The 72,089-nt window shown below is 42.7% G+C and overlaps 1 protein-coding gene across 1 annotated transcript; it reads left to right on the forward strand.

Moving 5' to 3' along the window:
* The first annotated feature begins 17,476 nt into the window (after window positions 1-17,476).
* Window positions 17,477-18,220, forward strand: LOC110547254 (tetraspanin-7-like). The gene has a single exon (XM_060366265.1). The coding sequence runs from the start codon at window positions 17,486-17,488 to the stop codon at window positions 18,218-18,220; it is 735 nt and encodes a 244-aa protein (XP_060222248.1). The 5' UTR covers window positions 17,477-17,485.
* The last annotated feature ends 53,869 nt before the right edge of the window (window positions 18,221-72,089 follow it).

Below are 72,089 nucleotides of genomic sequence, written 5' to 3' on the forward strand. Positions count from 1 at the left end.
ACTTTCAGGGACATGGGGATTTGATTAGACTCATCTGGACAATTCTAGCACCTTCTTCACTTTCAGCTCCTTGGCTTTAAACACATCTCAAAGCTGATTTGACCTGCTCAAGTTCCCTGGGATTCGGAGGTGGATGCCATAGGAGGGGCATTATTCTGACAGTCACTCCAGATCTTTTAAATGCAATCCTGCTTGAAAGGGCCAAAGAAAAGGTTGAGTGGGAGCTCGGGTTTCCTCCTGGGCACTGTTTATCCCCTCTCCTTCCTTTTATTGACCATTTATCTGCTTTTAACTACAGATTGCCTTCTGCATTTTCTCTGTCCTCTTCTCACTTCCTCTATTCCTGTTTCTTCCTCCTTTTAGTTCTCTTTTGTGTGTGAATGAGCACATACAGTGGTTAGAGAACAATCTCAGTCATCCTCACCCCTCACCTTATTTGAGGCAGAGCCTTTTGGTCATTTTTTTTTTTCTGATGCAAATTCTGGCCTAGCTGCTCTGTAGCATCCCCATCTCCCATTAGGAGATCTGGGATTATAGAGATTTGAGCTCTGAATCTGTTTTTTTTTTTTTAACTTTTAATTTTTTCACTTTAAATCCCGTTGTAGCCCTTTCCCTCCTTTCTTCCATCCTACCTCCTCACCCTCTTCTCCTTATACCTCCTCCCCTTCTCTTCAGAAAAGGGAGCTCCCCTCACACCAACCCACCCCAGCACAGCTAGTCCTGTCAGGACGAGCTCATCCTCATCTACTGAGGCCAGGCAAGGCAGGCCCGCTAGGGGGAAGTGATCCAAAAGCAGGCAAGAGAGTCCATGTCAGAAACAGACTCCACTCCAGTCTGCCTACCAGTTACATATGTATAGGACGCCTATGTCTAGTCCACGTGTGCTCTTTGGTTGGTGCTTTGGTCTCTGTAAGCCTCTATGAGCCTAGGTTAGTTGACTATGTTGGTCCTCTTGAAGAGTTCTTGTCCTTTTTGGGTCCTTCTGTCCTCCCCCAGACTTTTCCACAGGATGTCTGTCTAATGGTTGGCTGTGAGGTTCAGCATCCATTTCTATGCCCTGCTAGGATGTGTTATGCTATGGTTTGCTTTATGATATGCTCCAGTGTGTAAGCATAGCAAAGTATCAGTAATGGTGTCAGGGGTTGGCTCTCTTTCATGGGGTGAGTCTCAGGTTGGGCCAGGCATTGATTGGACATTCCCTCAGTCTCTGCTCTTTCTTTATCTCTGCACATATTGTAGGCAGGGTAAATTTTGTTCGAAGGTTTTGTAGATGTGTTGATGTTCTCCTCTCATCACTATAAGTCCTGCCAGGCTAGAAGGTGGCCTCCTCAGTCTCCATGTCTCCTGCTGCTAGGAAGCTCAGCTAGAGGTATTCCCATATCCTTTCTGGAGACAAGGTCTCCAGCTTGTCTCAGAGATGTACTCCCCGACCCCAGGCTTCCCTTTTCTCTCTAAGACCTCTCCCTTGTCCTCCCCACTCTTCCCACATATGATTCCTCTCTCATTTTCCTCCCCACACCCTCTCCTACCCAGTTCCCTCTATCCACTTCTGTTCTCTTTTCTACTTCCCCACCTGAGTGAGATTCAAGCATTCTCCTTTGGGCCTTCCTTGTTACTTAGCTTCTTTGGGTCTGTGAATTGTAGTATGGTTATCCTGTAATAATATTGTTAATATCCACTTATAAGTGAGTACATATGATGTGTGTTTTTCTGGGTCTGTGTTTCCTCACTTAAGAGGAGCCTTTCTAGTTTCATCCATTTACCTGCAAACTTCATGATTTCCTTGTTTTTAATAACTGAGTAGTATTCCATTGTGTACATGTACCACAGTTTCTTTATCTATTGTTCAGCTGAGGGACATTTTGGTTGTTTTCAGATTCCGGCTATTATGAATCAAGGCGCTATGAACATAGTTGATCAAATGTCCTTGAGGTATGGTGAAGCATCTTTTGGGTAGATGCCTATAGGGTATATAGCTTGAGGTAAAACTATCTCCAATTTTCTGAGAAAGTGCCAGATTAATTTCCAAAGTGGTTGTGCAAGTTTGTACTACCACCAGCAATGGAGGAGAAATAGCCCAGTTTTATATTAACATATTAACATAGCTATACCGACCATCTTTATTTGTCCCAACAAAGGCAAAACAAGAGGACCACAAAGAAATGGGGCAAGGGGCAGATGCTTTGGTGTCATACTCATCTGCCTATGAAACCCCTCACCCATCTGCAGAACCCGTTTCTGTATTTTTTATTTTAGCCTAATTCCTGAGCCCAATGAAAGAGAGAAGGCAGTATCCAGTAATGAATGTGCTACTGGAAACCTGCAGCCCACAGGGGACAGAAGTTTGTGAATGGCTTTACTCACCCCAGTTTCCCCACAGCTCATTGAGAAGCAGTCCAGGCATCCATCTACACTGACTTCTATTGATTAGAGCAGCCTGGGCTCCAGTTGCTTGACGGGAGTAATCTACTGTTCTAGATTCCATGTCCCGTTACCCAAACCCTTCATAGTGTTTCCAGACTCTGTTGCTAAAAAGAACAGTTGTTTTCTTTCTCAGTGTCTAGATAACAATGGTTCATTTCGTGTGTCAACTTGCCCGGTTTGGGTGGCTCAGACAGCCTGAAGACATTGATTCTGGATGTGTCTGCGAGAATGTTTCTAGGAAAGATTAATCTCTGAATCACTTCAAGAAAAATCTAGCCTGTAGGGGTTGGGGAGACGGCTCTGTGGATACTAAGTACAAGAAGTACAAGCGTAGAACCGGAGCTTGGATCTCCAGCACCTATGTAAGAGCTCCACGCAGTAATGCACATCTGTAATTCCCCTGCTGAGGACTCAAGACAGGCAGATCCCAGCTGCTCACTAACCAGACAACTGGCCAAAACATGGAGGTCCAGGTCCTAGCAAAAGACCCTGCCTCAAACATAAGCTGAAGAACGATAGAAGATAACAGACACCATCATCCAGCCTCTACACATGGACGAACAGATCTGTAACTTATTGCAGAACACAGGCACACCCCTCTTGCAATCAAATGAAAAAGAAAAAAAATGAGAGAAAATGATAAATAAATAAATATCCATCTGTGGTGTTGGAGCCAGACATTCATCTTTTCTCTCTGTTGGATGCTGAGCTCCTGCTTCTCTTCAGACTCTGGGATTTACACTAGTGGCATTTGGCCTTGGTCTGAATTATATATCTGGTTTTATTCTGTCTTCTGCTTGCAGATGGGTTTGTAGCATTTCTTGGTCTCTATAATTACATGATCTGGTTCTCAATGAATTTTCCCCATGCCCTTCTCTATCCCACTGCTGAGCCGGAGTGATATAGTCTGCACTGTAGAGAACACCAAATCCAGAAGGATCCCTGATTCCTGTTAAAGGTCCATGGACAAGAGGAGAGGAGTCTTACCGCACAGCATCTCAGGAGGTGGTATGTGCAGCATTTCAGGGCCAGGACAGAGGAGGCTCTACACAAATATGTTCTTTCCTGGCTCCTCCAGCAAGTCTTCTTCTTTGTTATTTTATTTTAAATTGCATTTTAAAATTACTTGTGCAGAAATTGCTGTCCTGCGTGGCAAAGGCCAGAAGCCTGTGCTTCCTCTCTTCAAGTGAGGAAGATGAGAGAAGGGGTGAGGAGGGCTGGGCAGTGACTGGCCTAGTTCTCACAGCAGACAGGAAAGATGGACCGGTAGCTGGGAAGGACTCTGCATCTTTATCAGGGACAAGTGTCCAAGGTCAAAATTCTTTGCATCTGTGGCACTCAGCTCACTACCTCTTGGGGATGGTTCTAGTTGCCTTGCCCCAGATGCAGATTCTAGCCATGACGCTGACCCCCTGACCCAGTGGAAGAAATCCAGACTGCTTGCCATCCCCCAGAGGTCCATTCCCACACTCTGCGGTGCAAGCCCGAGAGACACAGGTTTATAGCAGGGAGCCTTCTCCATAGGAGACCACAGCTGCCTGTGGAGTAATCGTCGCTATAGCGAATTAGAAAGCTAATCTGATTTCCGAAGTATGGGCCGATACCTGCTTAAACATTTCTCAAGCTTGTCAGGGGCTGGAATCTACAATTATTTCAAATCAAGAAAATAATAAACACTGGTTCTCCATGATCTCGGGGGCACCTAAATTGATTGGATCACAGGGGAGATCTTGCTTTAAGGGGAGACACAAACAGGACACTGTAGGTAGGTCACTGAGAAGAGCTGAAGCTTGGAGGGAAGAGCTGTAAAATCAGCCCATTTGGGTAGGCATGGAACCTTTCCAGCCCACTGCTGTCTGAATTCTCTCTTGGTTTCTGGAGCTAGGCAAAAGCTAGACAATGTCTTTAAATAGCCACAGGAAGGCAGATTAGAGCAGGTATTCTCCACGGTGATGGTGGTGCGTGGGAGTACAGTGTGGAAAATAAATTAGGTTATTTGAAACATCAATGCAAATTTGTGTGTCTCAGCTGGTGGGCTATGTAGGGCAGCTCAGACTCTCGGGCCTGGGGTACTGAAGTTTTATGTTTATGAAAAGGGACGTGGGATTAAGAAAGAGACTGAGGACATCTTTGGGGACAGGAAAAAGGGAAGGTCATTATGTTGTAATATGAGTTCCAAAGTTAGAAATAAAAAGTGAGAGGAAGAGAGGTACTTTTAGGAAAAGGAGGCTGTGGAATGAGCCTGGGCAAAGCTGAGAGTGGAACCCTTGAGGCTCAGGATAGGAGAGTTCCACCACATACTACCCCACTCCCGAGGACCCTTGTGTGCTTAGGGCTAGGCTGCAGATGGGGTGCAGAGGCCATTTTATCCATAAATATTAAGCTTTTATACATTTGTGACTTCATTCATTTAGTCCATAGAGGAGAATCTAGTGCCCCAGACATTGGGCCTGGCCTGGTTACCATTTCAGTGACAGCCAAACCACAATGCTCTGGGAAATCCTAAAGTAAGTGCGGGTGACAGTTAAATTGAAGCCTGGTAGAAGGTGTCAAGGGGACAGAGGGCTTATTGGCAAAGCCAAGATCCCGTGAAAGGCTCAGGCAAGAGGGAACATGGAACACTGAGCGGGAACAGTAAGTGTGGCTTTGGCTCTGACAGCGAGGGCAGTGGCCGGAGCTGGGCCAAGAGATAACCAGAGCCTTGTAGGTTGAGTTTAGCACTTTAGGCTTGCTTTTTAAGGCAGCTGGAGCCCATGAGGCAAAGAAGTGATGTGTTAGCAATAGCTCACATCTGGGCTGTGCTTGCTACCTCCTAAGTTCTTTATATTCAGTTCCTAGTATTATCTGACCAGCCTTTAAAGCTACACCATTGAAACAGTAACCCTGGTTTAGAAGATGAAAGATTCATTTGTTTTGTTTTGTTTTGTTCTGTTTTGTTTTGTTTGTTTTTGTTTTGTCTTTTGGTTGTAACAGTGATTATTTCTGCTTTATAGACAATGAAACTGGACCTGAAGATGTCATATGAGCAAATCAACTTGCCGCAGACACAGACGCTCACTCCATGACTGCTAGCTCTTACAGTACTGGAAAGTGTAATGCAGGTTGCCAAGGGAGAATAGTTACCAACAGCCCCATCCAGCTGTGAAGCCTACAAACCACAATGATAACCAGCCCAGCTGATACCTCCAGTGATGGAATAGTGGTTATAATAGGTGATGGCCAACAGCTTGTCTAATTGGACGGAAGGCCTACTCAGTAGGAGAGAACATGCCTGGTACTGTAGACCAAGCCAAGTACCTGTGGCTCCCGAGGACACGAATCCTAGAAGAGGCCCGATTACTACCATTTTGCTAAATCACGTAGCTTCCAAGTGCCTTCTAAATATTTGTCCTTACATCCATAGGTAAGTGTAGTTCTCATCATTTATCAAACAAGTTTCTTTTTGCAGAAAAAAGCTATTACAGAGATCTACAAGTAATCTGCATTTTTACCAGTTGTCAATCTCCATAATAGTTTCCATCTGTTGAAAAAACAAGCTTCTTTGATGAGGGACGAGAACTACCCTCATCTGCAGTAAGAACACACTTAGAAATTACATTGGCTTAGGAAAATGACAGTAGTGGGTTCTCCTCTACAACAGACATGCATAGTTGGCTAGATTTGCAGGACCAGGCATGACCCCTTTACTGCTGAACAGGCTACAAGTTCAGTTAAATAGCTGTTGGTTGCCTCCTAGAAAAAAGTACCACAATTGAATTGTGGGTATATTGCTCATCCAGCATTGTTGTGGTTCATAGGCTTTATCGCTATGTAGAGTTATGGACTGATTGCTCTTCTCTCTTGGGAGCTTGCACAACACCTTTTCGTACTATGGGAGGCAGTCCTCAGGAAAAAAAGTGTCCAGGTCACTCCCAACTTGATACTTTGAAGTATTGTGTCCACTTAAGATTGGACCTTGAGGTCCTGGTTTCTTCAGCAGTATGGTTACCTTCAAATTCTGCACCCAGATTCCTTTTTTTAGTTTAATTTAATTTAATTTTATTAATTACACTTTATTCACTTTGTATCCCCCCCCATAAGCCCCTCCTTCCTCCCCTTCTGGTCCCACTCTCCCTCCCCCTTCTTCATCCATGCCCCTCCACAAGCCCACTGATAGGGGAGGTCCTCCTCTCCTTCCTTCTGATCTTAGTCTATCAGATCTCATCAGGAGTGGCTGCATTGTCATCTTCTATGGCCTGGTAAGGCTGCTCCTCCCTCAGGGGGACGTGATCAAAGAGCAGGCCAATCAGATTATGTCAGAGGCAGTCCCTGTTCCCATTACTATGAAACCCACTTGGACACTAAACTGTCATGGGCTACATCTGTGCAGGGGTTCTAGGTTATCTCCATGCCTGGGACTTGGTTGGAGTATGAGTCTCTGGGAAAACCCCTGTGTTCAAATTTCTGGTTCTGTTGCTCTCCTTGTTGAGTGTCTGTCCTCTCCAGATCTTACTATTTCCCACTTCTCACATAAGATTCCATTCACTCTGCCCAACAGTTGGCCATAAATCTCAGCGTCTGCTTTGATAGTCTGCAGGGCAGAGCCTTTCAAAAGCCCTCTGTGGCAGGCTCCTAAGTTGTTTCCTGTTTTCTTCTTCTGATGTCCATCCTCTTTGCCTTTCAGGATGGGGATTGAGTGTTTTATTCAGGGTCCTCTCTCTTGATTAGTTTCTTTAGATGTACAGATTTTAGTAGGTTTATCTTGTGTTGTATGTCTATATGAGTGAGTATAAACCGTGTGTGTCTTTCTGCTTCTGGGACAGCCCACTCAAGATGATCCTTTCCAGGTCCCATCATTTACCTGCAAATTTCATGATTTCCTTGTTTTTCATTGCTGAGTAATACTCCATTGTGTAGATGTACCACAATTTCTGCATCCATTCTTCAGTTGAGGGGCATCTGGGTTGTTTCCAGCTTCTGGCTATTACAACTAAAGCTGCTACAAACATGGTTGAGCAAATGTTCTTATTGTGTACTTGAGCCTCTTTTGGATATATGCCTAGCAGTGGTATGGCTGGATCTTGAGGAAGTGCTATTCCTAGTTGTCTGAGAAAGCGCCAGATTGATTTCCAGAGTGGTTGTACAAGTTTACATTCCCACCAGCAGTGGAGGAGGGTTCCCCTTTCTCCACAGCCTCTCCAGCATGTGTTGTCACTTGAGTTTTTCATCTTGGCCATTCTGATGGGTGTAAAGTGAAATCTCAGGGTCGTTTTGATTTGCATTTCCCTAATGGCCAATGACGTTGAGCATTTCTTTAAGTGTTTCTCTGCCATTCGATATTCCTCTACAGAGTGTTCTCTGTTTAGCTTTGTTCCCCATTTTTTAAGTGGATTACTTGGTTTGCTGCTTTTCAGCTTCTTTAGTTCTTTATATATACTGGATATTAGCCCTCTGTCAGATAAAGGGTTGGTGAAGATTCTTTCCCAATCTGTAGGCAGTCGTTTCGTTTTGATGATGGTGTCCTTTGCTTTACAGAAGCTTTTCAGTTTCATGAGGTCCCATTTATTGATTGTTACCCTTAGAGCCTGTGCTGTTGTGCAACCAGATTATTAATCTTTGGAAAACAACACGTGAGTTCCTGTAACTGAATATGGAGTTTGCAAAAACAAAACAAAACAAAATAAAACAAAACAAAACAAATGCTGACAGTAAAAGATTTTGAGCCCACAATGACCAGAAATGGATTCAAAGCCATCACATAACGTATCCAAGATGATTTCCTTTCTGCTTGCCTGTGTTGTATCTGCACTGTCGCTGTAGGACCAGGATCTGAAATCACAACACGTGCCCTTTGCACTGTGAATGCCATCATAGCATGTAATGCCAACAAAACCCACCTGGCACAGTTTAGCTTAGACTCAAGACTGTTGTGTGTTATGAATTACATTGCCTTTATTGTATATACAAAGCTAGTTCTTTTCTTATAGAAACATGGTTTAATTATGGAAAACAAAGATTTCTTAATATTGCCCCACAGTCACTCCTCAGCATGTATCAAATTAGTACATTTTCTGGTTGTGTTGTATTAGATAGACAGGCCATATTCATCTCATTAGTATGTAATTTTCTTTAATACTCTATAAATATTAAATCTATATGAATACTAAATATTTTTTAAATCTCTATGACTTATTATCAGGAAATATTTACTTTGAATATCTATTTCATATAGCTCTATAGTTAATGATATGTAAAAAATTTTCAGGCCCAAAGTGGTCATGAATGGAAAAAGTTTAAGAAAGGCTTTTTTAGAGCCCCATAATTTCCATTTATCTCACTTTTCTTTGGCATGCACAGCTAGCTACTGATGTGTGATGTTTAAGGGTGTTACCTAGGAAAAGACTACAAAATAGTGATATTCTAAGTCTGTAACTTCTTTTGACAGTTTTTAATTTGACTTACTTGACTGGTTACTTAGTTGCCATTTAAGAAAAGGCAGAATGAAGAAATACCTAATTTGTATTTTTGTGTTAGTTTTTATATCATGAACTGACTTCTCCCAATCCCTGAAGTTGATCTATTTTCCTTGAAGTCATTTCAATCTCATGGATGTCTCATGTATATATATGTGTGTGTGTATGTGTATGCATGTATGAGTGTATGTATGTATGTATGTATGCATATGAATATATGTGTATATACATATGTATACATGTATATAATCTCATAATATATGTCTCTGTCTCTCTCTTTCTCTCTGTGTGCAACTGTTCATGCTTATGCAGAGGCCAGAAGACACCCTTCAGCGTTTTCTTTCTTCCAGCACTGGGTAAGGCCTGTCTTCCATTGTAATCACTTGGTGGTGACTGATAAGTTATTATAGTATTAATTGTAGTCTCTTATTGTTTTTCATGAGGTTCAGCACATTTTCTGCTTATGGTCTAGTTGAGGCACCTGTTGTTGTACCTCTGTTTGTCTATTGTACTTGAATATCTTTCTCTAGTTTATTGTACATTATGGATACCGGCTCTCTGACCTATAAATTTTGTTCCCTGGTTTCCATATTTACTGAGTAATGTTGTCTTTTATTGAATAGAAGTTCTTGGTTTTTATGCAGATGAATAATAATCTTATCCTTAATGGCTAGTGCCTTTTATGTATTTTAAGAAACATTTACCTATCAAGAAGCCATTAAGATTAATTACTGTGCTGATTTTCACATTTAAATCCATATTATCTTTAGAGTTTTTTGCCTATGTAGTAAATTAGGGGTCACATTACTCTCCCTTCCTCATTAATATCCACTCTTCAGTTTTGTAATATGAAGACAATCAGTAGATGCCTTCTTGGATCCAAGCACAGAAAAGCAATTCTAGATGTTGACCTGCTTCACTGGGTTTCTATCCTGTGCCGTGATTCCTCACTACCGTGGTAGCCGTGTGGTGTCTGTAAGACAACATCTTGTAATTCTGTGTTGTTCAGGCTTTCCTGTTTCTTCTCTGAGACAAAATGACAAATGTTTCACATTCCATAAAAAGATCCAAGTTCAATGTTTTACCATTGTGAAAGGCAGGCCACTTCTTATTTCTCTTAGTTGTTGCCAATGATACTGTCTACAGTAAAATAATAACCCGTTGGCTCATTCCTTTGGGACAAACATTTCAGACTTTCAAGAACACTTCAGGAAACATTTTCCAGGATATATATTTTTTTGCTCCTTTATTTGGTTTGCAAGAAAAAATAAGGTGTCTTGGATCATATATCATTCTTCTGAGGTTCAGGCAGTACAGGTATAAGCAGTGTTAGATATACATTGGGGAGGAAGGGGACAGAATGAGATGTTCACATTTAATTGAATCATCATAATAACCCATTGAATAACTTGACTCCTTTTGTCTCCAAAACTGAGTGGCCCAGGAGTAATACTTGTCTCGTTGAAATATTTCAAATTACAGCTCTTTCCCAAGGCCAGTTCCCCCGCACCCCCCCCCCCACACTTTTACTTTAGGTCTTATGAGTGGAGTGTTGACAGCCTGTGGCTTTGAACCTTGTCCCCTGTTGAAAAACATTTGTCTTGGGATTCAAGGCAGAATCCCACCATCTTGGAGCTGGACATTTTGGAGCTGAATCCTCCCCCAGATTTAGCACCAAATGGTCAAAGAAATGCTCAGCAATGCATAAACCTACTTGGTCACTCAGAGATAGGCAAAGCTTAGGAAAGCAATAGCATAGAAGGCTAGCATGCTCCTGTGGATCTTCAGGGATAGTAACCAGTGGGATCATGAGAAGGCATCAGTAGGAAAAACAAGGGCTCCTGGAGGCTATCTAGTTATACTTTGCATGTTAAATACAAAGGTTAAGTATGGAGGATGTGGGGCCAATTCAATATCAGCCTTTAGGCTAGGCAAGAGAGGCTTATAGTCTGCACTCTGAAGACTTCCTAAAAGGGTTCCTTCCTGGTTGCATAGCCGTTTGTAATATTCTTTATTTGGAAATGTAAGACTAAGACACCAGTGTCCTCTTGGTTTAAGGATATACTGTAGAGTTAAACTTTTGAGTTCCTGTGCAACAATTATTTTCATGCTATCATTTCTTTTTTTTTTCTTTTCAATGCAGTTTATTCAGGAACCTTGAACAATCCTCGGACCCCGGGGAAAGCCAGCCCACAGCTTAAATAGCCTCTGGGTAGCCAACCCAGGCGTGCCACGGGGGCAATGCAGATAGGTCCACATACATGGAAGCAAGCCAGATCCTCAGCCTTAGCCAAATGTGGAATTGTTCGTGACAGAGAGCACTCACCATCGGGAAGGTGGAAGGTGGAAACCAGCTCCATCTTTAAGGCGCGGCATTACGCAGCTCTCTACAGTTCCCCCTTTTTGTTTTAGATGCATCAGGCAAGAGTAGAGGTCTGATCTCTGATATTAGAAATAAATTGGGACTTTGTACAGATGTTCATTTAGGTGTCATCCACCCAAAGAGCATCAGACCCGTCAGATACCTTTTTCTCAGAGGCGGGACCTGGGGCATCAACCCGCATGCAATCAGACATGCTCTTCTCTGGGTCCAAAGCGGCTGACCCTGAGTGCAGTGCTTATCATGCTATCATTTCTAATGTGTTTGTGAGAATCCTTGGGATTAAAGTTTTGGTTACAAGAAAAAAAAGTCTTCCTATAATCAATGAGAAACATTTAGAAAGATGAAATGAGTGAAACACCAAGACTTAAAAGCTACAGGAATTGATGGAGTAGGTAAGGGGTAAAGGGTTTGAGAAGAGAAGAGGTAGATGAGCTAGGAAGTGATAACTGTCACAGTGGGAAAGGACATGGTTCTGAAATCAGAAGCAGTAGATTGCTAAAGAAGAGCAAGCACTTTTAAGGTCTTGAGAGGCAAAGATTTTAGGGTACAAGATGATCTAAAGTCAACAAAATAATTTTTGTGACTTGTAGTCCTTATTGTTGTGTGAGAGTTGTTTAATTCAGAAGTAATCTCAGAAGGTAAAAACCACAGGTGTTCATAGTAAAAATCTTTGGACACACACCAGGCAGGGAGTACCTAGGATATGCAGGCTGATGCCAGGGTATGCTTCAACTCCACTGATTTTTTTTCCTTCCAAGAGGACATCAAAGGATGAGCTCATATCTCAGAAAAGTCAGGCCACTTGTGAAAACTGGTCAAATGGCATCTCCATATGGACCCATCAGTGACTGGTTGGGGGTCCTGCAAAGGTGAGTCTAGCGTATCCTTTCTCAGTTGGTTCTTATCTTCTTGAGATACGCACTGGGCCTAGAACTCCAGCGCTCACTGCCTTTACCAAACAGAAGGGTTTTGTCAGCAAGGTTTGTTGCTATTAGCAAATGTTTGTGAAATGGTAAGCTTGAACGGTGTCTTACAGAAGGTGACTAAAAAGTGATGCAAGGAGGCTGACGGATTTAACCCACGAATAGCTGATAGGCAAGGACCATGAGATTGTTGTCTCTAATGAATGCTAATAAGGTAAATTTCTTCCTTCAGTCTTTCCACACTACTCCATCAGTTACACAGCAATAATGTATCTTGTATCTCTGGGCTGTGAAGTGGATGACTAATAAAATATCTCCTCTGGGCAAACAATGACTAGGTGAGACACACTAGAAACCAGAAAAGAAATTTGGTTATGCTGCAATACAGCAAAGGACGTATTTGTTTCTTTTGCAGAAGGGAAGTCGAAAGCCATTATGTTAGCCAAGCATGGTAGGGTATGCCTGAGGTTTCAGCACTGAGAAGGCTGAGGAAGAGGCACTACAGGTTCGAGGCTAGCCTTGAAGAGACTGTTTCAAAAACAGAAGCAAAACAAGAATAAAGACAACATATTTTGTAGAAGCTGAGATGAACACATGACTATTTTAATGTTTTTGCCACACATAATCATGCCCGTGACTCCTCCAGAGGATGCATCATTTAAGTTGTGATTGGAGTCACAGTGAGAAGCCCTTATTTCACTTTCCTCCACCAGTGGTTCTTTCTTTTTCTATCATCTCTTCATTTTATTGTTTTATGTCTGTAATTTTATTATCTTTTTATTTGTAATTAATTAATTAATTAATTATAATTTATTCACTATGTATCCCAGCTGTAGCCCCCTCCATTGTCTCCTTCCAGTGCCACCCACCCTCCCTCTTCTACCCCTATGCCCCTTCCCTCTGGCATAGAAACAGACTACTGTTGGATCAAGGGCATCAAATTAAAGACCCAGAAATAAACCCACACACCTACAGAGACTTAATTTTTGACAAAGAAGCCAAAACCGTCATTGGTTCTTAATTACAAGTGGCTATAAGATCTTCCTTGCACTTCTGTTCATGTTCCCTGCCACTGCCCTGGTTCAGACTTTTTATCTGGACATCCCAACATCTTCCTTCTTCATTCCCTTCCTTCTTCTTTAACTCTACTTCAGTCTGCTTCTGTATTAGAAACCTTTGCCAGATTGGTCCACCCCAAATCCAGATGTGCCCATCCTATTCCATGCCATAAAACATCCTCAGCATGTCTCATCACCTAAACTGGTACCCTGAAATTAGACTCTGAGCTGTGGACATTTTTTTATTTTGTCAGGTCACTATTCACTGGTAATATGAATCCTGGAAGATTTTATTCAGGACAGGAACAATAAACTTGTTGTTTTCAACATACTTCTTCATTATCTAACTGATCTATACTAGCGCATGAGATTGCACCTCTCACCCCCTGGAAGAGAGCTCATAATATTTGCCTCAGTTGTAGTTTTCCTGCATCATTTCTGCTAGACCCATCTGCCTACTATATTACAGAAAATTTTTGGTTTGAGACTATGCTGAGTTTTTTGAGGCCTCTACATCTCTCAATGTGATGCTCATACAAAGGAAGTGGTTGTTGTTGTTGTTTTTGTTTGTTTGGGTGGTTTTTAAAGAACCTCACTGTGTAGCCCTAGATAGAACTCACTATATCAGTCAGGATGGTCTCATCTTCACAGTGATCCCTTTGCCTGCCAAGCCTTCACGTCTGTCTTGAAGTGTTTTTATATCAGTGCTTACAGATTAATACAGGTGTCACATACTTTATAAAGATTTTTCTGGTCTCCCAAGATTAAATGGGCTACTCTTGCCTTTCGGTCCACTAACTCACCAGTTCATCCATCTGTCCATCCATTCATCCATCCATACATCTATCTATCCAACAATATACTATTCATCTTTGTGGGAGGAAAAAAAAACACCCAAAACAGATTTTTACCCCAAGTTTCACCATTCAAGCTCATAGTCAGACACATTATATTAGAGAAGCTTGACTACAATGAAGGGTATGAATGTATCAAGGAGGTAGTGCAACTGGAAAGACGGGTAGGCTGGAAGTTCTTCAGAAACACAAGGTAGATGGATTAGAGTCTGTTGCTGAGACCCTGGCAGCACGTACTGAGGAACTGAGTCAAGGCAGCTGCGGTGAGGAGGGTGGGATGGAATGGCCTAAAGGACTTGGCTGGGGGAGGAATGGCTGCGAGGGTCAGCAACTGCTTGGCTGTTACAGGAGAGGGGAAAGGGTAAGTACCAGTGTTCTGGGCTGCGGACTGGAAATGCAAGTTGTGGACATGAGAAACACAGGAGGGAAGAAAGAACAAGGGGAAGAGTGATCTGTTGAATTGCTGACATGCCCCTGGGACATTCAGGGCTGTTTCAGGGATACGCTGTGGAGGCCATCCCCAGCTGGGCAGTAGCTGAAGTCATTTTCTAAGCCTTGCAGATAGTAAGAGGGATATGACTCACTACAGAACTTTGGAGAACCTGGCAGCAAAGGTCAAGAGAGACAGAAGAGAAACGAGGAAGGAGAATAATGTCACAGACCCAGATTCCGCATGTGACCATAAGGAAAGATAGTTCTGCCGATGACACCCACCATGGCAATAATTTGTGATTACTATCTTCCAATATTGAACTTTTTATTCTGGGCTATCCTATAAATTATTGTGCATAGGCTGCTATTAAGACAGCATTTTGCCCTTGAGTACCTCTTGCAATTATTTACCTGCAGCAGGAGTCCCTAGGAGTGCTAAATTTCCTGAAGAAGCCAGTGCTATTGTTTTTAACTTATCAGTGCCTGTGGGAAGCTTTGTGATCATCTTCAGTCATTCATTCATATGAGGAACATATGTTGCAATAAAAAATTTAAAAATGAAAATTTAAACTCTCCCCAAACCCCATGGTAACCCACTAGCGAGCACCCCTGATGTGCCACAGGCTCAGTCATTTTCGTTTTGTTATGAAACCCTATTTTCCTTGGTTTGGTCTATGCCTTTTTTTTTTTTTTTTCTTCAGTGCCCATTCAAGGAGGTTGGGCAACCTTGCTTCATTGGTATTTTTGGTGTCTGCTGTAGTGCCTACACTAACTTATGTACTTGCAGGCTTTGCAGTGTGCATGAGGTAGTTGGAGACCTTTTCTGTTCTCCTCCTGTCTCTCTGACAAGCTCTGCTCATTCCATGTTGTATCTGGCTGATGATGTTATAAGAACATAATAACGGTTATCCAGTTTTTCTATTAAACAAGAAAATAGCAAGGGTGGGTCTCCAAATACCCATTAGTGTGGGAGAGGACTTGAGGCAAGACAGTTGTGCATGAATTCAAACATTTCACTTATAAATGACAAAAGTCCAGGCTGGAGACTTAGGGAAGAGTTGATAGTACAGCTCTTGTGCCAATTCCTCCTGCTCAGGAAAGGCTTATCCGTTGAGTAATACACACTCATCCTTCAGATAGTAATCCACTGCACTTTATCCATGTGAGCATGAGTCTATGTAAACACCATGCAGAAAACACCTATATTAATGTTTGACCAAATATTGGAAAAGCTGGCTCAGAAACACTAACAACATTAACTGTCATAGTATCCAATAGTGTGGTGTTCAAAGCCTTAGACGGTAGCATATGTGCGCGCTGTTTACCCTCTTTACCTCTAATGCTGCCATGGTTATTTTCACTGATCTTCAAACAGTTGACCCCACTTTTGAAGTTCAGGAGGAACAGTTTTTAAACCTGAGTGGAGATTCTGCTGAGCCCCACCTGGGCTGGTGCTAAGCAGCCCAGGAGACAGTCATGGGTAACTCTTAGCTTCAGAATTCTTACTAAGAACATAAGAAGCTTTATCAGCTACCTTCAGCTGTTCTTAATTAGGAATGTAACATACAGTTGCCTAGAATATGTTTTTATTATAGGTCCCTACCGACCCTGTGTTAAGCACCAGGTCATTTTTTTGAGGGCCATCCGAAATAAGTTTTGACGATGAAAAAGATAGCATTTGTATTTGAGAAAATGGATGTTCCAGAAAAGGATGAGGATTTGCCCAGTGTTCCTTGGCCTACTTATCCACTGGAACAAAATTCACACCCTGAAGCCTCGCTGTGGACAACGCCGGTTGTTCTGTCAGCTCAGTAGTTTGTGGGTCAGGAATTCAGTTAGTCTCTGTGCTACAGTGACTGAGTTCTACCTAGGCTGATTCAAATGACTAGAGTCACTGAGATCACTTGTCTAATAGGTTGGGGTTGGCTATCTCTCGGATCCCTCGATTTTCTTCAAATCGTGTTTACTGGGATGGGATGTCCAAGTTTACATTTTTTTACTTACACTTGGCTGGACCTGACCTCCTCCTTTTCCCTATAGCTTGTGCTTCCTGACATTACGGAAGTCCGGGGTAATTGAACTTCTCTATGGAACTAACCTCTCCCAGGTTAGAGTTTGCAAAAATCTACAAGACCTTCCTTTTATGAGTTGTCTCCATGAGTCTCAAATTGTCATGTCTATCATAATTTATTGGTCAAGCAAATCATTTAAGCCAGCTGACATTTAAAGGAAGAGAATTGGGTCCCCATCTCTACAAAAGAGAGATAACAAAAACTTTCAACCACCTTTAATTTGTAAGAGTCAAAACTGGGACATGGAGCTGAGATTTTTTTTTTTTTTACTTGCCTTCCAAAGCCTTGCCTTTTTGCTTAGTTGCTTTGTCTCTGTCAGCACTCATGTGTGGTGGCCACAGGGATCCCCATTGTGATAAGTGCCCTGGGTCACAATGTAAATAGATAGCCAGCTGCAAGAGTGCCATGGCTTGACAACCTGTGACATGTCAGGGCGGGGCAATGAGAAGGGCTAGCCGGCACCAATATCCTTCTTGGGAAAAGGGACATCAATGCCATCTCTCACCCTGTAGGTGGCCCAGGGCTTGAGAGAAAAACATGGGACATGCTAATGACTGGTGCTAATGAGGGCCAGGAACAGGAGGGAGGGAGGGAGTCCATGACCATATAGTGGAGAGATAAGGCGAATGGGGAAGACATCGTCGTCGGAGGCCCAGCCTTCTGCTGTATCCACCATCCAGAAGGAAGCCAGTCTACCCACAATAGTCCTCCAAACATAGAAAGCAAAAACTTCATTTCCTGCAGTCTTTCTTTGCCAACCAGACTAGAAGAAGTCAGCAACTCTAGTCTCAGGGGAATTAAACAAGCCTACAGCAAGGATTAAGACAAGTCAGCTTGGAAACCTTGCTTTTTCTCTCTCTGGGAGCAGTATTGTGGCATTGAGAAGAATGAAGACCAAGTTTGTGGTAAACTGTCTCAAAACCCTTGTCCTCATCTACTCCTTTGTCTTTTGGATCACAGGGGTGATCCTGTTGGTTACTGGAGTCTGGGGAAAGCTTACTCTGGATATCTATATCTCTCTTCTTGCCAGGGACTCTGCAAATGTTCCCTTTGTGCTCATTGGAGCAGGTGCCCTGGTTGTCATGTTTGGTCTATTTGGATGCTTTGCTGCATGCCGAGGCAGCCCGTGGATGCTGAAGCTGTACACTTTGTTTCTGTCCTTGGTGTTCCTGGCTGAGGTTGCTGTTAGCATTCTAGGGCTTATATGTCACCATGAGATCAAGAACAGACTCCTGAAGGTTTACACCAATGCTGTGCAGAATTATAACGGCGATGATGAGAAGAGCCAGGCCGTGGACCAGGTGCAGTACACCCTGAACTGCTGTGGCATGAACAACTACACCAACTGGGAGAACAGCACATACTTTCTGGATCATGGTATCCCTAAAAGTTGCTGTAAGGATGTAGTTGACTGTAATCCTGAGGATCTACACAATCTGGCCACAGCTGCCAACAAAGTTAACCAGAGGGGCTGTTATGTTCTGGTGATGGGTTTCTTGGAGGCAAACATGGAGATCATCATTGGAGTGCTGTTTGCAGTCACATTCTCCCATTTGGTTGGCATGAGGCTGTCCTGTTGTCTGTCCCGGTTCATCATGACCCATCAGAATGAGATTATGTGAAAAGTTTTCCAAGAACAAGAGAGGAAGAAGACTGTTTCCAAGGAGAACTACTCCACCCTATGAAAGACTTGCAAAGAACATTGATGCACAGAACTCATTCTCCCTGCTCTGCTTTCACTGCCTTCCTCCTCACAGGTCCTGTCCCATACAGGTTGCTGACACTCCTACCTGATCACTGCTCCAACTTTTAGCCCACATGAAGGACTGTTCATCTCCTGAAGCCCTGATATGTTACACCGTGCAATCACCTGCAGCCAGTCATAGTGAACCCCACTCTACAGCCCTGTGTGTTCAAGATCTCCCTCATGTTTTGGGTCCACAGGCAGCTTATTGTGGGAGACTAGCTATCACAGTATCACTGGCCTCCTGTGGTCCTGAATGAAGGATGGGAGTCTGCCGCCCTTCATCATGGTCCATAAATGCCATGCATCAGTAGATCGATAACCATATGGCATTATCAGTTATTTGGGTTTAATCTTGTTTGCTTTGGTTTTCACTTTTGCTGGGGTCTTCCCTACTTTCTTTAGGATGCCTAAGGATGTGAAGAAACATGTCAGAAGTTATAAGATGAAGAAAGCATGCGTTATCGTGGAAAACTATCAAGTGTGCAAATTCTAGCTGGTTCCACACCTGGGTTTGGAGCTTAGTGCATATTGGCCACTCAGTTGAGACCCACACAAGCTCATTTCAAGGCTGTGTTGTTTCTTCCCTTGAAAGTAATGATGTCAACTCTGGTTTTCCTTATCAACTAACTGCTATTTTTTTTCTTTTCCTTTTCTGTATTTTTTTCTTTCATTGAGACTTCGAGGGCTTCATATCAACTTAAAAATGGGTAGAGAGGGGGAACAAAAGTCAAATATTTTAAAAAGATATTTTAAAAACAGTGCCTCTGGGCTTCAGGGTTAATTTAGTTGGTAGAGAGTTGGCAGTGCAAACATAAGGATCTAAGTTGGTACCTCAGAAAAGCTAGATGTGATGGCCTTCACTTATTATTCCAGGGCTGGGGAGGCCGCACAGGTAGACCTCACACTTATTGGCTGGCCCACACAGCTTAATTTGCAAGATGAAGGCCAGTGAGAAACCCAGCCTCAATAAACAAGGTGGATAGCATCAGAGAAATAAAAGCCTAGTCTGACCTCTGGCCTCCACACCTCCATACATAAGCACCCACACACACATATACTTTCCTCCAAACAACCTCCTCTGTTTAGAATGGCAACAAGATGTATCATTATTTATAAGCATTTGTGATGTGTGCATTGATAAACAGAGCAATTATGAATAGCCTGAAAAGAGAGGTGCCTCTGGAGCTCCTGTGTGTAGCCTGTTCTCTTCCACTTCTCTGTCTCACTGGAAGTTAATGGAGAATTGCAGATAATCTTCTGGTATACTAATAAAGGCTCTTGGTTAATAACCCTTCTTTGGGCTGATCTTTGTGACCTGTTAGGTCCTCCATTGGGGAACTTAGAGGAATGCTTCTTTTCTAAAAGTAGTTTTTAAATCTAATTAGTGGTGCTGCATTTGGGATGTGGCCTTTACCTCCCATATAGAACTTTCTTTGAACACCATGAAAACCTCGAGATGAGGGAATGGAGCTAGCTGATTGTGGCACTTTGCCTCTTATTGTCCAGTCATTGTTGCTAATAGACACACGTGAGTCATTGTACCAAAGTCCAGGGCATGAGTCATGGTCACACCAGTAGTTACAATGGTGCCACGTTCTTGTCCAGAGATAGGGGTGGATGTGAGCATCATAATTCCCAGTAACAGCTGAGCTCATGAAAACTCAGAGACCATTCTGGGAAGAGATCTTCTTCTAAACAAACTACAACAAAATAAGGTTTTATTTTCCTGTCTTTTTTTTTTTTTTTTGCAAATGTATGATAGGTTTCTTGCAGTCATCATGTAACCACGTGGGGAAAGGCAAAAAAATCTAAACCATACCAAACAAAACAGCATACTCCAGCTACTGGGATTTAAAAATCAGAATGGCTGCAGCTTATCTTCTGTGTTTTAAGCCATTCTTGGGTTTTCTGTTTGTTTGGACTCTGGTCACCCAGCATTTGAAGACTAGTCTGCATTTCAAGTAAAGACGTGGCTCATGGTCTCTTGAATCTTCCTTGGAGACAACAGATACCCAGATTCTAAGCTCAGAAGTCCATTCCTGGTTTACTTGAAAAACATGGGTGAGTAGAGACAGACAGAGGCAGGCAGAAGCAGGCAGAGACAGAGAGACATAAAGGAACTAGAATAGAGAGGTGACACTCAAGAAAACTCAGATTTCTAGGGTATTTTTTTTCTAACCATGCCCAGAACATAGACTTCTAGATCTAGCATGGACACTGAAGGACCTGTGTTAAGCCCTCTTCCCTGAAGAGGCATCTACCATGATAGCACATTTCCCATCGTCGACTAGATTTCGAGTGTGGCGTTCTGCGTCTTTAATGGGGGATGGAAAGGACAGAGAGTGGTACTTTCACATCTGTGTTATGACACGCTCGTACTCTATGTTGTAGAAAGGAATCTGCGTGTGCACGTTACTGCCACGCCAGCAGGGACACAGGAGTAAGGTCTGCTTGTTCTGAGTTAATCCCCTTTGCAGCCCAAATACTCCTGGGGCAGTGCAAGGGTGACAGCAGCAGAAATAAACTGGAGTATGAATTTCTTGGAGTGCCCAAAGCCAGATAACCACAGAATGAAAAAAAAAAGGGAGGGGAGGAAGGCAAGAGAAGCACATGCATCCCGTGTCTCAAAAGCATGGCTGACCACCTGACCAGAAGAGCAAGACAGAGGTCTGCACCGATAGATTCTTGGGCCCCACTCAATCTTTCTGGCTGGGGATGAAATAAAAGACAGGGTTTTAGAGTGTTAACCCACTGTCTTAGTGATTTTTAAAGACCTAATTTCTCTCTCTGCTCATAGATATTTGTGACAGGCAGCAATTAAACTCCAATGTTGAGTTGTAATTTAATTTTGTGGTGGAAAACCTGGTCTTTTGAGGTGGTCAACATTACAAGTGCTGTTACATGAATCCTCTCAGCCTCCTAACTATGGTGTCCTTAGGCTTATCTTCCTTCAGCTGTGAATGTGGATGGACTTTTTTTTTTTTTTTTTTTTTTTGTGAGCGCCATGTCCAATAGAAGTCCCTGGTAGCACTTGAAACCACAGGGTCATGTCTTTCTTGTTCTATCACCACATTTATGCTTGTATTTTTTCTTTTCTAGCTCCTGACTTATCAGTCAGAACGTGAATGTGTGTGTGCCCTAGCCTTGTCCAGAGGCAAGAGACTATTGCCACTTGCCAGCCTAGCCAGGGTCAATGACCTGATTTCTTCTAATCAGACATGTCTGTTTCTTATCAGGTTTCACATAGCCTCCCTTTGAGGGCTTCTGGCACTCTGACTCTTCTGTGTACACCTGTCAGCCTCTACCCTGGAGTGGTGGTTGTTCTTTTTAATTTTAATTTTTTATATCAATTACAGTTTATTCACTTTGTATCCCAGCTGTAGCCTCCTCCCTCATTCCTTCCCAAGCCCACTCTCCCTTCCTCATCTCCTCCCATGCCCCTCTCCAGGTCTACTGATAGGGGAGGTCCTCCTCCCCTTCCATCTGATCCTAGTCTATTAGTTCTCATCAGGACTGGTTGCATTGTCTTCTTTTGTGGCCTGGTAAGGCTGATCCCCCTTCAGGAGGAGGTGATCAAAGAGCCAGCCACTGAGTTCATGTCAGAGACAGGCCCTATTTCCCTTACTAGGGAACCTACTTGGACACTGAGCTGCCATGGGCTACATCAGTGCAGGGGTTCTAGGTTATCTCCATGCATGGTCCTTGCTTGGAGTATCAGTCTCAGAAAAGACCCCTGGGCCAAGATTTTTTGGTTCTGTTGCTCTCCTTGTGGAGCTCCTGTCCCCTCCAAGTCTTTCTATTTTCCCTTTCTTTCATAAGATTCCCTGCACTCTGCCCAAAGTTTGGCTATGAACCTCGGCATTTGCTTTGATACCCTGCTGGGTAGAGTCTCTCAGAGGCCCTCTGTGGTAGGCTCTTGTCCTGTTCCCTGTTTTCTCCTGCTTCTGTTGTCCATCCCATTTGCCTTTCTGAGTGAGGATTGATCATTCTTATCCTAGGTCCTCCTTCTTGCTTAGTTTCTTTAGGTGTGCAGATTTTAGTATGTTTATCCTAAATTATATGTCTAATATCCACTTATAAGTGAGTGTGTACTATGTGTGTCTTTCTGCTTCTGGGATACCTCACTCAGGATGATCTTCCCTAGATCCCACCATTTCTTAGTCAGTTCTTTCAGACCAGATCCAGCTTGAGCACCTACATGAATTTCTCCAGCATCCAGTCAGCTGCTACAACACCTCTGAGTTTGGATTTCAGTTCTTCCTCAACTCCTTGCTAAACATTTACAGTTGCTCATGTGTCACTGACTCATATTTCTTTAAAATTTTTTTTTTCATCAGGTGCTGAAGTTATCCATCCTTTCACTCTCTCCTGGTCTATCCTGAAATTTCTGTCTCCTGATTGAAGTGATATGTCAAGTTTCAGGGCTAAGATAATTAAAATTTTGATAACTTTGATTCTTATTTTTCTCATTTCTGTGACCTAATACCAAATCAAAATCTACTTAGTAGAGGAGAGCTTTGTTTTGGCTTACAGTTTGAAGGATTACAGTCCACCCATCATGGTGGGGACGTTAGGCAGCAGGAGCATGCAATTACTGGATTCATTGCATCCACCGTCAGGTAGCCCAGTGTGATGACTGATTATGCTCAGCTCATGTTCTACTTTTCACCTAATCTTCAGTTCCAGCCCATGGGGTTATGATGGGTCTTCCTCATCAGTTAACCTACTTAAGAAACCCCTTGTAGCTATGCCAGAAGTTTGTCTCCTAGGCAATCTTAGATCCAGTCACTTGCAGAAACTGTCATCATGATTACCCATGCGATGGGGAAGTGAAGTCCCTCTAAGGTAGGGACATCCGTGAGCATGTTGGCTGAGCTGGAAGAAAAGACAGAGGAGATGACAGCATCAGGGGGATGGCTGCTGACTTTTCCATGAGCCAATAAAGGCACTTCACAGGCTGGCCCACATGGAGGTCCACATAGTTCTTGGCTCTCTATCCAGGCTTCAAAAGCACAAATCTAAGGAGAACTGCAGGAGAGAATGTGTCAGCCAGATCTGGCCATTAGGGAGCACTGTCTGATGGTATTCTGATGAACCAGGGCAGGCACTGGCTAAGGCACTTGTGATCAATGCTGATAGTAACTTGCCATTTTCCACAAAAGCCCCTCAAGTCTCTAGTTCCTCCCTGTAAATGTCCTTCTTGGACCCTTTTTCCAGCCTCCTAGACAAGTCTATATGTTTAGACTTAGAGGGCAGGCTTCTGGCTAGTGGCCTGATGGCCCAGGGTAGCTTAGCCATCAACTAGCATTCCCAAATATCCCACAGAGACCTATGCCTGAGATTCAGAATGAGAACTCATCGGAATGTCATGGGAGTTCCCAGAATCACAAATAATTAGATATTCTAGATATGTTTTCAAAGTAGCACAGAGTAATTATTAACATTTTCAAAAGTATTTTAGCAGTATTTTCAGAGAAGTTATAGCTTATGGAAAATTGTCAAACTCTGGAAAATGCTAGTGACTACTATGCAACAGAAATTCTACATCACAGCTTTCAGTTTCCACTAGGCTTTATGACCAACTTAAGGTCTAATTTACGTTCTTCATAAACTCAGACAGTAGTACTTCTCTGTTGCATTAGGAAACCTTGACTACATGCATTTATTATTCTTTATTTTATGTTTGAGAGTGGTGTCGGCAGCAGACAGGGCTAGGAACATGTCCCTGTCACATGGCCAGAAGATGTACAGATTAGAGTACAGCATTTCTCTTCTGCCTGTTTCTCTTGCTTCCTGGAGGAGATGACCTTTCCCTCTGCAGAACTGCTCTTGCTTTCTATCTAGCTCACTGGGTTTTTTCACATTACTGATCGCTCTACATTGATTGTTAAACAATTCCCTCCATTTTCCCCAAGTTTCATATCATTTTTCTTGGTATTTTGATATAAGATACATTCAGCTCTGGGGCTGGAAAGATGGAACAGTGATTTAAGAACACTATTGCGTATCATTTTAGCTTTTTATGGTATGCAACCATGCTTGGGGAGAATGTCCTGCTTCAATGGCTGTAAAGGCCTGAATGATCATGGCTGCATCACACTGTTGTGAGACTCTAATCTTGCATATATACCACAGGCAAACCAAGGAGACCAACACCAGAAGGCCTGCTAACACTCCCATGCCCGCCCATTCCTTCAGATGATTCATGGCTGCAGCAATCCATGTTGATAATCCTGTGGCTAGTCCTGCGTCCACTCCGGTAGAATTTACTGTGACAATGGCCACTCTCAGCTGCTCCATCGTAGTATCGAATTCTCCAGTCCAATTACCTAAAATATAGCTCGACAATTGTTTAGACAGATTTGCAGCACAGGAAAAATTCTCATGTTGTATGCTAGTGACACAAAGTCCAGCATACTTTCATTGACAGCCAGGTTGAGCGATTTGCCATAGGGTATCAATTTGCTCCTGCAAGAGGTCAATCCTCTGATTGAACACCATCAAGCTTCCTTTTAGTTGAGCATTAATTCCTTTATGTACAACTAAGGCATGCGCTACATTGGCTAAATGATTATTCAGGGTCTGAGCAGTCTGCCCAGTATGACTCATGGCTAATGCCCTGGTGGTAGCTCCAACAGCCGTCAATGAGATGGTAGTAACAATGGTGGCTGTAGTTCCAAGATCCCTTTTCTGTCTGAAGAGAGTCATAGTGTGAGGGGCATCAATGGGCACAGGCACCCAGTGAGGCATGCGAGTAACCAGGGCATACCTAAATTTACTAGCATTCCAGCATTGGGCAAAAAAGCAAGTATCATTACCACAATTACTTGGCTCTATCTGGCTAATAATGAATAAAAATGGGGGATATACGCTCAGGATGCGAGGCTAAGCACTGCACTCAGGGTCAGCTGCTTTGGACCCAGAGAAGAGCATGTCTGATTGCATGCGGGTTGATGCCCCAGGTCCCGCCTCTGAGAAAAAGGTATCGGACGGGTCTGATGCTCTTTGGGTGAATGACACCTAAATGAACATCTGTACAAAGTCCCAATTTATTTCTAATATCAGAGATCAGACCTCTACTCTTGCCTGATGCGTCTAAAACAAAAAGGGGGAACTGTAGAGAGCTGCGGAATGCTATGCCTTAAAGATGGAGCTGGTTTCCGCCTTCCACCTTCCCGATGGTGAGTGCTCTCTGTCACGAACAACTCCACATTTGGCTAAGGCCGAGGATCTGGCTTGCTTCCATGTATGTGGACCTATCTGCATTGCCCCCGTGGCACGCCTGGGTTGGCTACCCAGAGGCTATTTAAGCTGTGGGCTGGCTTTCCCCGGGGTCTGAGGATTGTTCAATGTTACTGAATAAACTGCATCGAAAAAAAAAAAAAAAAAAAGAACACTATTGCTCTTGCAGAGGACCAGGGTTTCATTTCCAGCACCCACGTGGCAGGTTACAGCCATGTATAACTCCAGTCCCACGGTGTCCTATTGTTCTTCTGACTGCTGTGGGCTCCTGCACATATATGATGCACATAAATACATGCAGACACACATGCATATGTGTTGGGGTTTGGCCTGGTGTTATCTATTCTAATGTTAAGTGCATTCCCCACTGAGGTCTGCTTAATTTCCCCACTGAGGTCTGCCTTATAAGCAGACACTGGAATACCCCAAATGAAATTGCAAACTTTTGCCCCATTGGTTTGAAAATAAAATGCCAACACAGCTGGGGCAAGGTTGATATAGTAGGTGTGGCCAAGGTTCATAGACTTTGGAGACAGGTGAGGATCCCAGAAGGAGGAGAAAGGTGGAGGAGAGAGGAGAAAGCACAATTGCCATGGGATAGAAATAGAACCATGTGGCCCGGGATCTGAATGCCGTGGAAAGGAATGGCCCAGATAAGAATATAAGCAAGTATTTTGGAATTATGGATGGGACATAGTCCAGATAGGAATGATTAAAGCAGATGACCTGGGATGGGGGGTTGGGAGATAATGAGATAGTGTAAGTGGCATTACCGGCACAGCCCAAGGTGAAATAAGGCAAAGCTGAAATCTAACAGGTGTCTATGTCTTTATTGATTTCGGTAACAGGGTTAGATAATACCTCTGTGTTAATTATAGGGCTAATAATAGACATATTAGCATGTTTAAAATTACTTTTAAAATTACCACAATACATATGCATAAGAAAGATATATAAACTTCCTCAGAAATTCTGGGGTGGAATCCCCACATGAATACATTGCCCCTAACCAACAACAAACAGCCTTAATACTTACACCGCTCCCCTGCAATCAGCACAGCTCTTGGACATTTCACAAACCTGCTCTCTTGGTACTCCCCAGTGGGACTGAGTTCCAGCTGGTGAGAACAGTAACTAACTCTGCACCACAGTCTTCAATGTGCTTTCTTCTTTCCCTGTCTCATTTCTGCACTCTCTGAGAATATTTGGGATGCGGGGGTTTGGGGTGTTTTTATGGTATGAATTGTGCTTGCCCCTTCCCTGGTCATATGTTGAAGCACAAGTGTCAGTACTAAAGAGTGTGATTCCATTTGAATACAAGGTTATTGAAGAGGCAACAAGATTCAAGTGAGATCCTGGGGTGGCATATGCTTTTGCCCCATGACTGGAGCTCTTAGGACAACCTCAGTGTAGACATAAATACTCATGAGGGAAGAGGACTAGTGTAGACATGGGGTAAACCATGTTCACAAGCTTGGGTGAAGGGCACGAGAAGAAACCAGCCTCACTGATACCTTGATAAACAACTGGATCTTGGACTTCTGTCTTTCAGAACTGTGAGGCAGTACATTTTTGTGAACAAACCATGCAATTTGTGGTGCTTTGTTATGGCAATCATAGCAAATGAATACTGAATCAACACCAAATAAAATACCCATGCTTGAATTGTTGTCTCCTGGACTGCTAAAGCGGGAAACAAACCAAGAAGGTATTGTTTCCATTTGTCCTCTTGACATGTTGGAAGGAAAGACTTTGCTGACTTCTTAAGCAGCCCAGAAAGATGACTTGAATTTGACTTTGTAGCAATACCCTCATTCTTTCTGGCCTCACCCCTGACTCCCCTAGAAAGCCTGAAGGTGGCCCTTGGGCAATACATTCTGCCTCATCTGGCCGTAGAAGAATAGCAGCCTGAGGATGTCACTTTGACTAAAGTATAACAAGCTGTCTTTGGCACTGCCTCCCAGACAGTGTGTATTGTCTACAGCAGTGTCTCTACTGGTCCCCAAGACGGTTAAATGCCACGTTAAGGAAGGCAGATGATTAGAACCCATGTTAAATTCCACCATTTGCTCTTCCTCTCCGAAAGGAGGTCAGAGTCTCTTTTGAAGGCCAAAGAGAACAAAGACTATGAACTTGTAGATCTGAAAAAAAAAAAAAAAAAGACTGAGAGAATAATGCTTGAGGAGAAGAATCTTGACCTCCCCAGTTGGAAGGAAGTTGGGTATGTTGGTATCCTGAGGCAAGAGCTACAGGAAGCAGGTGAGGCCAGGAGGAACCTAAACAGAAGGCAGGGGTTGGTGGACGCTGGGGGCCTGAGAGGACCCATGGCAAGTAGTCACAATGAGCTCTTTGGGGAGCAGACTCAGAATTCTAGTATGCTAATGTCTATGGGCTGGGAAGATTTATTGTGGCTAAGTGGCTTGCGGTGCTTGGAGACAGATGCATCCCTCCTCCTTCAGCAGTGAGGCCAGATCATCTGTTTTGCTTTCTTCATAAATATGTCTCCCTGAATGTCAACAGGGAGAGATTTGGAAATAAAACAAAAAGGCATTTTCTATGGGGCAGGAGAAACCTTAATTTATCACCAGCTTTTCCACCAAATGAAAACGATTTGCCTCTTGTCTTCAAAGACTGCCGAACAAATGTTTAAAAACTGCAGTAGGTTATTGCAATTTGTGTGCCCACTTAAAAAAAAAAAAACCATAGATAGACAGGTGTTCTGAAAATGTTTTCATACATTGATCCCTGTGAGGGTGGAAGGAAGATGAAATTGCTTGGTAAGTGCTTCCTATGCAGTAGGTCTCTTTTACATAAAGGCGTAGACTCTTCTTCAGCTGGTTTAGTTGCTCTACTTTGGAGCTGGGCCTGGGGTGGGCTTTTTTGGTGGGCTCTGAGAGGCTGCTGAGAAACTCACACATTCACAGTGACCATCAGTGTGATGGTGATGCTGTTTTCAGGCTGCAGAGTGGAGGTGCTGCCCTGGTTCTCCCAAAGAAAGATCCTTGACTGAGTAGTGCTTTTTGGGCACACAGGGAGGAGAAGGGAGAGAGAAGAAGGAAGAAGAGGGAAGAGGAGAGGAGAGGAAAAAGGAGAGGGGAGAAGAGGGGAAGAGAGGGAAGAGGAAAGAAGAGGGAAAAGGAGAGGGAAGAGGAAATGAGAGGTAGAGGAGAGCAGAGGAAAGAGGAGGGAGGGAAGAGATGGGAAGAGGAGGGAAGACAAGGAGAGGGATGGAGAGAGGAGAGGAGAGCTCTTAATAAACATTACATTTCCCTCCTTTCTCTAAAAATCTGAGTCAAGTTTGTGGTTTATACTTAAATGTGTAGCAATTTGGGGTAAAAATTTTAGTGCTAAATGTGGTTTTGGTTCTTTATCAGACTTTTGTTCCAAATGGAATTTTGTCTTATGATGTGTAATCACATACTCCCTCCCCCCTCCCCCCATAACATGCTGGAGCAGATGCTGTGGTATGATGCCCAAATATTCTCTTCAAGATCAAGGTGCTCATGGCCCAGGATCCAGGGGTACTGCCTGCTGATTATTGCAGAATGTTACTCCCCAAGAATTGTTCGGTCCTTGGGTCTTAAGGAACTGTGTCACCCACTGCAGGCCTTATGTTCTCCCTAGTGGTAGTCTTCACATAGAGAATGTTGGATAGAGAGGTGCCGGGGCCTGGAAATCACGTCTCTGGGATAATGGTTCTTTTAGAACATGATGTGGTGACCACCATCCATAAGATCATTTTGTTGCTACTCCATAATTGTTATTCTGCTACTGTTATGAATAGTAATGTGAATGTAATAGTAATGTAATAGTAATAGCAATGCTGATATGTGGAATATCTGATATGTGACCTCCATAAGAGTGGCAACTACAGGTTGAGAACCATTGCTCTAGGACATATCATTTAGGACAGCTCAGCCTCTGCGCTTCCTGTGAGGCATATATATATTCATTCTATCAGTTCTGTTCTTTTAGAGAACCCTGACTAATAAAATTGCCATCACTCAAAAAGTACATCTCACGCATGTGGGATGGGGGAAAGATTGTCTCAAGTGAGCCTACCCTGCCTCTTTCTTACTTACAGCCTTCCGGTTTCTCCAAAGCTCCTTGTTTTTCAGTTAGAAGCCATCTTCCCTTACTTGTGTCTAGCTTCATCACTGGGTCCCTGCCATCTGTTGCATTGTATTCTGGCTGACGCAGCAGTCTCTCACCTTAAAGGCAAATGAACACAATTGGAACCTATAGTTGCTCTGGTATGGGCCTAGTCATTGGGCCTCTCTGGTCCACAGGTGGAAATTAGAAGGAAGTGATGACATGTGCTAAGTGGCCTCTCAGAGGCTTGGGAAGGAATGTGTGTAACTATCCATGTCTGAGTCTCCTCAGCAGAGTCGCTATTATGTGGAGTCACATGACTTAATTTTCCAGGTAGTGATTGCTATGACTTCAGTTTCCTTTCATGTAGCTACAACATCGAGTGTCCGAAGACTTTCTCCATTTTTCTCCTGGTTATGTTAGTGCTATGGCACATTGTTCTAGAGTTAGCATTTCCGTTCCTACTCTGATTATGTAACCCAGGGCGTAGAAATAGGCCTCCAATCACTTGAGCTTAGAGGCAAAATTCCTGTCTGAACTGAATGGACTCCTTGCCCCCGTAATTCATGCTCCTTATGCTTATACCCTGGGTACCATGCTTGACTCCAATCTCACAATTACACACTGTTCAACTCACCTGAGATGCACTTGATAGGCTATGTGCCACTCATCTTACCAAACAAAACCTTTGAGATAATCAACTCACAAATCAAAGCAACTTATTTTGGCTCATGGTTTAAGAGGTTCCCTCCTCCAGTCAGTTGTTCCTGTTGCCTTAGGTCTGAGTGGAGGCAGCGTATCTTATCAGGTACAGATAGCAGGGTCATGCTGTTTGCCTTGTGGCCATAAAGCAGAGTCATAACAAGGGGGAAAACAGGATGGTACAAACCCTCAACAGAGTACCAATGACCTAAAGACCTCCTCTCAAGTGTCAAAAATATCACCACCTTCCACTAACACCGCTCTGAGGGACATTCTAAGTCAGGCCAATAGCAAGAACCATGGCTCTTTTCCCACTGTGGCCATCCATGCATGCTTGGATAAGAACCCCATACAAAACGGCCAATGTCTAATTTTGGTCCATTCCTTTCCATGTGTACTCCTCTGAGCCTGTACTCCAACTCTTCTTGTGATTCAAGATGTCCCAGTCAGTTATTTTTATTCAAAAGTTTAGACTCTGGTGAATCTCAGTTTTAGTCCCAGTGAAACCTAAAACCACAGTAAGGGTACCATTTCCAGAGGCAAACGTCTGCTTGATTTAAACTCTGGCTGGGTTAACGTACCAACAGCTGGATGAAAATGAAAAATAAGCTTCACAAGACATTGTTTCAAAATACCTAACCTTTAAATTCATTGGAGGCAGCCGTTGCGCAGAGTTTTCCAGATTCTAGATGCTTCTGACCTTTCGTTCAGGCAAAAGTCATGGTTAGGTCCCTTATGACCCTGTCTTCTTCAGTCTCTAATTTTCTACTCCCATTTTCTCAGCCCCTCTTTTTCTGCCCTTTTATCATTTTTATTGCTTTTCTCTGGACCATCTCCAGGTCTTGACATCTTTCTTAGAACATAGAGGCCATAGACTGGGTAAAGAATGCTAACGAGGAAGGAAACAATGTGGAGCCCATTAGGAGGATTGATTTCCAGCCCTTACATGTGCTGCTAATTCATCCCAGCTTTAAAAGGCACAGCTAGGAAGCTCCCTGGCACTGAGAGCATGGTCTTAGGTGACCCAGGGTGCTTACACTGCTGTGCAGCTTATGGGCTCATCACTCCTCAGTTTAGACCTCACTGGTTTGGTTTTGCTTCTGGTCAGGCAGTCCTGTATTCATCTTGTTTAAAGGAAGCTCTTCTATTAGCAAAAGATGCTCCCAGAATTTAGTCTCTCTTAGTCTGCAGACTCCCCATTGTCTCATCAGGCTTAGTCATGGTGAGGCTGCAGGAAGCTGTGTCTGGTTGAGCGGTAGCCACCACAGCAGGGACCAAGAACTGCCTGCTCTGTGCATTGTGGGGGGCATGCTGCCGTGTGGATGACCCGGTGTTGTTCCAGCAAACAGCCGCAACACAAATAATCCTGGGAGTCTTGTGTTCAATCCAAGAACCAGGCCCCAATGAGCAGCAAACCCCAGTTGTCTCCCTGGTCTGAATGGCTGGTAGGGGAGTTGCTACTGTATAAAGCGAAAGGTACAAGATTGCCACAGTTGGCAATCTCACATTCTGACAGTCAGCAAATGCAGAAGGCATTGTCTCTAAACGATGCTTTAGAGACGGTGAGGAAGAGGGTAGAGAGACATTGCTTTATTCTTTGTGGTGCAGAGGTCTCAGCTAAGTCAACCCAAGGATACAGCCAGAGAATCCAGACAATGCATGAGATAAAGGATAGCCTGAGTGGCTGTCTAGAGTTGAGGAAATGCTGGCTTAAAGGCCAGTGCCACTCACTAAAGGCTATAAAGTACACACGTGGAGTGTGGGGTTCCAGAAGAAATTCCAGTCTTCACAAATCACCCTGGTCTTATACCAGCCTTGGACCTCATAGCTTTTGTGTAAGCAGGTGCAAGGTTCTGTATGTGAATTTCTCAAGGTTGTTGTTAGACTCAAACATTACTATGGACTTGTAAATAATAAAAAGTCCATTGGCGGCAAAGCCCAACTACTGCTACAAGTAGAGTTTGGTAGTACCCAGAAGAGCCAGACCCTGAACCAGCAGAGCTTAAACACAATGCGGGCATTTCTCCCACACAAAAAAGTGTAGAGGTCTGAGGTCTGAGGTCTGAGGCCGATGAAGCAGTCTAATGAAGCAGAAGTCACCAGCTTCTCCGGTCCCTTCCAGTGTGGGTGTGAGTACCCTCATATTTTCTAACCCAAGGTAGCTTCTTAGGGCTCCAGTCATTATATCTGCATGTCCAACAGCTGCAGGCCAAATAGGGGGTCAGGGAAGAGGGGGTGAATACCTTGCTGGTGAGGTAGTCTCCTAGAATTTGTATCCATCACTGTTTTCATCTTGCTCACTGGGACTTAGTCACTCATCACACCAGTCCAGAGTGCCTGGCGCGTACTGTGTTTTGTTTCTAATAGCATTACATCCAGCCAGTAATTCCCAGCTAGTTGCTGCACAGAAAGAGGAGAGAGGGATGGGCATTGTGAGGAAACCTCGTAGTGTCTCCCCACATGATAGCCTCTCCATAAAAGTGAAAATCTATTTTGTGTCACGTCTAGACATTATAGGGAGGTCTCACCTCCATGAACTGAGAGATGAGCCCCATGCTCATTGGGTTTTCTCATGTCTAAAGCAACACTTTATTGCTACATAAATGTCATCGCATCCTCCTTTGTCCTCGGCTCACCTCTCCATGTGACACATCCATAACCATGCTGCAAAGCCCTCCCTACTGCCAAGGTTTGCATGATACCACCACGATTTCTTGGTTGCTTCAAGCCGTTGCTTCTCAACGGGCAGACCCATCTAATGTCTGTTTATGTTAAAGCTCTTGACGGTCAACTTGGTGGGATCTATACTCACCATAGAAACAAATCTTTGGGCATTCTTGTGGAGGGGTCTCTTAGGGTAACTGAGGTGGGAAGACCCGCCTTAAATGGGGGCAGCACCATCCCATGGGCTGGGATCGACCAAACATGAGACTCGGGGGCTGAGCAGCAGCATTCATCTCTCTCCTTCCTGACTGTGGATGTAGCATGAGCAGCCAGCTCAAGGTCCTGCCTCCCTGGCTTCCTTATATAAAGGGCTGTACCCTTGAACAATGAGCCAAAGTCAACCTTTCCTTCCCTAAATTGCTTTTGTCACAAAAGATATTTTGCCACACCGTGAAACACAAGTGACTGATAACAGCATCTGTTCCTGGAAAACTGAACATTTTAAAATTAATTAAGAGTGTTCTTTAACGATTTCACACATGTGCATAGTGCATTTCGGGCACTCTCACCCCACCCTTTCCCACCTTAACTCTTCACCCTGCTTATGCCCCTGCTTCCCTACAGTCTCTTTTTCACATTCTTGTCTGTTCGTTTTGTTTAGTAACCTACTGAGTTTACCCAGTGATGTCTGTGTGACCACAGATTTGGAGCTATGTGTTGTAGCCTTGAGGGCTCAACAGTGGGTACAGAACTACAGACACTGATTCCGACCCTCTCCCAGAATCTACCAGAAGCCAACAGGGCACAAGGGGCAAGACTCTGTAAGCCCCTGCCCTTAAAATTGTATTTCTTGCCACGAAGAAAAGGATAAAAAAATTATAAAGTACTTATGTATACATACAGGAAAACAAAAAATGTATTATTATCCTGTCCAGATATAGACCTGAGGCCCCATCCTCATTATTAAAGGGGGAAAGTTAATACGTGGTGCAGGGGTATTAGAGAAACAGTGTCAAACTAGATATTTATTCTTGCCCCAAGAATCAGGATTAAAAACTTCCTCACTGTAGAATTTAGGTTTCTCTGTACTTACAAAATGGTCAGCTGAGGTCATGTCGCTTTGCACAGTCATCTGGATCCCACCTTTAGGAGTCAATAATACACTTCCTAAGTTTCTGACTCGTGCTGGGAGTTTGTGAAGTCTGGTGGCTTTTCTGCAGGGTTGAATCCCTAAGAGAACTGGGGCCAAGCACTACTGTGGAGCATCAGGCCTGTGGGGCCTTCTAAGAGTTAGAGGCCTGATGGCATCTCAGAGCTGCCTCAATTAATATTTGATGGGGCAGGTGAGGGCAGAGCACTCAAGGAGGCAAAGGCAAGTGAATTATTGGGTGTTCAAGGCCAGCCTGGTCTACAGAGCAAGTCAAGGACAGCCAAGGATACACAGAGAAACCCTGTCACAAAAATACAATAACTAAATAAATAATGGAAAACAAATCAAGTTTAGAGGGGAAAGTGGTGGAAGGGGATAGAGGAGGAAGTAGAGGGTGAGGTATGGGGAGTATGGATTTGATTGAAACCCATTATATGCATTCTCAAACAAATGGACAATAGATAAAAGCCATGTCAATTCTTAACAGCAGTAATTGTAATTTTCCCTTCCAACCTAGGATGTCATTATTGTTATTTCTTTCTCATTCCTAAACAGACCTATCTAGAGCCTCCAGGGCTGTGTTGGAAAATAATAAGAACAGGTATCCTTGCCTTGTTCCTTCCTTGGTGGGGGGGGCAAGGTTGTTCAGTCTTTCATTATCAAGAAATGTGGGCATGCTTTTTCATATACCAGCTCATGGTAGTTCAGTTAGTGTCCTAATTTGTGGAACATTTTTACTGTGAAAAACCTCTAGCACTTTCTCAATGCATTTGCCACAGTAGCTGTTGAGATACCCATGTAGCATTTGTTCTATGACCATAGGGCATTACATGGAGACATTTTCTAATGCTACAGCACCCTTATATCACTACGATATACCTCACTTGTTGACAATGTGTAGTGATTTTTGTTCATTGCTTGGCGTCTGTTGTGTTGAACATTTCTGTATCTGTTTTCATATTAGCTTGTGATTTTCCTTTCTTCCCGTGACTTTGACTCAATTTTGTATTAGGATAATGAAAACGATCATATAGATTAATTAGAGAAGCCTCTTTTCTATTTGTTGCTGTTAGTTATTTAAATGTTGAACCAACGAACTAGATTGCCTTGGCCTTTGTTTTCTTTGTAGGGAAGTTGTCTGGTTAGGAATTCGATCTCTTTCTTCCTCTTGAGTCAGTTTTCATTTTTCAAAACTTTCCTTTCACTTATGAATTAGACTATTTGTTGGCATACATGTTTTTAAGTGTATTTTCTGTAATCCTTTCCATTTCTGTAAAGTTGGAAGGAACATCCTTTTTCTCCGCATTTTGTAATTTTTGTTTCCTTTTTCATTTCCCTGTTCATTGGCTCAACTAATTTTTTTTTTTTTTTTTGCGAGTTTTGCAAATGGTTAAAGAACCAACTAGGGGTTTTATTTATTTATACTTTATTATTTTTCTTCTTTGATGTTAACTTGCTCGTGTGTGTGTATGTGTGTGTGTGTGTGTGTGTGTGTGTGTGTGTATGTGTAATGTAACAGCTTAGATTGTGGATTTAGATGATGCATTCTCTTAATTAACATCTCTGCCTTTACTTGGAGATTTTCTTTTCCATTTGCACCTGATGTCTAAGCCCTACCTCTGCCATTTTGTATCTGCATTTGATGCTTTCTGTATCTTTTTGTTGTCATTACAGGCCCCTTTTTGTTAAATAGATACTTTGAAATGTTTTACATTAATTCCCTTGGTGTTTATTTTACTATATATATTTTGGAGATATTTTCCTAGTGATTGCCTTAGGGGTCCAATTAACCTATTAATTTACTGAAATCTAGTTTGCATTAGTGTCAACTTAATTACAATATTATATAAAAACCTTCCCACAATGCAGCCCCCTCTCTCCTTCGTATCTTGTTCTATATTATCATAGAAATTATTCTTTATGCATATATCCCCATCAACATATTTTTAATTATTTCCAAATGTGATTTACTTTTAAAAAACACAGTAGAAACAAAGAGATATGCATAACATACTTACACCCCATTTTTACTTACCTATGTGTTTCCCTTTGCCAGTGCTCTTTATTTCATCTGACTTTTCTTATTGATCTCTCATTTCTGTTTGAAAACTTATAGCAGGGACTATCCAGCAATGTTTCTTTTTTTTCTGCTTTTATTTTCAACAAAGTTGTAGTTTCTCTTTTATTTTACATATAATATTGTTGGATAGAAAATTCCTTGTTATATTGTTGGCTAGAGAATCCTTTGTTGACAATCACTTTCCTTTTATTGTCAGCACTTTGAAAGTCTTCTGTTCTGTCTGGATTGTGAAGAGAAATCTACTGTTAAACCTATTGAAGATTTTTATCTGGTACTTGCTCACTCCTGGGCTTCATGGTTTTCTTTGTCATTGAAATGCTTGGTTGTGATATGTTTGGGTGTATAGCTTTGAGATTAGGCTTTGTTGAGCTTCTTGGATGGTCAGTTAACATTTTCCATCAAATTGAGATGTCTTCAGTCCTTATTCCTTCAAACATTCTATTTGTTTCTCTCCCTCCTCTCTCAGATCCTCCTTGGGCGTATTGCTTCCTTTGATGATGATCTCTCAAAGTTCTGGGAGCTCCTTTCAAACTACATAACACCTTTTAAGTAACTTTTTATTAATTCTTTGAGACTTCTATACAATGCATTTTGAACATTTTCACCACCACAGCCTCTCCCATCACCACCCTTTCCCATCCTTTCTCATTCAACCTTGAGATTTCTTCATCTTTCCTTTCTTCTTTCACTCTTCCCGTCAAGTCAAGTTTGTGTGTTTTCCAGCGAGTCTTGGGAGTGCCGCAGGCTCCGGCATGTGGTCAACATACCAGGGGTCACATTATTAAAGAAAACTCACTCCCTCTTGCAGAAGCTATGAAATGCCAACCGTTCCTCGGCTGCTGTTGGGATTTCATGTCTGCCTTCCTCACCTCCGTGCTGGACGATGTTTGGAGCTGGTGCCGGTCTTGTGCCTGCTGACACAATCGCTGTCAGTCCATCTGTGCGTCTGCCCTCTTGTACCAGAAAACACCGTTTCCTTGATGTTATCTACAACCTCTGGCTCTTACAATTTTCTGTCCCCAGAACAACACAATATTTGTGACCCATTTTCAAATTTGGTAGCATGGTCTTCTGATTATTAAATTTTGCTACTAAAACCCTATTCTAATTTTTCTCATTTTATTAGACTTTGAACTGTAGAATTTCTGTTAGTTTATATATTGCACACATATATATATATTACATATATACACACTCTATCTATATATCTATGCAACATTCTAACACTAAATATATATGAAATTCCAGGCCTTTATGAATATTTTGTATTTCAGAGGCATTGCCTTTACTTTCCTTTAGTTCTTAGAGCAAACATATTTAAAGGTCTTTTTCTAGCTTCCTCAGCAAATTATCTTTGTTCCTGATTGACTTCAAGTCTGCACCAAAAATGTGAACTACTATTTTTTTTTTTTACTTCCAATATGGAGCCAAGGGCTGAGAGATATAGGTACTGTAAATTTTAAAATGCCACAAATAATTACCTTTCCTGAGATTTGTGTGTTTTTCTTAAATACCTAGTTCCAGAGTGGTTGCAAGCCTTTGATTAATTTCTAGAATTACAGAAAAGCTTGATCCTGATAGTTAACAAATAAAAAGCCCACTGCCAGGAATGAGTTACCTCTTTTGGAGTTGTTGGCCATTGAGTTCTTACAGCCCCCAAATACTGCAGGGTGCTACCAATACTCTTGTTTACCCTCCAGAATTTGGTAGCACGATAAAGACACCTCATAACTCACAGAACTCGGAGAAATCAAACTGGCACTCACTTGGAAGCTCCATCCCTATTGGCTAGTGCTATGCATGCTCACGGAGGGAAAAGTAATCATCATTCTTTCCCAGCTGTGAACTCTGGAAGCTAAAACACTGACCAGCCTGGCACGACAAGCCCACTAGAACAACACTGGCATGAACATTCATGGGGGTCATAAGCTCGGGGGAAAACCTACTATTGTTATTCTGCTAAATGTAAGTAGTATGAACCTGACTCCCAGTGACACACACATAGATGAGTGCATTTATTCTTTCATCAGAGAAGCTCCATTTTGTGGTAGATGGCAATTAAAACCGAGAGCCACAACTGGCTAAGGCACAGAGAATGGGAGATTGAGCAATGATCAGTCCTATATATGTCATATCTAAATTATAAATAAATTCAGAGACATATATGTCATATCCTCTCCACCCAGGGCCCGGACGCCATTGTAGCAGAGGGGGTGGAAAGCATCTATAAGCCAGAGGTGGTAGTTGGCTACAAGGAAACAGAGTTTTCTGGTCATGGCAGAGAAGTTGCAAATGTGAACACAAAATGATTATGAAAGGATGCATAGCAAGCTCAAGCCAGACAAAATCCAATTAAGGGAAAGGATAGGTTGGCATGATGTTCTACCCCTAGATAAGAACTACTGGCAATTAAGACCTACTGGGCTAGGAAGAGTTGGTTTTCTTTAAGGATGCAGCCCTTGGTAAGTTGGCTGTGCTACAGTGGAAGGACACACATCCGAGAGTGTGTGGCATGCACAAATTGTACCTGATGAATCAAAAATCAAAAACAGAACACAAAGTTGGGTAGATAGGAGTAGTGGATAGATCTGGGAGGATGAGGGGTAAATATGAGAAAAGTACATTGTATAAAATTCAATGAAAAATCAAAGAACTAATAGAAATGATAAAATAAGAAGTTCTCCAAAAGGTGGTTTTGGGGGATGTAGCTCAGTTGGTCGAGTTTTTGTAGCACACAGGAAGCCATGGGTTTGATCTCCTGCATTATGTAAAATTAGGCATAATGGTCTATGCTTATAATTCCAGCACTCTAGAAGTGGAGGCAGGGAGATTAAAAGCTCAAAGTCATTCTCAACCTCATATCAAGGTTGAAGGCAGCCTAGGCTACATGAGATCCAAGGAATAAATTGTATTAGGTGTCAAAAGATCACAGAACTCTGGAATATGCTTTCTATGTGGAATACTCTCATGGAGACGTTTAGGTCACAACACGAATTTGATGGATTATGCCTATAATTAGAGTTACCTTGAACTTTTCCAACAATCCTTCACAGTTGCTAGGTCAAATTCTTGTTAGCATTCCTAGAATTCTCTACTGAAGATGGGCATGAATGCATTCATCCAAGCTTAGAGTTTTATAGAGATGACATTTCAGTCACTGCTAAATACATGCTCATTCAATTGGAACTATTTCCACAAATCATGGCTCTCCTATCTTCTCCATACTGCTTGTGTAGCCATTTAAAGCTTTTAGATAAATATGTGTAATTAGATTTTGTATATCTTGCAGCTGGAGAAGATTCCTGGTGAATATTCTTCAATACCTGGGCTTCTAATATCAGAGCTCAGAGATTTAGTGGCAAGAATTGGCTACACTGGCCACGGCCATGATTTCTTGGGTATAAAAAACCCAGGAGTTCATGTGGCATGGGAAGTCAGGACATTTTGATTTGAAACTTGTCTTGGGGCTGATAATTTTTACAGAAGGAGGCATGTGACGGGTCTTTCCAAACAGAGCAGATTGGTTAAAGCAGTTGCTCAGAAGCGGCTACGAATGGGCCGGGTGGCTTACGCAATACCAGCTGTGTGCGACGGCTTGTTTTATTGCTCTTTGTAAATGTTGTCTGTGGTCATTTTACAATAGTTTTTATTCCCACCTTTGCTGTAAATCTTGCTGTAAAATTGCTCTAATTCAAGGGAAAGACTGTGAAGTGAGGCTGGGAACCTCAAGCATCAGTCGATTACAGAGGAAAGGGAAATACACTAAAGACGAGCAGAGAGAAAATGAAGGAGAGCCAGGGGGAGAATTACCGGACGGAATGGCCATTACATGCTAGGATTTGTCCCCCTCCAAACCAATTTAATTGTGAGAAAGAGGTGATGGCACTTTTGGATGAATCCACCAGGTGGCACAACCGAAAGCCTTTCTTGGCTTCTCTCTTTAACTTCTTGGAGTTGATTTAGTAAACTCACTACTTTTCACAGATAAAAACAACGTGCAGGGATGGCCAACCCATTATTCTCTCTACCCACCCTGTTTGTGCGTGCACACTTGAGTTACAAATTTGCAGAAGAAAAGATCTTTTTCTCAAGATATACGATGTCCTCTTGGTTAGATCTTTTTCAAGGGCAATTTTGAGTTAATTGTCCTAGATTTAGAGATTTGTGTTTATATCTTTTGATTAATGTTAATATATTGATGTTTTCTTTTGTAAGTCTGTGCCCATCAAAGCTTTTAAACAAAACTTTTAAACTATCTTTTCCAAGAATGAGGGAGAATACTAAATTGTTCCCCAGTTGTTACCCTCACCAAAATAGTTAGCTGTTCTTCCAAGCCTGATTCTGAGATCCAGAACCCTTGTGAAGTCTAAGCAGAGCTCATGAGTAGGATATATTCTGGTAAATGAGACTAAGGAATGTCTTTTTAAACTTATGCTTATTTAATTCATATCTTTTCAGAGAAGCCACCCCCGAACTCCCCATCCGCATGAGCTTTGTTTCTTTCTTGTTTTACTAAGAATCAGCATGAGGAGGCTTGCAGAGGAATTTTAATCCAGCAAGGGATCGTATCCAAAGACCTTCTAAGTTTATGCGATCTGGTTGATATGCAGCCATGTTCTAGATGACAGTATGATCTGGCTGGGATACAGACATGCCCTTAGTACACACCTTTAATCCCAAACAATGAAGGTAAGTTTAGTTTATAAAAGGAAGCAGCCACGTTTGAAAGTGACATCTAACTGGGGACAGACAAAATGATGAATTAGGAAAAGAACTGACAGAATGAGTCAAAGATAGCATACATCCAACTCTATGAGAACAGGCTAGGAAAGAGGCTACTTTGAGGCAACTGTAGCTGAGACTGCTAGCAGCAGGGGTTATGGAGACTGGAGTGGTCACCCTCTATAGCTAGGCAGAACTTCCAGAGGAGGGAGGAAAATACCAACCCACCCACAAAACTGTTGACCCAAAATTTACCCTGCCTACAAGGTGGGAAGGGATAAAGATGTAGCAGAGTTTGAGGAAATGGCCAACGAATGACTAGCTCAACTTGAGACCCACTCCATGGGTGAGAGCCAACCCCTGTCACTATTAATGATACTCATGCTTGCAAACATGAGCCTAGCTGATTGTCCCCTGAGAGGCTCCACCCAGCAAGAGACTGAAAGGCTGAAACAGATGCTGAGTCACACAGACAAACATTAACTGTAGAGCTGGGAATCTTGAACTGTTTCAAACACTTACTCATAGTGTATGATGTGTGTGTGTGTGTGTGTGAGAGAGAGAGAGAGAGAGAGAGAGAGAGAGAGAGAGAGAGAAAGAGCTTGACCTTGGGGATTTGCACCAGAGGCTGATGAATTGGTATTTAGAAATGTGTGGGTGAATAGCTCCCTGCTTGGCCTCCAGTTCAACTTGCACAAGGCCAGTGGAACAGAGGGTCTGAGGCCAAGACAAATGGTTTGAGTGTGTGAGGTGGGAAGAGGGCATGGTGTTGATATCTTCTCTGCCCGAAGCACACTAAATGACCTATTTGCAAGTTCATTCATGTGTCACTGAATCACAGGCACACAGTTCTGAAAAAGGCATTCTTAGGCAATCTCTGCTGTTAGGGAGCACCATGAGAGTGTGCAGGCCTTAATGGTCCAGGTCAGTCAAGGTCTAGGCCATGTGGTCTCTTGGTACAACCCACAATGGTGGGAAATAAAAGACAGATGAGCCCTTGCTGTCATCACGAGGCGTGTTGTTTACAGCAAACTGTTTTAGAAAAAGACATTAAAGACAGAAATAATGATCAGTGTGGGAAACACAGAAAGTAGCACGGACGCCGTCTGTAGACAAGCACTGTCAGTGCCTGCAGTTCTGTGTGCCTTCCTTTCCTGTGGATGGTGACACAGAAGGTTAACTCACACGAGGGTCTCCGCGTACATTGCACTGTGGCGCGAGGGTGGCTCTGATGTAAGTGGGTCATGGGAAATGTTTCACTTTATTATGACCTTATAGAATCACCTTTCCATACGCAGTTCCCTGATGACGTGGTGCCAGATTGTATTTTCTGAGACTAAGCTGGTAACAGAAACCTTCTGGGTGACCCAAGGTCAGGTGTACCGAACAGTGACTACTTGGGAATTTGACCAAATGAAATCTTGAAAACCATACTGATCTTGAAGAACCATGACAAGACCCGTCTGTAGGGCCCTCCTCTGCCTCCGTGTTCTGCAAACACTGGCCTTGTCTCTCCTGTCCTGCCTCCTAATTATGGAGTCTGGTGGGGTGGTCTGCTCCCTGTTTCACTTGAAAAACTCCTTTCTACAGTCAGTGGGTAGAAATCCCAGACTTTCTTTGGTTGGTCAAGAAACAATGATCTGAAGTTCCTGAAATCCCTGGAATGGGCTCCAAGGGGACAGGGCAGGGAAAGCAAGAGGGCTGTCTGCACCTCTTCTTTTCCTCCCTTTTACTAAAAATAGATTTTTTTCTCATATAATGTATCCTGAATTTTGTTTCCCCTTTCTCTACTCTATTCAGCATCTCCCTACCTCCCCTCTCATCTAGACCCATCCTGTTCTAGTCTTTTGTTAGAAAATGAACAGGCTTCTATGAGATTATAATATATAATGATATGATATGATATGATATGATAAAACAAAACCTAACACATTTGTATTGGAACAAACAAACAAAAAATAGAAGAAAAAGAGCCCAAGGGAAGGCACAAGAATCAGAGATTCAATTGTTTGCACAGCCTGGAATTCTATAATAACACTAAACTGAAAGAATGTATTCAAAAAGGACGTGTAGGCTAAAAATAAAGAAGAGAAATATATAAATAAAATAAGAATAACGAGATAATGTTTTTTTTTTAAAAAAGAAAAAGCCCTGATAGAACATTAGGAGACAAGAAACCTCCAAAGATGGCTTTGAGTTGGTTGTTATTGGCTATCTACTGCTGGGCATTCAGCCTGACCTTGACAGTAGTTTGTTTCTCCAGTGTTAGCCCCTTAGAGCAAACTCAGTTTTCATTTACAAGTGGTTATGAATTGAAGATTGCTTCTGGGTTAGGGATGGGGACCTGTGTCCACTGTAGGACCCCATCTGGTAAGACCCCGAGAGGCCCTGCGCATGCTGCCTCAATCTCTGTGGGTTCATATGTGTGTCAATCGTGTTGATTTAGAGGGCCTCCATTCCCTCCAGCTCTTCTTTTCCTGTGAGGTTTGTGGATCCCTGGGCAGAGGGATTTGATGGACTCATCTCCTTTGAGGATGAGGGGTTCAAAGGTCTCCCACTCTCTGCATAATGTCTGTTTTTTGGGTTTCTCTATCTGTTCCCATCTGCTGCAGAGGAAAGCTGATGATGGCTGAGCAAGTCACTTATCTACGACTATAGAAAATAGGAGTCATGTCATCACTCAGATTTTTTTTTTTTTGTTTTGTTTTGTTTTATTATTATTATTTTTTTTAATTTACCCTAGGTCCTTTGGGCTGTCTAGTCTTAGGTCCTTGGTTACCAAGCAGTGATAAGTATAGGTTCCATCCTATGGAGTGGGTTTAAATCAAATCAGATAGTGGTTGGTTGTTCCTACAAGCTTTATGCCACCATTGTACTGGCATATCTTGCAGGCAGGGCACGATTGTAGATCTAAAGGTTTGTGGCTAGGTTGGTGTTTACATTTCACTTTCAGTAGCATGCAGTGTACCTTCCTATGCCAAAGATGCTAGATTGTATGGGTGAAAGACTTCTCCATGTTCAATGAGTTGTGTAGGTGTTATCTTCAGCAGCCAGACCTTGCTGTCAGTTTGTGGAGAGCCACCTATAGTCTTGGTAACAGCCTAGTTTATTTGGGGATTTCCATGGACTCCTTTGTCCAATTAGATGTAATTCTCAATCCCACTAACAGAAACTTCATTTGGTGGCAAGGGATGGTTAGTTGGAACTCTGTCTCCCCTATTATTTTTGCAGTTATTTTATATTGCCTTCAACGTGTATATATTTTAGGAAGCTATATTAGCTTTCCATACTACCTTCAAGTGGCCCCTAATTTTAGCCGTCTCTCTCCCATACTCTCTTCCTAATTCACCCCTCCCAATTTGATCCTCCCATTCCAGACCCCCCATCCATCCGTAACTATTCTATCTCTTTTCTAGAGAGATCTATCTTCCATCCCCTTCTATACCTAACCTCTGTGGTCTTATGGGTTGTAGCTTGATTATGGCTTAACAGCTAATATACACATTATAAGTGAATACAAACCAAGTTTGTCTTTCTGGGTCTGGGCTACTTCACTTAGGAGATGATTTTTTTTTTCTAGTTCAATCCACTTACCTGTAAATTTCATTTTTTTAACAGCTGAGTAATACTCCATTGTGTAAACACACCACATTTTAAAAACATCTACCTTTCCATTGAGAAACACCCAGTCTGTTTCTAATTTCTGGCTATTGTGAATAGAACAACCAATGAACATGGTTGAGCAAGTGTCTTTCTGATAGGTTGCAGCATGGTATGACAGAATCTTGAGGGAGATTTCTATCTTCCTGAAAAATTGCCACATTGTTTTCCATGGTGGCTGTTCAAGTTTGCACTCCCACAAGCAATGGACGAGTGTCCCCTTGCTCCACATTCTTGCCAGCATGAGCAGTTGGTCACTCATTTCATTCATCTTCGTCATCCTGATGGCTGTAAGCTGAAATCTCAAAGTAGTCTTAATTTGTACTTCCGTGATTACTAAGGATATTGAATATTTCCTTAAATATTTCTCAGTCACTTGAGCTTCTTCTTTTGAAAGTTCTCTGCTTAGATCTGCACCGATTTTTTTTAAATTGGGTTACTTGTTTTCTTGATACCTAGTTACATTAGTTATTTATGTGGTTTGGATATTACTCCTTTATCAGATGTGTAGTTAGTAAAGATGTTTTCCTATTCTGCAGGCTGTTTCTTTGTCCAAATATCCTTGGCTGTACAGAGCTTTTCAGTTTCATAAGGTCCTATTTATTAATTGTTGATCTTAGCACTTGTGCAAACCCCATTCTATTCAGAAATTCTTCTTCTGTGTGAATGCACTCAAGGCTATTCCCCACTTTCTCTTCTATCAGTGCATCAGGTTTTATGTTGAGATCTTTGCATTTGGAATTGAGTTTTGTGCAGGGTGATGAGTATGGATCTATTTGGGTTCTTCTGCACGCGGCTGTCCAGGTTGTCCAGCATCTTTGTTGAAAAATGCTTAGCCTCTTTTAACCAAGGTTCATCTGGCCCAGGGGGAGGGTCTTTTAGATATATTATTTGTTCCACATGAGGTAAAAAGGCAGTGGCAAGGTATCACCTGCCCTCATAAGAAGTGGCCAGGTCAGGCCTCTCTTACCCCATGCTTGGTCTTCTCTTATCTACTTGGATTGACTGTGTGGTAGCCAGACCTCTGCAGTCTCCTTGACTCCTCCGTGTTCGTCTCCAAGAGGACCTCTGTGGTCCCAAGACAGCTCAAGAAGCAAGATTCTCACAGTGAGGTAGAGCCAGGAACCAGAGCTCAGCTCTGTGGATCTGACCCTCTCTGGGGATAAAAATACAAAATCGTGATGAATTAGTAGATATGAGCACATCAGGAGAGGTAATTCTCATCTTCAGTGCAAGAACTTCTGAGGTGGAGGCAGAGGGATAAGGAGTCAAGGCCAGCATCAGCTACATAGTGAATTTGAGGCCCCTTGGCTACATGAGACCATGTCTTGAAAACAAAAACAATACAAAGCAACAAAATAAAAAAAAATATTATATATGAGAAGAATGTGGAGAGTAGAAAAAGTAATGACAAATTACACTTTTTTTTTTTTTGTATTTTCAAGACAGGATTTCTCTGTGTAGCCTAGGCTTTCCTGGACTTGCTTTGTATACTGGCCTAAAACTCACAGAGATCTGCCTATCTCTGCCTTCCTGAGTGTTGGGATTAAAGGTATGTGCCACCACAATCAGCATAAACTACATAATTTATTTTTAATTAATTAATTAATTACTATTTATTCACTTTTTATCCCAGCTGTAGCCCCCTCCCTTGTCTCCTCCCAGTCCTACCCTCCCTCCCTCTTTTCCTCCTATACACCTCCCCTAGTCCACTGAGACAGGAAGAACTTCTCCCCTTCCATCTGACCCTAGCCTATCAGGTCCCATCAGGGCTGGCTGCATCATCTTCCGCTGTGGCGTGGCAAGGATGCACTCCCCAGGGGGAGGTGATCAAAGATCTGGCCACTGAGTTCATGTCAGAGACAGTCCCTTACTAGGAACCCACTTGGACACTGAGCAGCCTCTGGGCTTCCTCTGAGCAGGGAGTCTAATTCTTCTCATGCATGGTCCTTGGTTTGAGCATAGGTCTCTGCAGGCCCCTCTGGGTTCCCGTTTTTGGCTCTTTGGAATTTAAAGGCTATAAATACTCCAGATATTTCAATACACAGAATACTAAAATAATTTCATCTTTTCATTGTCCCAGTAGGTTAAACTTTATTTGGTAGTTTGAGAAATTTTTTTTATCAGCTTTGTTTCTAGTTGCTAGTTTTAGGACACAGATAAAGCTCACAGAAATGCAGGTAAAGTATTCGGGTGGTTGCCAAAGTCTTCAAACCTCTGGCAAGTTTATTTTGTGTCTCAAGCACAAGTTATGACATTCAGAAGAAAAGTCTTCTAGATGTGTTCATTTTTTTATGCACTATTCATAAGCTTTTGGTATTTGAGGCAGCAGAGTATTACCACATGTGGACATATGCCTGTATTTGGTGTCACAGTGCTGAATGAGTCCACATGGCTTGTGATTGTACCCGGCACAGATGGGCAGGTGCCAGCATTTCAACTCTACACGAGTCACTGTAGTCAATATGCAGATGTTTCCACGAAGCCAACCTCACTGTATTTCAACTCAAGTTGCTTTTTAGCAGAACCTCAAAGGTACTCATGGACACTTCTGTACTGTTTGAAATGATGGGAACGTGGTTGCAGAGGTGTAGGTAGAGTCTAGTATTTTGACAAGCATATATGACTACGGCTATGAAGTCTACATGGGCCTTTCTCTTGAGGATAGTTTAAATGAGTTATCACAAAGCTTGAGTTTATCAGCTCTCTTACTAGCCCTAGCTTTGATCAAAGGGGGTTCCTGGCAATGCTTGGCATGATTTTAAAAGTGATAAAGTCATACAGCCTTTGGAGTGTTCTCCTAGTTTTAGATAGTTTCCATTCCATATAATAGAAAAATCACAAATATTTAAATAATGTTTTTGAACAGAGATCATTTTTGCTAAGTCTCTGTGACACCATTTCCTTAGTATTTATGAAAGGACTGAAGTTGATCAGTAACTGGAATGATAGTAGAAGAGAGGCTCATTGTGATGTAAAAGGCAAGGACAGGAATGATGCCAGTGGTGACGGTGAGTGCCAGATAGGAGGCTAACCACCGAAGTACAACAGAACACATTACTTCCAGTGATTAAAGCTGCATGACAATGCACACAGGGCCATAGATGTCTGCAAGCATCGCTATCATCATGCACAGGTGCTGTATACTAATGGTTTATTGTAAAATGTTATGCCATTATACACACTGTTTTTGCGACTTGCTGTTGATTTTTTTTCTCTAGTCTGGGTGGCGACACCATCCCACAGGTGCAGCAACAGCACCACATTGCTAAAAGGACACCCATGTGGCTATGATTGAACCTAGTGAGGGATTTCTCTACTTATGCACAGTGAGGATGGATCCTTTGAGGCCCAGATGGGTTATGAGGGCTGTGGGTTAGAAGACTGCGTAGATCAGTAGAAAACCCATAGGATCCCCTGGAGAGCAAAGGGTGCCCTTTACAGCTGGGCATTCTGAAAGGGCATCCAAAGCTCAGCTGTATACCCTGAAGAGTAAGGCTCAGGTCTGAATAGAAACCACAGGCTTCATGGTTACGGGCTCTTGCAAGATGGAGGCTCTGTGGAATTTAGATCAGGTTGACGGGTGAAGTAAAACTGCAGTTCCCATGACCACTCTCCCATGGACAGAGCCATCTATAGCAGGAAAGAATATTCAGCTGGGGTCAGTTTTAATTCTGCAACCCCATCCAAACTGGTAGTCTGAATTTCTGTCCAAGGTTCTGACCGCTCTTTGAGGACAGCGAGGTAACCCCTCCTCCAACTTTTCCTGATCCCAGAAGTCTATCATTCTGGACTCTCCATTATTATTCTTGGCTCTTTCTATGTCTTTGTTAGTTTTTCCTTATAAACTCCATTTGTTACTTCAAAACCAGTTTAGGAAGTGAAATGGTTCAATCCAGACATATTACACAAAGTAAGAGAGATTAAAAAAAGTTCTGATGTCTCAAACCACCCAGAAGGATGAGTTCTGTTTATGGTGGTTTAGGAAGGAATGAACCTCAAGATTCTTGTCTTCTGCTCTTTATAGTCAGGCAGGCACAGTCCATCTCATTGTTGTTCTGGGGATGCTGGATCAAAAGGGCTTTTCTGAACCAGCCAAGGAACCTTGATAGTCACCACTACTTTTTAGTCTTAAAAAAAAAATAAAACAAGCTTAAACTGCTAGCTATGGTGGCACACTCCTTTAATCTCAGAACTTGGGAGGCAGAGACATGGATCTCTGTGAGTGCTAGGCCAGCAAGGGCTATATAGTAAGACCCCGAATCAAACAACAAAAGGAAGTAAAAACAATAACAAAGAAACCTTCAACTTTCATAATGTTAATACTTAGATAAAGGAGGCTCTCTGACTTCAGTCACTATGCAGATTCAGCATTATGGAAAAGACTCTTGCAGTGCTTAACCCACTTATAAGAAATGAGTATATACTCTATCTATCTATCTATCTATCCATCCATCCATCTGTATATTATCTATCTGTCTGTCTGTCTGTTTCACACATACTCATTTCAGGGTAGAACTGTTCCATTAAATATATCTTAAAAGATTATCTTTCCCTTTGCATCACAAGGATGACATCTGGCTTCTCGTGATATTGCTACCTGGTCAAGTGGAACTTCCGCCTACTCAGGTGTTACATACTTGCTTGGACAGGTAGGCAGAGCTCAGGTTAATTTAGAAAGTACTTCACACAACCTGCCCATTATTTCCCTCACCACAGACATTCAAAACAGCAAACCATAAGCCTGCTGGTTCAGCTGTCAGAATAATGAAACCAACAGCTAAGAGGGGCTAGCAGCTTGGGACTGTTGGAGACAACTCAGCATGGTGCCTGAATAGGTTTGTGCATGTTTTCATGCTCATATTTTCAAATTGGACATCATTCAAATGGATTGTTTTCCTAATATATCATGAACATACTGAAGAGTCAAAATAGAAACTCCCATTAAGAGCATAATTGTCAATGCAGTGGGTGAGGAGATTGGAGCCTGTCATGTCCTTTTCAGGTTTCACATCTGCGCTAATGCTATTTTCTTGGTGACTGGCTTTAATCAAATTCTCCCATCTTCTTCTGACCTCAGTGAAACCATCTTCATAACTGGGTTGGAAGGAGGAGCATCTAATTAAGATCACAGTCGTACTTGAAATCTCTCTGCCCAGTGGGGATAGATAACATTGTCACTCAGTGTTGGGAGTGGATAATGATATTAAATGCTTTCCCCACAGGCAACACAGTGCAATCAGGGCCTCAGCTTTTGGACTTGTAGACTTCTGCCTCCTTGAAAGAAGGTGGCCGGGCATGTTTTCAGGGAGTCGGTAGTAAAGTTAATTGAAGGTATTTGTTGATTTTTGCCTCTTCTCTGGCCAGCGTGGAGTTTGCCACCCTGGGCTCCACTGTGAACGTGAGATGCCAGGTTTATTGAATGTTAGTATGCACGTGGTAAAATATTCTGGATTTCGGAATTTAAGGATTTAGACCAGATATACAGTAGTGTGAGGACTATGACAGTCTACTAAAAAGTGGAGAGCCAGAGAGAGAGAGAGAACAGTGTATAGTTCCCTTTATAGAAACAGCCTCCTTGAGAGAGTTGTTTATGGAAAAGCACCCCACTTCCTGTAAGCCCTCACCAGTTTCTTTCCATCAAATCCTGTTCCCCAGACTATATGCTTTTTTCTGGACTTGGTTCAAGTTGAACCTCAGACCCTGAGCACGGTCAAGCTCACTTGAAATCAGCTTTGCCAGCTGACAAAGTGGGATGCACGCCCTCAACAGTGATAAAAGCCTGTCCCATGCTCCTGCTTACCAGGTTCTTGTTAGATTTTCCTTACCACTAAACATGGAAGTTATGTGTGCCAGGTAGATACTTATTTCATCACTGTGACAAAATACCCAAGGGAAACAATACAAGGCAGAAAGTGTTTATTTAGTATTATAGCTCCAAGGCATTCAGCCTACCACAACAAGGAGGGCACAGTGACAGGAGCAGGAGTTGGCTGGTCACAATTCAGCCATAATCAAGAAGCAGGGAGGAGCTGCCCATACTCAGCTTGCTCTCATCTTTTTATTGCATTTAGGATGGGTCTTCCCACTGCAGCAAACCTAACCTAGACAAAAGCTCACAGACACACCCCAAGATCTGTGTCCATGGTGACTCTAAATCCCACCTAGTTACAGTTAAGATGAGGATTCAGAGTGGGTTCTACAAGCTACAGGAAATAGAAAGTTAGACTGTGGGGAGTACAGCTCATAGAGCGACTTGAAAAAGATCCATGCAATCATGTTAATACATGTACTGAAATTTAAAAAAAGGTTCTCTTTATTCTCCTTTTGTATGTTAGAAAAAGAAGGCATTGTCCAAAATTCAAACCCCTACACATTCTCTTGATTATGAAGTAGTATCTTATTTTCTGAACAATATACTATGTATAAGAGAAACCCATCAGACTTCACTCATCTCAACCAGTTGGAGGCTTGAAAGCAACATTAAAAAGAAGTATTTTGTTGATGAAACTAGGAAAAGTCTTTTTCTGATATGCCATTGTGGCTTGGGATAAGAATTTTAGAGTGTTCATGTCATTGTAATTTTAAAAATAGATATCTCTCAGAAATGAAGCAGCAGACAGTAATGACTCTAGAGAACCCTCTCTGGAGATGCTAAAATCACTTTCCAGAGATGCTAAGGAGGAATATGGCCAGTATGCACAGAGCTCTGTTGTGAAATATTTAGAGGGAGAAAATGTCTTTGAATCTTAGAGTTAGGAGTGTGGCTTCGTGGTCCAACATCTGCTGAGCATGCGATAGAGCCTGAGCTTCATCTCTAGCATGCTGCCCCTAACGATCTGCACCATGCAAATCTGTGTTCTAAAACTGAGTATTTAGTATAAAACATTACATTTTTCTTAGTATTAGTTAAGGACTTTTTCAATTAAAGGGATGGAGTGGTTAGGGACAGTTTCTATTCTTAGCAAGGACCTGGGTTTGGTCCTAACACCCACATCAGGTGGCTCATAACTACCTGTAACTCCACTTTCTGGAGATCTGATGACCTCTTCTGGCCAATGCAGGCAACCACATATACTCATACAGTTAAAAAAATATTAAAGAAAAGATGAAAATTTCAGATTGGGAAAATAAATGGGTCCACACATATTTAAAGATTCATTAAAAAAGGATCTGGGACAAACTCTTTGCATGTGTGGTGTCTATTGGACTTATGACCACAGCCGGGTCAGAGAAGGCATCTGTCTATGTTTGCTATTTGTAGTCAGCAAAGTGAAGCAAGTGTGACACACACACACACACACACACACACACACACGCACGCGCACACACTGTGCTGTTTAGACTGTGCTGCTTGGAAAACACTTAGTACAGGTGCATAGTCTGAAATCATTTTTCTCCCATGTGGGCTTAGCTGTGATGTTTTAAGTTCAAGAATACTTTATTATTAAAAAAAAAAAAACAATACTGTTGATTCTCATTGTTTGTGGGATCTAAATGCAGGATTCACTTCCATGCTAAAATTCATTCGTAACCTGAAATCAGTGTCTGTGGTATTTCATAGCCGTTTACAGGTATCCTGAGTGGCAAATGACTTGAAAGGTTCAGTGAACAATTGCCTTTTCAGGGTCTGTTTGGTGCAATGTGTTTTCATGGCACAAACCAAAAGTGCTAGTTCACAGCCGGAAGCACAAGGAGGCCACGATGAGGAAACAGGTGTGTTAGTTAGATAAGCCTCAGTCCTCAGGCACAGGGGTGGTGGCGAGCTCAATGTTAACACAGCAAAAATACATTAAATTGGGTTTTCCTAGGCAGAAACATGAGGAAAATGAAGCTATGTTTTGATCAGGAGTGACAAGGTGCTCATGACAATAGTGTTGTGACCGGTGGTTGCAGGTGGCCTAAGCTTCCTTTCCTCTTGAAACAAGCAATGGTTTAAGCACTCCAGGATTCTCTTAGTGCAGTCATTGTGTAGAACACACTCCCACAGGTCATGATACTGGAGAGGATGTATGGACATTCTGCTTGGTGATCTTCAGTTTTACTTACCAAGATATCATAAACCTTTTCATAAGTCCTTAAACAGTACCAAGATCACTTTCTAAGACTGAGAAGTGGGAGGCATTGGATGGGAGAAGCCATCTACGCATTCACACCCAGCACACCTAAGGCAGATCATACACCTTCCAAAACATACTCACCCACGCAGCTCACTGATCCCAGTCCAGCCCCAAGGCTTCCATTCCAGGATTAGCTGAGCAACCTCTCCTCAGCACAAGTTTGCACAAGCTTCTGATGAACAAACTGAGTTACAAATGTGTTAAACCATCCTTGAGGGGATCCCAAGGGACCTCTACCTGTGGGTTTACTGAAATGAATTCATAGGCTGGTGGGGTAGAGTGGGTTTGCATTGGAAGTGGACAGTTAAGAATCCTGTGTCCCCAGTGGCTGGCTCTTTGACCTCCCCACCCCCCAAGGGAGGAGCAGCCCTGCTAGGCCACAGAGGAGGACTTCGCAGCCAGTCCTGAAGATACTGGATAAAACAGGGTCAGATGAAAGGGAAGGAGGACCTCCCCAAGCAGTGGACTTGGAAAGGGGCAGGGAGGAGATGAGGGAGGGAAGGTGGGAGGGAATGAGGGAGCGGGATACAGCTGGGCTACAAAGTTAATAAAATGTAACTAATAATTAAAAAAAAAGAAAAAAAAAGAATCCTGTGTCCCCGCTTTATATTCACTCAGCAGCTTTTTTCATGGGTTATTGCGCCCAGACAAGAGAAGACACGTGATTTACGCTGTTTGAAGAGTACAGCCCTAGCACTTCCTCTCTGCCGCATCTGTTTCAACCCCTCACTCCACTTTATTTCCTATGCTGTCACATGACATGGTGGTTTCACGGCACTTACTGTACACATCCGCCCAAGGCTTTGAGAGAATCACTGATACATGTTCTACCTCCAGATCACAGTGAAGAGAAAACTCAACTCAAGACCCCTCCCCTCAAGAAAGAGGACTGGCTCCGCCCCTTGCAGGCCCCCAACAAGGTGGTTCAGGTAGTGTCATGGCCATGGGAGAGATGGCCTTGTACGACTCTGCTCAGTTTATGAATTTGGAGGTGGAGGTGGAGAAAATCTCACTTTCCTTTGGGGGACTGGCCGCTAAGAATGTGACCACGCTCCAGTGAGCATATGGACAATACAAAATGGATTTTTTTTCTTTTTTTCTTGAGGTGGGAGGTCATGGTGGGGATGTACATGAGAGGACCGGGAGGTAAGTGTCATTGGGGTGCATGATGTGCGATTCCCAAATAATTAATAAAAAAAATTGAACTCCCGAAGTCCTTGTCTTTGCAACCAAACTTTGCATACACTGGACAGAGAAGTTAAAAACAAATTCAACTAAAAGGCAAGTCTAACTTTCCCTCTGCATAGCCCACCATTGAAATTCCTAGGCTCTAAATATAGTTACCAGGAGGAGGCTTTTCCAAACTAACACCCAGGTAGGCAATTTCCCTCTTTGAAATACCCTAATTAGCATCTTTGTCTGTACGTTATTTTGTGGGTGTGGCAAATGTACAAAGAACATGCTTGTATCAGTGGCCATCTGGTATTCTCCAGGAGGGTTGCCATATAATCTTGGTGTTTGGGTAAGTATTAGCCAGCTCCTGAACTAATGCCAGGACAACTGAGTGTGGGACTCAATCCGGCCCATGCCTGGCGTAATGACCTTGAGCATATCACATGACCTCTGTGGGCAAAAATCTTTCAGTTTTTAGTGACTACAGCGGTACCACTGTGAAAGCCTGTGAAACAGACAGAGCAGAATGGATGTCCTGCTGGAAAATGAGGAGTAGTGGAATCAGCCTCCCTATTTATGACGTCTCCGAACTTCAGTTTATTTCGTGGGTTACAAGCAGCAGAGCTGGGTAGTTAGACCAGCATCCCCACTCTGCTGGCTAGTTCTTATGTCAACTTGACACAGCTAGAGTCATTTCAAAGGAGGGTCTCCCAACTGAGGGAATGTCTCCACTGGAATGGCTTGTGGGCAAGCCTGTGGTGCATCTTCTTAGTTGGTGAGAGATGTGGGAGGGCTGGGCACACTATGGGCAGTGCTCCTGAGTTCTATAAAAAGCAAGCTGAGCAAGCCCTGGAGAGCAAGACAGTAAGCATCGACCCACCCTCCACGGTCTCTGCCTCAGCTCCTCCTTTGAGGTTCCTGCCCTGACTTCCCCCAGTGATGGACTGTTACCTGGGAATGTAAAGTGAAATTAAACCCTTTCCGTCCCAAGTTGCTTTTGGCCATAGTCATGCTGTCTCATCACAGCAACAGAGATCCCAAGGAAGGCACCCACAAATATTTGAAAAGGTTTCCTATTGTTGACATGGCTACATCATCTAGACCAGTGGTTCCCAACCTTCCTAATGCCGAGATCCTTTAATACAGCTACTTCCTCGTGTTGTGGTGCCCCCTAAGCATGGAATTACTCTGTTGTTACATCACAACTGTAACTTTGCTGCTGTTATGAATCATAATGCAAATAGCTGATGTGCAGGATATATGATAGGAAACTTCCAAGGTGGGTCACAACTCGTGAGTTGAAAACCATTGATCTACAGCACAAAGAGTCTTCATCTCTGTTACTATCATGGGGCTGTAATTGTGGTCCCTCATTGGCTGAAACATCACCAAACAGTGTGCGACTGTACAGACTATGGCCAAGGAGCTGCTGGCTATATTTTCTGGAGAGCTTTGTTCAATACGAAGGCCCTTCTGGGTGTGACTGCTCAGTCTGTTCCTTCTGAGTCAGGTACAAAGGGTGGCAGCAGTGACTCTCCACACAATGTGACGTGGACTGCCTCTGCTGAGCAGTGCTTGCAGCCTCAGTGGCAGAGCTGCTTATTCTCTCTCTGTGTCTGTCTGTCTGTCTCTCTGTGTCTCTGTGTCTGTCACTCTCTCTGATGACCTGGGACTTTCAGAGAGCTGTACAGAGAGGGAGATAATAGCATGTCAGCACCCTTGTGTAGGCATCGAAAAGTGTGGGCTAACCTTGGTGCGGTAGTGGTCCACATCTTTACTTTCAGCACTCAGGAGGCAGAGGCAGGCAGAATTTTAAGTTTGAGGCAAGCCTGGTCTACAGAGCAAAGTTCAGGACAGATAAACCCTGTCTCAAAAAAAAAAAAAAAAAAAAGAGAGAGAGAGAGAGAGAGAGAGAGAGAGAAGAAGAACAGAGAACAGAGAGTATTATGGAAGCATGTAAAAGGACCCAGAGGGGACAGGGGCCCCACAAGGAGACCAACAAAGCCCCCAAAAATCATGGCCCAGGGGGGACTGCAGAGACAGCTGCATCAACCAAAGACCATGCACAGGGAAGATCCAGGCCCCCTGCTCAGATGTAGCCCATAGACAGCTCAGTCTCCAAGTGGGTTCCATAGTAACGGGAGAAGAGACAGTCTCTGACATGACCTCAGTTGCCTGCCTAGACATCCCACAGAGGAAAAGGATCCAGGCAGTCCTGATGAGACCTGATAGGCTAGGGTCAGATATTAGAGGAGGAAGTCTTCCCTATCAGTGGACTAAGGGAGAGGAAGAGAGAAGGGAGAGGGAGGAAGGGTGAGACTGGGAGGAGATGAGGGAGGGATCCAGCTGGGATATAAGGAAAATAAATTGTAAATAATAATAATAATGAAAAGAAAAGGGAGGAAGGAAAGAAGAAAGGAAGAAAGAAAGGAAAAAAGAAAGGCCAAGAAGCACTTAAAGAAATGTTCAACATCCTTAGCCATCAGGGAAATGCAAATCAAAATGCCTCTGAGATTGTATCTTACACCCATCAGAATGGCTAAGATCAAAAACTGAAGTGACAGCACATGCTGGAGAGGATGTGGAGAGAAAGGAGCACTCCTTCATTGCTGGCAAGAGTGCAAACTTGTACAACCACTGTGAATGAGGGAATGACAAACCAATGGCTAGCCCAACTTGCACCCTACCTCATAGGAAGGAGCCAATTCCTGTCACTATTAATGATACTCTGCTGTGCTTGCAGACAGGAGCCTAGTATAACTGTCTTCTGAGAGGCTTCATCCATCATCTGATAGCAACAGATGGAGAGACCCACATCCAAACAATAGGCTGAGCTAAGGGAGTTCTGTGGAAGAGTGGGAGGACGGATAGAGGGAGCCAGAGGGGTCAAGGACATCATAAGACCTACAGAGTAAACTAACCTGGGCCTATGGGGGCTCACAGAGACTGAACCACCAACTGAAGAACATGCATGATCTGAACCTAGACCCCTTACACATGTGTGGCAGATGTGCAGCTTGGTCAACATGTGAGTCCCCTAACAATGGAAGTAGGAGCTGTCTCTGACTCTGTTTCCTGCCTCTGGATCCCTTTCCCCTAGTTGGGCTGCCTTGTCAGGCCTCAGTGGGTAGGGATGCACTTAGTCCTGCTGTGACTTGAGGTGCCAGGGTGGGTTGGTATCCCTTGAAGGCCTCCCCTTCTCCAAGAAAGAGGGGGTATGGGAGAGTTGAATAAAGCATGAGTCTGGGACTGGGAACAGAGGAGGGAAGGGCCTGGGATCAGGAATAAAGAAACAAACAAATAAATAATTAGATAGATATATAAAGAGTAGTCTGAAGTGTGAATTCATGAACATCCCCATATACACTCTAAGGACACCATCCCAAAGAGAGTTTGCCAAGACTGTGCCTTCATACCACGGCTGCTCTGAGAACACTCTTTGAGTCTGCATTTCTCATATTTCAAGCGGAGATGGCCCTATCTATCTAGTGTGCTTGTTGATAAGATTAATCTGAAGAGATGTACTGATAAAATAGAAAGTCATTCTGAGAATATGGGGATCACGTGATGGACTCCTCACTCCTGTTATTCTCAGCACGCGCAAGCTGCATAATTGAGTCGGTACCCACCTTCCTGTTTACCCTGTGAAGCTGGGTGGACACCAGGGAGAAAAACAAACGTCCAGGGTGTTGCTAAAGCATGCAGACTGGACCCCTGCTGTCAGGGAGGCCGAGGGAGAGACTGAAAGCTGCCAGGAAGGAGCATTCTGTACCAGTTTAAGTCAGAAGACCTCTGTGTTGCCAACTTCAGCCAAGTTATCCCTGCTCAACGGGCTTCGAGATCTTCTTGTCTATATACAAAGAGAGGACCCTCCCTGTGTGCCTGCAAAAGGTGTCTGTAAACTAGGAAATCAAATTCCAGCAGGTATCAGAAAGTGAGACAAGGCAGAAAATAACAAGAAATCAAGTTGCAGGGTCCAGGTTTTAGCATCATCAATCAGAAGTAAGCAATACCTGCTTGCTTCAGAAGGCCCGTGCTTGAGATAAAATGAATGCTTGCTGGGGTGTGTGTGTGTGGTTTCTTGTGGGCACACTGTGATGTGTGAGGTACAAGAGGCCACGGGGTGACTATCAGAACGGAAACGATAATTATTTTTCATAGCAATGTCTTCTCAGGCTTCAAAGAAAGAGGCTTCTTTCCTAGCACATGCAAACATCAGTTCAGGAGCGTAGGAAGGTAATTTTCACATGCAAATGCGTATGAGTTGAAATGAGCAGAGACCCCGGAGGAGACTGTTAAAGAGACACTGTTCCCCTTTTCTTTCGGAAGGAAGCAGCAAGGACTTGAAAGGAGTTATTTTTGAAGGAGGAGAGGTGGCAGCCTAGTGAGCCCCTTTACTCTTGTCCCCGTCAACAAATGTCTGCTTTCATGGAGCTTTCCAAGAACTGTTTTGTCAGTAACTCCCTTTGACCGAAAACGGAGAGTTGGGACTTTTGGCTCTGGAGCCAGATTTGGCTGCGTCCCCTGCCTGCTGTCACTTTGCCATGGGACCTAGAGAAGTCACACAGATTCTGAGAATTTGGGCTTTCCTTGTTAAAAAGGATGCTGTCGCTGTCGGGTCAAGGAGGGTACACTGTGAAGTCCCTAGTAGGGCTGTGAACCGCTGACCACAAACCCCGGGGTGGGGGCGGGGGAGGCAGCATATATTCTCACACTTTCTAAAAGAGCACTTTCCACAGGTAATTCCTCATCTAGCCATCTCTTTGAAGAATATCCCTTCTAAAAGCAGACCAGGCCTCTGGGCTCAAAGGAAGCCGCGGAGCTGGGTCGCACAGCTTGTTTCTGTGCTGCGCAGGAGCTCCTGCCGCAGAGCCTGCTCCTCCACGGCGTCCTTAGAGGAAGGGGTCTTGTTAGAGCGCTTGCAGCGGCGTGTGCCTGGACTGAGGCTCAGGTGTCCTTCCGCCTGCCCGCCCGCCCGCCCGCCCGCCCTGCTTAGAGAACACAGGCAGTTCTGCTCCGCGCGCCCACCCCTGCTCTCCTGGAACTCTCCTTTTCGCGTTTCAGGCCTGCGCAGCACTTCCCGAGCATCTCTCACACCTACCTGGAGGAGCAAATTTCAGAAGGCTCCACAGGGGGGCGCTGCCTTTGCTCTGCGGACTTCCTGGAAGCGGTGAGGGTAGACTGCTTAGCCACCCGCCGGGCAGCGACCGGAAGCAACAGAAAGAAAAACAACAACAACAACAACGAATCCCACATCATACGAGTGTGAAGAGTAGGTGTGCATCTAAGAAAAGCACTCACGCTGTTTTTCTTCCTCTGAACTGGGAATGAAAATCCTCCCTCTGATCCCCCCCAGCTCAGTGATTCTCTGGGGCTAGGAGGGAAGAAGGATCAAGCTATCTTAGTTAGCATCTTGGCTCTGGCCGTTAGAAAGCCCGTCTTTGAGAGGAAGCAACTTTGTGTCTTGAAAGGTTTAGCTTGCCATCTTGTTTGAGTTAATGCGGAAAAGGTTTTAAACGCTCACTTTAACAAGACGTCACGGTCATTTTGGAAGGGGCTGTTGAGACATAGACCCTTGCGACATCCGTCCCATCTTCGGCTTGTGGTTAGCTTAGAATTATCCGAGAGTGTTTCAACTCCGTCAGAAACTGAGATCAAGGGTTCTTTGCCTTCCTTTCCAGCAATCTTATTTTTATTGTTTTAACTTTTTTATTTTTTGCCTTTGCCTTTGCCTTCTGTGGCCACTAAGATGAACCGCAAATGCCATTCCCTTAGCACCAGAGGAAGCGATCAAGTCCAGGCAATTTTTTCTTCTAGTCTGCGTAAATAAGCAGTTGGTTTCTTTTCTGTCTAGTCTCCACACCCCTGCTGCTGCCCACAAGCCCCAAAACCTCTCCTCGGTGTCTGCTAAGCCTGAGTGCAGGCACGTTGCTACTTGGCTTGGCTGCTTGAATGTGGGGTACCCAGGAGTCAGATGACCTCGGCTTGCTCTCTTGGGAAGTGCTGAGGTCAACACCGAGCTTTCAGTCATCTCACAGACATGCCTGGTGGTAAAGGAGCCATTTAGTGTGCAATTTACAGATAACAGAGAAGCTGAAGAGCTGGCTCAGTGGTTAGGGGCATGTGCGCTATATGCCTGAGGACCCGAATTTGAATCTCAGCAACCACATCCTCAGTCTGGCGAACCTTCTCACACCTGTAACCCCAGCACTGAAACTATAACCACAGCTGCTGAGGGGAATGGAAACTGCCAGCAAGAAAAACAAAAACAAAACACAGAGGACGCCTGACACTCTCCTCTGGCATCCATTGGGTACACAAGAACATACGCCATCCCCCACTCGTGTGCCCACCCACTAAATAAAATAAATAAAGATGATAGACTCCTGGGTAGACACCAACTCATTGGGCTTCTAACTGGCCTGCTTCTGACAGCTTGGCAGGTGTGTAACTGGGACAAATCTTTTACCTCTCTAGCCCATATTTCCAAATGTGAAACAGAACAAGTTTACTCAGAAACCAAAAGCCCCTCAATGTCACTCCTTTTTCTGTCAAAGAAATGATGAAAGATGGGAAAACAGAGCAGGTGTGTGCCTTCTAACCTTTAGTGGGTACTTAAATCCCTTCCGTGTTGTTCATTTAAAGAAAACAAGTGACATAAATGATTCTGTAACACAAAATGTGTAAGGGAGGCTCTTAGGACCCAGGGAATGGCATATATGGCTGAAGTCCCTGGATTTTTGTTTTGCAACATTTACCTCTTTCTAGGAGTTAAGAAGTCAGTAACTTGGAACACAGGAAAAGGACACAGTCAGAAACAGCCCCAGGAAGAGCTTCCTTTCTCTAGCTCAACCAGGGGCAAAGCAGGCAGGGGACTTTCACACAGTCACTGTCCTGCTCTGCAGAAATGCACCACGTTGACCCACAGCTTCACTGTTAAGCACACCAGCAAAGCTTGGGAGCTAATTTTCATCCGTATAAGGCTCTAATGGGATAATGCAACAGCCCCATGTGGTATACCAAGTAGAGAAAACACCAAGTCAGAGGCAGAACATTTATGCCTACTGGTAATGGGTCCCCATCTTAGTACAGTGCCCACAGAGGCTATGGAGGGAGGTAAGCACCTATCTCTACCCACTAGGAGTGAGGAGTCCTCTCTTCCCTGGGTGGGAGAACTGGTATTTCTGTGCCCACCTGGAAGTTACAAGGACCGACTCTGTCCTTGCCAGAGTGATTTGAAAGAAGGCTAGTACATGCGCAGTGTCAAAATAAAACATAGTTTTAGAACATAACCCAAAATGCATTCAATAGAACAACGTGTGTCATACCATGAAGTAGTAGTACCTCAGCTCAAATGGAAAAAAAAATGCAATAAATGCCAACATCAAGGTGTCAGAGACAGGAAGGTCCTCTCAGGAACAGATGTACTCATGACACATGCAAGCAAAACCTTTGGCAAATGAAGAATATACAGAAAGAGCCAAGTGAAAGTTGTATCTCTGGAAACTGCAGTAGCTGAGAAAGGAATACCAGTGGTTGGAGGGGATGGAAGGATGGAGGGGAAAGAGAAATAAGGGCAATGGAAGGAAGAAGAAATAGGATTTTCTCCTTACATCAATAGAGAAAACCAAACAGAGATAGTGAAATTATCCGATTAGAGTAATAGAGAAAAAATAAACAGAGCTAAAACCCATGGGAGTCTGAAAATATCAAACGCCTCTGTTGTAGAAGCCCAGACAAAGAGGGACAAGTTGCAAGAGTATTCTGGGCAGATGGTGGTGGTACATGCCTTTAGTCACAGACAGAGGCAGGCACATCTCTGAGTGTGAGGCCAGCCTGCTCTACAGAGTGAGTTCCAGGACAGCCAGGGCTACACAGCTGTTCTGTTTTTCACTATGCGGTGAAAAACAAAAACAAGAAAGAAAAAGTATTCTAGGAAAAAAGGCTAACTACTCTGAAATGGCAAAAGACATGTCTATAGATCCAAAAGCTGAGAAAAAAAAATTACAAAGTATATGACACATACCCTCAAAACATACCAAGATGTGATAATTAGCCTTCTAAAAAACTAAAGGGAAAGAAAAAATATTGGAAATTGGCAGAGGAAAGCCATACATTTTACAGGGTAAGATAAAGCAGCCATGAATATCATCAGAAACAACAAAAGCACTCAGAAATGCAAAAGAATTAATGTGTGATTCTATACTTTGCCGGAATATACTTCAAGAATGAGAACTCAGCACATTTTCAGAATAAGAAAACAAAACAAATTTATTCTTAGCCCATCTACTCTCAAGAAATGGCTAAAATAAATTCTTTAAGCAGAATGGAATTTTTTAAAAAAAGTTTTGCAATACTAGGAAAGAAGAGAAAAATGCCATGGGCAGCTATGAGTACATCCTATAACTTTTCTTTTTCTTGAGGTTTATAAATCATATTTGATTCTTAAAATACTACACAGCTTGATATTGTCCTAAAAGTATAAAGAAAAATTCTTTAAAAATAAATTATAAATGGTCATTAGCTAGAGTTACTATTAATATTATAAAATGTTGTGACTGAAAGAAAGTTGGCAAAGAAAGTGCTTATTTCCTCTTAATGCTCTTAGGTTACACCCTTTCACTAAAGGATGTCATGGTGCAGAAACTCAAGCAGGGCAGGAACCTGGAGGCAGGAGCTAATGCAGAGGCCATGGAGGGGTGCTACTTACTGGCTTGCTCCTCATGGCTTGCTCAGCCTGCTTTCTTTCACAGCTCAGGACCACCTGCCTAGAGGTGACACTGCCCATGGAGGTCTGGCCATCCCACATCAATTTTTAATCAAGAAGATGCTCTGCAGACTTGTCTGTGGGCATCTGATAGAGGCACTTAAAAAAAAAAGCTTAAAGGGAACTGAGTACTCTATGCTTGATTATAATTGATAAAACAACTGAATTTAGCCATTCATAATATATACATATGTGCTAAACTGTATTCATGACACCTACAGAAACCACTAAAAAGCTATTCAAATTTTTTTTGTGAATATATTAAAAACAGCATGGATAAATAAAATTTGAATTTTAAAAATGTTTGAGTAACCTATATGTGCTGGATAGTTTTATGTCAACTTGAGTCATCTGAGAGGGGAGAATCTTAATTAAGAAAACGCTTCCATAAGATTGGGCTATAAGCAAGCCTGTAGGGCATTTTCTTAATTTGTAATCAGCGGGGGAGGGGCCAGCTCATTGTGGATGATGCTATCCCTGGTCTGGTGGTCCTGGGTTCTATATGAAAGCAGACTGAGCAAGCCGTGATGATTAAGCCAGTAAATAGCATCTCTTCAGGGCCACTGTATCAGCACCTGCTTCCAGGTTCCTGTCCTGCTAGAGTTGCTGTCCCCACTGCTTTGGATAATGAGCTGTTACATGGAACTGTGAATGAAATAAACCCTTTTCTTCCCAAATTGCTTTTGGTCAAGATGTTTCACCACGGCAATAGTAACAGAATAAAAACACACAGAGAGGCATATTTCAGTGTTATAATGTTTTGGAAATTACATTAATGCAAATTATGTAAACATTTAAACTAAAAGACAGAAGCTGACAGAATGAATTTTGAAACAAAATACCCAACTGTGTGTTGTTTATAAGGAATTCACTGCAAATATGATTCATAGACATTTTAAAAGTAAAAAGGTAAATAATATAAATACTTTTAGGGAGAAAAAAATGGCTTCACTAACATTATATGGAGATAACATCTGTGCAATAAAATGACCTGACATGTAGAGGGGCATGTGATGGTTTGAATAAGAATGGTCTCCATAGGCTCATAGAGTTGAGTGCTTAGTCACCAGGGAGTGGCGCTATTTGAAATGATTAGAAGGAGTAGGAGGTGTGGACTTGTTGGAGGAAATGTGTCAGTTGGGGTAGGATTGACGGTTTCAAAATGCTCACACCAGGTCCAGTGTTGCTCACGCTCTTGGCCTGCAGGTCTGGATGCAGCTCTCAGGGTCATGTGTGTTGCCATACTCTCCACCATGATGATGTGGACTAAACCTCTGGAACTCTAAGCCAACTCCAATAAGATTTCTTTTACAAAAATTGCCTTGGTCATGGTCTTCACAGCAATAGTAGCTCTAAATAAGACAGGGTATTGTAGGATTATGAAGATGCTCCCAGGAAAAGATCGTACTCCTGTATGTGTGTATATCAAACAATAGATGAAAAATACATTTTTTTTTCAAAATCTGATGAAGAAATCAACACATCTTTTTCAAAATCCGAGAGGATGTGTTTCAAGTTTGAAGGATTTTTCTTTCTTTCTTTTTTTTTTTTTGGTATTTATTCTTCTTATATAATACATTCTGACTGCTACAGCCTCCTCTTCTTCTACTTCTCCCAGTGCCCCTCATCTCCACCCTTCCCCAGATCCTCTGCTCTTCCATTTTCCTCCAGAAAAGAGCAAGCCTCCGAGTGATATCATCTGAACACAGCATAACCCGATGCAGTAAGACTAGTTACAAATCCTGTTATCAAGGCAACGCAGGAGGAGGAAAAGGGTCTCAAGAGCAGGCAAAAGACTCACAGACACTCCCCACTCCCACTGTTAGGAGTCTCACAAAACCCCCAAGATAAATAACCATAGTACACCTGCTCCTTGGCTGCTACTTAGGTCTCTGTGAGCCCCTATGAGCCTTGCATAGTTGTGTTCTCCTATAGTCCTCAGTCCCTCTGGTTCCTCTGGTGGCTCAGAGCTTGTGGGAGTGGCCAATAACTGAAGGGCTAACTTGAGGCCCACAGGAAGAGAGGGAGCCCATGCCTGACACTAACTGTATGGCCAGAAGCTGGAAGCTGGATTACTCAGAGACCTATGATAAAACCAAACATGATTGACGAAAAAAAAAAGTTTGAAGTTTTAATTTGCATTTCCCTAATGGCTAAGGATGGTTACAAGTATTTAAAAGCATTTACAAATTTTTATTACTATTATTATTATTATTATTATTAGTCAAGCTAGATTCAAACTGAATCCTTCCTCCATGAAGAGAATCAATCAATAATCCTATGCCTGTGAACCACAATGATGCCCAGCATGGCACACTATCACTAAAAGTGTGATATTGGCACGCATCTCTTGGCAGTAATCGGCATTTTCAAATTGGATGTAAGGCCTGCTCAACACGAGGGAAGTCATGCCTGGCACTGTAAATCCAACCAAACTAGCCGTGGCTAGTGAGATTATGGAGCCTAGAGACCACACTTTACTCAATAAGCATCATTCATGACCATGTTAAACATGCTTATTCGTATACCCACACGTATGTGTAGCTCTCACCCATTGTCAAAGATGCTTAAGTTTGCAACCAACAGAGACAATTGCAGAAAGCCACCCTGGTCGAATGCAAAGAACAACTCAAGGCCTTGAACGATGATAACACTAGCTGACATGCCAATGTAGTTGGGGAAAATCTCACAAGATCCTATTCGCAGATGAAGAGCTACAGTAGGCAATTAATGACTGCTGAGAGAGGGGGAATTAGTCTTTCAGGAGGATTAGGTCCCTAAGCAGTTATCTAGAACCAACTGGTCATCTCTAAAAAGACACGCCCGTAAAGAGAAAATGGACTCAGCAGGTTGTACTTATAGATTTATTCATATATACACAAAACCATAAATATATTTAACAACAATAATTAAAGAAAAAAAGGCCATGAATTTGACAGGGAGTATGACCATTTTCACAAGATTACTCTTACTAGACTATATGAATGGGAATTTCTCCAACTTTTTGATTTCTTTCTTCAGTGTTTTAACGATTTCATTGTATAAATCTTCCACATTTCACTTCTTTGGTTAGATTTACTTCAAGGTGTGTGTGTGTGTGTGTGTGTGTGCATTGTGATCATAATAATTTCTTTGATTTTCTTCTCAGTCTGTTTAATTTTGAAGTATAGACAGATACTTATTGGGTAAATTGATTTTGCAACTTGCTGCTTTGCTGAAATGCTCCAGCTAGAACTTCAAGCACTATATTGAATAGGAGTGCATTCTAGCTCCAAATCCAAATGCATATATATATATATATATATATATATATATATATATATATATATCTTCTACTAACCACAGAAAAATAGGAAAGTAAAAAGGGACAATGGTGGGGGTGAGAGAGAAGAGGATGAAGAAAGGAGGATAGTAGGGTACAGTTGCTGTGAAAGGGGAAATGGGAAAATGGGGGAAGACTTCATAAGAGGACAGAGGGGAGAAGAAAGCACTGAGGGAAAGAGGGAAGTAGGGAAAGAGAAGAAAAGAGGAATAAAAAAATACCAAGGATGGATGAAAACTTTATAGAGAAACAGAATCATAAATGAGCAAGAAAACATTACAAAGGATGTCAAAGAAATTCAGGCTGTTAGAAGAGAATGCTTTCAACGCAGCACTCCATTAAACTGGGAGAATCGGAAAGAACCCTATTTTGCAGGGTTTGCTTTTCGAGGCCTAAGGGGATAAGCCTACTATTGCTGTCTTGCCAAATGGACATAAGCAAACTACTCTCTTAACTTTATACCTGTGGATTATTGCATCTCCACCTCTCCAGAGACATCTCTCCAGAGACGTTTGTTTGTACAGCGCATAGAGGTTAACACAGTGGCTGACTCAGCTGATCAAAGTGCAAGTGCTGATCAAAGAGTAAGTGACTATTCAGCTACAAATGAGACTCCTCTCTCATCTCACCTTCAGCAAAAATGGGATGGAAAGGTTGTAAGAGCCGGAGGTCAAGAAGGCCAGAGGAAAACAGTGTTTTCTGTATCTCAGAAGATGACTGTACTCAGAATCTCACAGTAGCTGTGGTTGTCCACACAAGGTCAAGCAAGTCAGTATTCTAGCATGAAGTGGGAGGGGTGAGGTGTTATCATTCCCCTCCCTTAACTGAGGAAATATAGACAGTTGACAGCTTCAAGAGCTAAGAGAATGTTTGCTTTAAGGGTGTGGTTGCTGGTAGGCAGACCGTGCTTTACACAGGGCTCAACATCAAAGAACACAGGGGAGTGCAAATTGGACTTGATAAGCTATTTTAAAGAGTAGAATACAAACTTGGGAGGAAATAGAGAGGTAGCTAGTAGGAGTTAGTGGGAGAGGTTGAGGGTGAATATGATAAAAATACGTAGCATGAAATTCTCAAAAATGAATAGAAATATGTAACAAACATATACTCAAAAAAAGATGATGATGGGTTGGAGAAATGGCCCAGCAGTTAAGAGTACTTGTTCCTTCTGCAGTGGACCTGAGTTTGATTCCCAGAACCTATATGGTGGTTGCAAACCATTCTAGTCCTAGGGGATCATGCAAACTCTTTTGGTCTCTGTGGACACCTGAACTCACATGCTTATCTCCTCTCTACATACACATCAATGAAAATATATCTTTTTAAAAATTATGGTTTAATTCATAAATATCAAAAATGAAATATAAATATCACTATGGAGCATGTAGGTATCAGAAGATGACTTAAATGCCCTTAAATCATGTTATAGAAATGAGGTGGCACATGCCAGTAACTCCAGCACTCTGGGAGGCAGAGGCAGATGGATCTCTGTGAGTTCCAGGCCAGCCTAGTGTACAAAGCAAGTTCAGGACAGCCAAGGCTACCCAGAGAAACCCTGTCTCAAGAAGAAAAGAAGAAGAAGAAGAAGAAGAAGAAGAAGAAGAAGAAGAAGAAGAAGAAGAGGAAGAGGAAGAGGAAGAGGAAGAGGAAGAGGAAGAGGAAGAGGAAGAGGAAGAAAGGAGGAGGAGGAAGAAGAAGAGGGGAGGGTAGGAGGGGGGAGGAAAAGGGAGGAGGAAGAGGAAGAGGAAGGAAATGAAACAGAATAGATGAGTGGATTAAGAAGAGACTGAGCAGGAAGTGGGTTTGGTTGTAAGTGGGGGACATGAAATCCCTTGGGAGTGGGAATGCTCTGTATCTTTACCGTGGCCCTTTCCGGTCACTGGTTATGATGCTCTGGTGAGATCTCAGCAGTAGAAGAATGGAGGGATGGTAGAGAACCTCTCTCACAGAAACACGTGTGAATCTATAATTGTTTTAAGATTAAAAGCTTAGCCAGAATGTTTTAAAAGGCTATGCAACTTGACAATCAGGTTTTATACAACCAGTGAATTCTGAAGTCATGTATGGCTTTCCATACAGATGCCCAGTGGTTCTGAGTTTAAATCCCAAGCCCTTGGTACACTGACTTGACATCACTTCATTTTCTGCTTGTGGCTTTCTTGTCACTGAAACTGTTCAATGTTCTTTCCATTCCTTGTCTGGAGCATGTTTTCTCTTGCCAAGGGGCCTCTGCTCTTTCTTACTGTCTTCATTTGCTCAATTCCTACTCATCTCCTACATCACTTCCTGGGGCATGTTCCATTCCCCTGCTTTCCCTGATAAAGTGTAAGCCTTCTAAAGACACAAGAGACAGAGCATGTCTCATTTCTACTCTCCTCTCCAGATCTAACTCTGTCCCCACACATGTGTTTAATAATATTAGTGACATATTAGCGAATCAAATGACTAACTTCCCTCATCCCTTCACTGGATCCTTCATGCCAAATCTTTGTCCATTGCTGGAATCTAGAATGTTGATGCATCCATCCCTCTACCATTCCCACCTACACCTAAACATGCTGTATCGAGTCTCACCCCTTTTGGCTCCTGTACATGGCATACATGCATATTCCATGTAGGGTGTGTGTGTGTGTGTGCATGTGTGTCTATGTGGAGGGGTGGCCAGCTTGACCTGGGGGTCTCCTGTGTCTGTCTCCTTGTTTTCTGGATTGCAGACAAGCCACATTGCTTATTCAGTGTTTACGTGGGTTCTGGGTATCAAAACTTCGGTAGTCATGCTTGTACAATGGGCACTTTAGTCAGTGAGCCACTCCCCATTCAATGCATTACACTTTTAATGCTGGTTAGACTGCTTTTGGCTTCCAGCATTAAATGTGTGGTGTAATGAATAAACATTGTGAGAAATGTGTAATCAGTTTAGAAGTTGCCATTTGGTCTTTTCAAGTATGCAAAGGTTCCTAGGAAGTGTTAAAAGAAAGTTTAAACAAATGAAAATGCATTGTGTTCTTACAGTGTGATAGATGCTATGTTCCATGTGTATCATCTACCCCTTACCACTGGAGAGGTGTGTTCATTTCTGTTTTCACAGTGTACGAAACTTGAGTTCATAGAGACAAGCTCCTTTCCCAAGGTCACACAGCAGGGACCAACGATCTCAGTTAAGATCTGCTTAATCCCTAAACCCTTTCCAGCAAGGGCTGGAGTATCCCTTAGAAATTTTTCTGACAATGATTTTTGCTTTAGGAGAAAGAGTAGACAGTGTTTTGTCTGACCTTTCCAATTATCTGATGAGCCCAGTGTTAATCAGCTGAGTCAGAATTGATGACCTCAGGATAGCTTAAGCCCCAAACCATCTTCTGATGAAATGATAAAACAAGACTGCTAGACTAATTAACAAGTCCAAAAACATTATGTGAACCCCAATGATGCCTTTGCTTCTGGCCCATCCCACACCTTTCCCAAATAAGAAAGCAACTAATTTGCAAAATCTTGGCTTCTGTGAAGCAGCTGTGAGAGTCACTGACATACATGATTAGCATAAAATTAATTCCTGTTGGGGAAGCATTATCACCACCCCTAATGAGGTTCAGAAAGTGGTTAGCTCTGTGTGGGATAGTGGATACCATTTTCTTTTTAAATTCCTGATGAAATCTGTGTGGGATGTAATTTTCAACATAAAACCTGGGATACATAGAGATCATGTGTTTATACCCCTGCCTTAGTCCATTTCAGCTGAAAAAATGTCATAGATTTTTTTTTGGTGCCTTATGAGCAGTTTCTCAAATGGTATTCTAGGATCAAAGAACAGGCAGATTTGTGTGTGGTGAGAGCCCACTTCCTGGTTCACAGTAGCCATGCTTTCACTCTGTCCTCACATAGTGGAAAGGACAGGCAGCCTCCTGGGACTTATGATAAGGACACTAATCCTGTCCTTGAGGGCTCCCCCTTCATGCTCTCACCACCTCTCAAAGGCCTACCTCCTATATTAATAGCACTCTAGGGTAAGGAATCCACATAAAGAATTTTGAGACGATAGTGGAGTCCAAATCAGCCATTTTGTGAGGGGAGGGGCAGTTCTCAGTATTTGAGACTTAGGAAAAATGTATGGTATTGTAAATGAGCTTTTTGCAATATTTGCATGGCTACTTCTATGGAGAAGACAAATATGATCAAATCCTCTAGGTTAAATATCCTTTATCGGATCTAAATTTATCATTTCAAATGGGAATGGAAAAGAAAAGTGCGTCTACTCTAGTTGTGTATGGGAACCATATGTTTCAATGATAGAACCCAGCGGTGACTCTTACCTACAGTAAACAGTTAACTGAGTTACAATTTTAGTTTCAGGCATTTTCTATGCATTATAGCTTTGTCATTTAACTAAATATCATACAATATATTGAAGTCACTTATGATAATATAAAGTCTTTTTACACTAATTTTTCGCATAAACATAATTTTATTGCTTTTACAATAGTGCATTGTATAGATGGGCATAATTTACTTGATAATTGCCTGAATGTCAGACTTATATTTGTTTCCAATTTTCACTACTACAAATAATGATGTGATGCTTATCTTACTACATACTGCCTTATCTGCATTTTAATTTATTTCCACTGCTTTGCTACAAATGCAATTACTTGGTCAAAGCAGTTTCTGGTTAAGGTTTTCTATTTATTTATTTATTTTTTGCTATAAACATTGTTAGATAGACTTTAAAAAAAAACTATAACAGTAATATATTTAAGGACAAGGAGGCTCTCTGGAGCCTCTTTGATAAGGGTACTAATCCTTTCCTGGAGGGCTGTGTCTTTATGTGTAAACATGTCCCAAAGGCCTCACCTAGAGTGCTATCAAGTAAAATAACTTCTCTTTCAAATAAAGGAAAAAGCAAACACTTCCAGACAAACTGAAATTGAAACAGCTATTGCCTTTAAGCACACATTAAAAGAAATATTAAAGGATTTTCTAAGACAGGAGAGCTTATCTCAGATAAAAATATGGAAATACAAGAAATAAAGAGAATTAGAAAATGTAAATAAGTGGGCAAACTTAAATGTCAAATTTATGGAGCAATAATAACATAAAATACACAGAGAATAAATAGGTATTTATTTTTGACAGAAAATATGACAACAAGGTAATAGAATTAAGCTTTACAAAGTTCTTTTGTGAACGGAAAAAATGAATCAAGTAAGCATTTTTACCGGGCTTTGACAGATTGTTACAATCACTGTATAGTCATTCAAGGAAATGGAAAGAAGTAATAACTTAGGAAGCAAGATAGATGGAACTGGAAGACAATTCAAAGTACTTTCCAAAAATGCAAGAGCGACGATGGCGAAAGCCCTCAGTATATCAGCAACTGGGTTAACCATCAGTGAACTAAACAGATTGATTAAAAATGCTACTTCTTCGTTGAAGAACGCGGGGGCGCAACCAGACACTGGTGATGTCCCGGTAGAAAAGAGGTGGTGGTGGACGGGAGCAAGGGGGGGTTAAGGTCCTAGTGGAGAAGAGCGTGAAAGAGACATCAACAAAACCAAATTCTGATTGAAAATGCCATAATGAAAACTAATTCTACGCGTGCCAATTAACCTAAAATAAAATCCATAGCCACACATGATATTATGGTTGATTTTAATGTCAACTGGCTACAAACTAGAATCCCCTAAGCCTGAGGCGGGACTCTGCACACAAGAGCTATCCTGACTGCTTGACTGAATGTGGTGCACCCTTTGGTAGCAGCCCAGACTTTAAAAGGACGTGACAGAAAGAAGTTTATTTTGCATTTTGCTTTCTTGGCCTCCTCTCTTGCTTCTGTGGATTCCACCCGTGACAGCGGAACCAGCGTTTCCAAGCTTTCACTGTGGACTAGGGACAGGGGCTCTCCAAGAACCATCTGTGGTTTCCAGCACCAGACTGGGAATGCTGAGGCAGCCTCCCCACGTTAGTTAGTGAGGGTCAGCTACTGTGGGTCCGCTCCCTACCTGACTGTGGAGGCAACAGCCTCGAGGACCTCGAGCAATCACCGAGTTTTCAGCTTC

This window comes from Meriones unguiculatus, chromosome 14 (genome assembly GCF_030254825.1).
Source record: "Meriones unguiculatus strain TT.TT164.6M chromosome 14, Bangor_MerUng_6.1, whole genome shotgun sequence".
NCBI classification, from domain to species: domain Eukaryota; kingdom Metazoa; phylum Chordata; class Mammalia; order Rodentia; family Muridae; genus Meriones; species Meriones unguiculatus.

Bases quoted from the DNA above. Each gene is read 5' to 3' on its own strand.
- LOC110547254 (XM_060366265.1), top strand. From the start codon at position 17,486: ATGAAGACCAAGTTTGTGGTAAACTGTCTCAAAACCCTTGTCCTCATC.